The 70,465-nt window shown below is 47.7% G+C and overlaps 2 protein-coding genes across 2 annotated transcripts in view; one reads left to right on the top strand and one right to left on the bottom strand.

Annotated features, from left to right (window-relative positions):
• The window catches only part of TTLL6 (tubulin tyrosine ligase like 6), a gene marked incomplete at both ends in the record, with an annotated part of 27,052 nt that extends 5,106 nt beyond the window's left edge, over positions 1-21,946 (bottom strand). Inside the window, 14 exon segments of the mRNA XM_080826494.1 lie at positions 293-559; positions 1,552-1,726; positions 2,588-2,776; positions 5,367-5,542; positions 6,799-7,024; positions 12,403-12,488; positions 13,168-13,311; positions 14,224-14,380; positions 16,102-16,232; positions 16,374-16,492; positions 17,418-17,454; position 17,458; positions 19,010-19,210; positions 21,870-21,946. Of these exon segments, the coding sequence (XP_080682620.1) occupies positions 293-559; positions 1,552-1,726; positions 2,588-2,776; positions 5,367-5,542; positions 6,799-7,024; positions 12,403-12,488; positions 13,168-13,311; positions 14,224-14,380; positions 16,102-16,232; positions 16,374-16,492; positions 17,418-17,454; position 17,458; positions 19,010-19,210; positions 21,870-21,946 (1,986 nt within the window).
• Positions 21,947-39,995: 18,049 nt separating this feature from the next.
• On the top strand, positions 39,996-67,179 carry CALCOCO2 (calcium binding and coiled-coil domain 2). Its single transcript, XM_080826710.1, has 13 exons — positions 39,996-40,030; positions 47,325-47,514; positions 53,462-53,564; positions 53,717-53,850; positions 54,872-54,997; positions 57,864-57,952; positions 58,545-58,614; positions 59,203-59,325; positions 59,589-59,675; positions 62,125-62,220; positions 64,340-64,475; positions 65,559-65,587; positions 66,115-67,179. Exons 2-13 carry the CDS (start codon positions 47,335-47,337, stop codon positions 66,289-66,291), a joined length of 1,350 nt encoding a protein of 449 aa, XP_080682836.1. The 5' UTR covers positions 39,996-40,030; positions 47,325-47,334; the 3' UTR covers positions 66,292-67,179.
• Positions 67,180-70,465: the final 3,286 nt, after the last annotated feature.

The raw sequence follows: 70,465 nt of genomic DNA, 5'->3' as shown, positions 1-70,465 counted from the left end.
GTTTTAAGCCCGTAAGTCCATGGTGATTTGCTCCAGCAGCCAGAGGTGAGAACATGCCTAAAGATGGGATGCAGAAGACGGCCACTGGAAAAGCCCTAAAAGTATGGGTCCATTCTCCTAGCACGTAGGTTCTCGCACAACTTGGGCTTCCCAGGTGGGGACATCAAGGCTTAAGTGGCTTGCTCAAAGGGAGACCGCAAGTCAGGAGGATAGAAGGAACCAGAAAGCAAGACTCCTACCACTGCCCCCTGAGTAAGCAGAGCCCTCTGGGGAGGTAGACCTCTCTACTCACCCCTGTGCTGGGAATTATGTTCACTGCAGAGGCAGACTTGACCTCCTTGATTCTGGAGATGGGCTGACTGAGCTCCAGCCCCGGGCAGCTGAGAAGGTTCGAGTGGCTCAGGTCAGGTACAGATGTGTAACGCCTTGCAGCTATAGGCTTGCAAGGAGGAGGGCTGGCCCCTTCTGGGTCGAGGCTGCTGTCTGTCTCATTTGTCTTTGCATCTCTGACACTGAAGAAGTCCGGTGTGCAGGATACCAATGCCATTGGCTGGAGATGCTGGGAAGGAGGAAACCAAACACAGCCAGTGGGAACCCAGCTCTGTCCACTTCCAGATTTATCTGCACCAAGGGTAGGTGCCGAGGAGAGGAGGAGGAGAAGGAAAGCAATCGGTATCAAAGTCTCTCTAACCTGAGGTTCTCATCCTGGGGCGCAGGGACCCCCCAGAGGGCTCATGGATGGTTTCACAGGATCTTTGAGCTGCTTAAACCTGTAGTTTTAGAACTTTGTATACTTTGTATTTTTGTATACTTTATGGTAAGAGAGTATCATATATGTATTTTTTTATCAGTTTCTTAAAAGACCTATGACCCTAGCCAAGTTACACAATACAAAAAAACAAAAAACAAAAAACAAAACCTAAAAATATCCTGCTGTCATCCTGTCCCTTCAGGTGAGGGTTCGAGAAAAAGGAGATGGACCAAAAAGCCAACTGAGTCTTTGCCCTGAAGCCGGAAGAAATAGTGAAGCAGAGAAGGTCAATCCAAAGATTCAGACTGTAGGACAACGGGACAGCTGCCCCCTGCCCCGCCACATCCAGGGCTGGTCCACACTTCGAGCGGAGAGCAGGCTGGAAGGACCTAGCTGTGGTCCCTTACCCTACATAATGGTGAGGGCCCTGCCTCCGTGAAGCCCTTCTCTGCAGCCCCCTCTCTCAGCTGCACCCCTGGCCTGCTAGAGGGGAGCACTCCAGCCCAAACAGGGCTTGGGACCCATGAGTAGAATGGTCCCGGTGCCCGCTCCCTACACGGGGAATCGTGCTCAGCCTCCTGGCTGCTTTTCTTCCTGCCGGAGGAGACAAGGACAGAGCAGCGAGAGTCCTCTGAAGGATGCCAGGCTCGTCGTGACTTCCTGTGGCCCGGCCCTCCGTCAGCCCCCTTCGTTCAGTGCGTCAGGGCTCTGAGCAGCGGTCTCCTGAGCACCCCCCCACGGAGCGGCCCCAGCCGGGGAAGGGTGCCGGGCACACACGCTCCCCTCCCAGCGGGGTTTACTTGTTTGAGGGTGAAGGTGGCGGCCTGGGGTTTCTGCTGGGGTTTCTGTCGGCAGCTTTTCGTCCTCTTGCCCCTCGCTTGCTCGCCCGCCGACTCCCCCTGCATCTCCGTCTTCTTCTCCTTCATTGGGAAGGACTTTTTCTCCTGCTTCAGCCTCAGGTCCTGGATCAGCTGCCTGTCCAGGTGGAACAGGGAGGGTCGCGGAGGTTAGGGATGGGCTGCAAAAGTGGGCGCTCTCCCACCCCTCCCCGAAGGGTCGTTGATGCTTGGCAAAGAGTGAAGTGTCGTCCCCCCGGGTGTCCAGTCTGCTCAAATGACTGCAGGGCCCCGCACAGGAGGTGGAGGGGAGGGGACAGCCGTGTCTCCCATCATACCATTCCCAGTCTGGGGAACAGCATCCAAGGAGTGGACACAGTCAGGGCCTCTACCTGCCTCCTCCACCTTCTCTCTCTCTCCACTTCCCAGCAGGCCAAATCCCACACGTGGCAGGGGCTGGGAAGAGGGTCTGGGCAGGGGGCCAACCCAAGGAGCTCCTACATTGGGCCACTTTATATCCTGGGCCTTTCTGGCCAGTGATGTAGTGGGAATAGCACAGTCACGTGGGTCAGGAGGCGGGGATCCCAATCCCTCTTTGCACATCACCATTCTATGACCCCTTCTGGGGGTCATATGGACCTCCCCGTCCATAAAATGAGGTGATGGGTAGGGATAGGACAGGACAGGATGAGTGCCTTCCAGCTCTTAGATTTCAGGCCTATGTGAATCCAGGAGATAGCTCCCTGGGAATTCTGGAGGAGGGTGCAGGTTCCTGTCTCGGGAGCGAGTTTCTAGAAGGAGCTATATACTGAACACCCCACACCAACAATACCTATGATTCCTGGTCCCTGTGAGACTAAAGCAAATGCTCCCCTGACAATTTCTAGGTTGGGGATTGAAGCTCAGAGACCCTCCTCACCATCCTAGGCCGGTCACCCAGAAGGTCAAGCACGACCCAACCCATCCCAACACCCATCCACCTGGCCCAGAGCCTTCCTACCGGGCATACTCCTCCCGAGCCCTGGAGGTAATAGTATTCTGGAAGAGGGAGTTGTTGTCCTGGAAAAACTTCTCATACTTCTCCGAATTCAGAGTAGGATAAATCAGGCGGAACCCCCCACGATTCTCCTGCTCGTACTTCTCAGTTTTCTCCAACTGCACGGCCTGGAAACCCTTGACTTCCTCCATTCTGTGGGGGAACAGAACACAGGGCTGCAGTAGATTCTCTCAGGATGAAGCCTGGAAGGGACATGCCAAGCCGGACGTCCCGTGGGTCCAGGCCGAGGCCTTGCGCACAACAGTGGTCAACCCGTATTTGCTAAATAAACGTGTGAACGTTTCCCTGAAAGGAGATCCTAGCCCTCTCGGGACAGCCAATGTCCTGGTGCATGGAAAGCTGATCAGAACAGTCAGTCTTTCTGTACGAGACTCTCTCCTCACACAAAAACCCATTTCCCCTTGGCTCAGCTCTGAGGAGGCAGACCGTCATCACCTCCCCATTCACAGCCCCTACAATCCTCCTCTGGAGAACGGCAGCTTGTGTTTGGCTAAATTTGAGGGCCTTCTGGATGCGCTTTTACGAGAGCTGTGATGATCTCATTCTCCTTCACAGCCCCTCGGGGAGGTGGAGGTCAGGGAGGGAGGAATGAGAAACCCCTCTCACAGCAGGGAAACGGAGAGCCCTGAGCTACCAGGGCCAATTCATGACCAAGAGAATGACTCAGGGGAGGGCCCCAACTTCTCCCTGGCAGATGCTGCCTCCTCCTTGAGCAGTGGGGAGAGAGCTGGCCCAGCGGAAGGCATTCTGGAATCCTAAAGAGCACACTCGCTGCATGCCGGCCCCAGGCCTGCCCGTTCCCAGCAAGGGGACCTCGCACACAAGTCAGCTCCCCTTCCAGAAGCCTGGTCTCCTTAGCTCCAGCGACAGGACCACACAATAGCCCCTGCTACCGACCCGCCTCGGAGGGAAGACGGAGGGCACAGGCAAAAGTGCTCGGAGAATCCCAGTGTCCTCCCAACACAGAGGCTACTGTCCCAGTTCCCAAAGCTCTGTCCCCAAGAACCAGCGGGCTCTGCTCTTGCGGGCACGGCGGTAGCTGTGGGATCTGAAAAGCAACAAAGCCATGTCCTCGGCCGGGTTTAGAGTCTTCAGACACTAGAATCGCCCCACAGGATGAAGGCCCCTATTTACAGGCAAATGCTGCCAGGCAGGGAGCTGGACACGCTCGCTCCCACCAACCCAGGGACTTGCTCCCGCCAACCCAGGGACGTGGGGAGGATGGGGGAGTGGGGGGTGAGGGGGTAGGGGGGTGGGTAGTACGGCTCATGTGTCTTTCCATAAAATAAAGCAACAGTTTTATTCTTTGATTGGTAATCCCTGAATCTTCCTGTTGTATTAATAAACTCATATTCATAATGTATAGTTCTGTCTACAACTTAATCTCCTATTTTTAGGTACAAAAAAAAAAAAGGCTCACAGTAAAACTGTACAAGTTGCCACATTCTGCAAATATAAACTGATTTTCCAAATAGGATTATCATGTTAGAACTGCCTCCACTCCCCACCAACTCCAAGCAAGATTCTTTTTTTTTTTTAAGATTTTATTTATTTATTTGACAGATCACAAGTAGGCAGAGAGGCAAGCAGAGAGAGAGAAGGGAGGAAGCAGGCTCCCTGCTGAGCAGAGAGCCCGATTCGGGGCTCGATCCCAGGACCCTGGGATCATGACCCGAGCCAAAGGCAGAGGCTTTAACCCACTGAGCCACCCAGGCGCCCCGCAAGATTCTTTTTTTTTTTTTTTTAAAGATTTTTATTTATTTATTTGACAGAGAGAGATCACAAGTAGGCAGAGAGGCAGGCAGAGAGAGAGAGAGGGAAGCAGGCTCCCTTCTGAGCAGAGAGCCCGATGTGGGACTCGATCCCAGGACCCTGAGATCATGACCTGAGCCGAAGGCAGAGGCTTAACCCACTGAGCCACCCAGGCGCCCCGCAAGATTCTTTTTTTAAAATGTAATGACTTTTTAAAATTGAAGTATAATTGATATAGAACATTCTGTTAGTTTCTCAGGTGCGCAAACACCCAATACACCTGTGTGTATTGGGAAATGAACACCACAATAATAATACTTAACATCTGTCGCCATACACAGTTAACAAAGTTTTTTTTTTCAGGGTGCCTGGGTGGCTCAGTTGGTTAAGCATCTGCCTTCGGCTCAGGTCATGATCCCAGGGCTCTGGGATCGAGCCCTGCCTTGGGTTCCACGCTCACCATGGAGCCTGCTTCTCCATCAGCCCCTCCCTCTGCTCATGCTCTCTCTTTTTCTCTCAAGTAAATAAACAAAATCTTTTTTTAAATGTTTTTTTCTTGTGATGAGAACTTTTAAGATTAGCAACTTTCAAATATGCAACACAGCCTTACTAACTATAGTCACCATGCCTTATATTACCTCCCCATGACTTATTTTATAACTGAAAGTTTGTACCTCTTAACCCCCTTCACTCATTTTGCCCACTCCCCCTCGCCAGGCAAGACTTTTCACCACCTCTAATACACGCTCTTGTGCCAGACACTGTGATGAACCTTTTATTACACATTATCTCATTTAATTCCACCTTATAGATCACTGGCTCCACTTCACAGAAAGAACACTGAGGCTCACAGAAGAGACGTAGAGGCCACATAACCAGTAGGTTGCTGAGGACCAGGACAACTCAGTCTTACTGGGAGCAAGAAAGTCAGAGAGAATGGGGTCCCCAGGGTGAGGGGACACCTCTGTACCTGGTCTCCCGAGAACGACATTGCTGCCGGAATCGCCCCCGTTGTCTCTCTTCCTCCAAGACTTTCTTTTTGTCACAGTTTCCCAGGTTGATCAGGACCAAGGTGTCATATAGCAGACTGTCTTTCACCTCTTTATCTAGGCAGGAGTCGGTGGAGAAGCTCGGAGAGTGGTTAACCTGTGACGGCAGCAGGGGGCCGGGCTGTCCAGTGTGGAAGCAGGGAGCGAGGCCCACAAGCCACCTCCAGGGAGCTCCCTAAGCCCAGCGTGGGGCCCTGGCTACCACACGGGGCGGGGGGGGGGCGGTGGGAAGGGAAGGGAGAGGGAGTCTGCCCCGGAGGCACGGTGAGGAGAGGAGGAAGCAGAACCTCCTCTAGTTTAACCAGCTTCGATTTTGGTTCTTTCCTCTTGAGAAGCATCAGGACAACTGTGTCTGGTTTCCCTGCACCTGGTGGGTGTGCTTTCCCACGTCCATGGCGAGGTCTTCGGGACCCTCACCAGGATTGAGGGAGAGGCAGGTGGGAGGAGGGAGAGGCCTCGTTCCTGCTCACGGAAAAGACCAGATCATTCAGATGCACTCTGTAACATTTGAAGGTTTTTAGCGGTTTCTGAAGGCCTGTGCCCCATGGCCAATTCCACTCTTTGGGTAAGAGCTCCAAACAGCCATATTCTCCTTCCTACCTATATCTGGGAACAAAGGCTGGGAATGGAGGAAAGGCTAGGCCCCAGGAAGGGGACACATGATTCTGGCTCTGCCCTTTAAAGACTCTGACTCTGTGCCAACCTGCCCCAGCCCCTGGGACTTGGCACCTGGTTCGGCCAACCCCCATCTCCTATAATGCAGACTGACGGGCCCCTTGAGGGCTGCTGACCTCAGGTGTAATGGGGAAGAGAGACAGCCACCCAGATGCTTTTCTTCCTCCTCCAACCACCCTTCCATGGGTCTGGGGGAGGCAGGAAACTCACTGAGTAGCGGCTCCCCACTCATTCCTTTGGCCACAGACACAAGGACTCAAGTCGCCCAAGCCCCTGAGATCCAGGCCTGGCTGCTCCTGTATGATCTTGAACATTACCACCCAGCTTTGAGGAAGAACACCCCCTTTCTGGGAGATGATTCTGCGACAAAAAAATCAAGTTGTCTCTAGAGTCTTTCTTGTCTTTAGAGTCTTTCTGTGCCTGAGAGCAAAGTTTCCAGGTCTGTGTGGACTTCAAGAGGGCACGAGGAGCTCTCTAATTCCTGGCCATCTACCCCCCTCTGGTGGCCACTTCTTAGCTCAGGGAGGATCCCCAGGCAGCCAGCACTGCTGAATGAATGGGCCTGGCCAGGAAGTTGATTAAAATGACTGGCTGAACCAGGGATGAAGGCATGAGCCTGACCCCGGCTGATCCCCAGGAACAGCAGACAGTTTTCACCCCTCACCCCAACCCCTCTACCTCCAGCAGCCAGGGCTTGAGTTTGTGGTCCAACAAGATGTCGAAGCCCAGGATTTCAAAGCAGGCGCTGTTGAGGGTGTGGTTGGGGAAGCAGGTGTGGTAGTTATGCTTGATGATGGGGTGGGCAGAGATGATCGTCTTGATGATGACGTCCTCCATGTCTCTCCAGATCTGCTCCGTGTTGTAGCCATGGGTCTCCATGTACATGTTGAAGGTGGAGAGCTTCCTGGAAGGAAACCACAGGCCATGAGGTGAGGCAGCCCACCTTCTGGTCATCTGAGGCCATCTCCTGCTGGAAACCAGAAACTTCTGGAGAAGTTAAGACCCCAGAGGTAATGGGGACAAACTTTGCTTGAGGACTATCTGCAGAGAAAAGGCAGCCCTGGGGCATTTCCACAGATAGGGTTACCAACTGTCCCAGCAAACCAGGATGGTCCCAATTGTTTAGATAAAGAAGATGTGGGGTATACCTACAATGGAATATGACGCAGCCATCCAAAAAATGGAATCTTACCATTTGTAACCACGTGGATGGAACTAGAGGGTATTATGCTAAGCAAAATAAACCAATCACAGAAAGACAATTATCCTATGATCTCACCCATAGGTGGAATTTAAGAAACAAAACAAAAAATAGGGAAAGGGAGGGAAAAATAAAATAAAACAAAAATCAGAGAGGGAGGCAAACCGTAAGAGACTCTTAACTACAGGAAATAAAATGAGGGTTGCTGGAGGGGACGTGGGTAGGGGGATGGGCTAACTGGGTGACGGGTATTAAGGAGGACACGGGATGGAATGAGCACTGGGTGTTACATGCAACGATGAGTCGCTGACCTCTACCTCTGAAACTAGTGATACAGCATACTTTAATTACTTGGATTTAAATAAACTAAAATTTTAAAAAATAATTTTTTTTTAAAAAAAGAACTGAAAGTCTCACATCATGGGAAACCCCTCAGGCAGAGGCAAACTGAGGTGGCTTGTCACCCTATTACAGAGATCGGAGGATGTCTACGGTTCATGAGGAAACATCTGAAGGGTTGCTCTGGTCAGCTCTGAGCTGGGCGCTACAGAAAAGAGGCAAAGCTGAGGGTCTGAGAGACAAGGGTGGGGACACAGACACACCCCCACTCACAGGCACGCGCGTGCGCACAGAGAGTTGAAATGGGGAGTGAGATAGTGAGAGGAAGAGAGGCAGGGGCAGAAGAGTAAAGAGGAGAGACTAAGACAAGAGACATGGCTCACAAGGTTGTTCAAAGAGCTCACTGGACCCCAGCCAGCGGAGCCAAAAAGAGGAAACAGGAGTGTACACTTGTTGAGGGCCTGCTGTCCATGCAAAGCTCGGGAAATGAGAGAACCCCAAGAAACCACCCCCAGGTCATGGGAAGCCTAAGAACCATTTGGGGGGTCAACTCACATAAGAAACAACCAAGGTTGCATTTATATAAAGACGCATTAGCAAAGGCCACTCGATACAGAGGCCCACTGCCTCTACTTGCCAATGCCAGGGAAGTGTGGCACATAAATGAATTTTCCAGATCGCTTGAAGCCAAGCCATTCAAGTGCAAAATAAAAATGTATTTAATTTGCCTAATTGGGAAATAAATTTTCCCAAAATAGATTATACACTTCCCTGCCTTCGTATAACAGACACTGCAAATCATAACATAACCTCTTCTTGATGACTCAGGCACATCACGATGAGCATACATTACTGTATAATCTCCTAATGCCCCGTGGTTAGCCAATTCAATTGAACACATCAGCTATGTGCCAGGCACCCCGGAAGATGCAGAGGACCTGGTCTCTGACCCCCAAGCCCTGCCAGATTTCCAGTTGTTCTGTCTTCCCCTTCACTGTTCCTGCTGAGTGCATGACTGGCAGCTGGGGGGGGGGTCTACTGGGGGGCACAGTTGGCCTCCTGCTGGGGATGGGGAAACTGGGGACAGGTGAGACAGTCAACATGAGAAGCAGATCGCTTCAGAAGATGGAGAAGAAGAAGAGAGGAAAGGTGAGGGGTGCCTTGGTGGCTCAGTGAGTTAAGCCTCTGCCTTCCGCTCAGGTCATGATCTCAGGGTCCTGGGATCGAGCCCCGCGTCAAGCTCTCTGCTCAGCAGGGAGCCTGTTTCCCCCCCTCTCTCTGCCTGCCTCTCCGCCTACTTGTGATATCTCCTCTCTCTGTCAAATAAATTAATAAAATCTTTTTAAAAAGAAGAAGAAGAAGAGGAGGAGGAGGAGGAAAGGTGAAAAGAAAAGGGAGGCACAGAAGGAAAGGAGGACTCTGCCCATCCCGTGGGAGGTGCCCAGAAGGCCAGGAAGCCACTCTAACCCTCAGGAAGCTTAAGTACAACGGAGAACACATGAAAACGTGTGCACCAAGCCAAAGCAGTTATGAGCTATGGTCGATGTTGACCAGAGCGTGGTGGGAGTCCAGAGATGGGAAGGTTCCTGAGGGTGGTTTGACTCAGATCCACGGGCTCGTCCTCAGAGATGGACCCCCAGTTCTCTCATCTGATTATCAAGTGAGCAGAGACTCACGGAGAAGACGGGCTGCACAGCAGCTCTATGGCTGGACCAGGAACTACAGCCAGATCAGAGAAGGCAACGTGGAAGCCTAGCAAGCCAGAAGGGCCTTCAAGGATGTTCTCTCATGTTTTCTGTTGGAGCTGAGCAAAGATGGAGAAGTGGGAATGGGCAAGGCCTATATAGGGAACGTGAGCCAGAGTGTCCTGGAGGATCACCACGGAGGGGACGGACAGACAGCGCCCCCTAGTGGTGAAGGGTAGACATTCAGGCGTTTTCATGGCGGTTCTATCACCGCCTAGCTGTGGGACCTTGGGCAAGTTACCTAACCCTTTATGCCGCAGAATTCCTAATATGCAAAATCGTGCTGATGATAATAATTCTTAGAGTGTCGTTATGAGGATAAGAGGGGCTGGGGTGTGTGTATTTCTTAGAACAGTGCCTGGCACCTAGCAAGCCCTCAACAAATAGAAAGCTCACTACCAGTGTAGCAGGACAACAATGGAAAGTGGTGCCTGGTCACATTACAGTAGATTGAGCAGAAGAGTTTGATTGATCCTCTAGGCACCCGGGAGCCACACTGATGTGGAAGTAAGTAGCAGAGAAGTCCCCCCCCTCTTACCCGGAGGAGGTATGTTCTAAGACCCCCAGGGGATGCCGGAACCCATCCGTGGGTAGTACCCAACTCTACAGGTACTGGTTTTTCCTATACATACACAACTATAATAAAGGTTAATTTATAAGTGAGACAGAGTAAGCGATTCATAATAATAACTAAAAATAAAATAGAACAATTACAATACACCATAATAAAAATAATGTGAATGTCATCTCTCTCTTTCTCGGCTCTCAAAATAGCTTCTTGGGCTGTACTCGCCTTTCTTATGAGGATGATGTGAGATGATGAGACGCCTACCTGGTGAGATGAATGAGGTGAACGAAGAAGGCATGCAACGTAGCATTAGGCTACCATTGACCTTCTGACGATGCATCAGAAGGAAGACCATCCATTACCGGACCTCAGTTAACCTTAGTCGGTGATACAGAACACAGAATAGGGACTACAGAATATTAACAGCATCTCCCTGTGTAGGGGTTTTTGCTTCTGAAGCCCATGCATACACGTCCTCTCAATAGGTCCTTAATAGCATGTCTAGCTGGCCAGCCAGGATTGTACGTTCCTGTCATTCTAGAGGTGAGAAAATGGAGGCACAGAGAGGTCGAAGCCTGGATTTAGGGAGAAGAGCAAGGAGGCCGAGCAGCCGTCAGGTCTGGGGCTGAAGGGAGGTGTGGGTCTGGTGGAAAGGAAGGGACATGGGGACATCTGCAGGAGGAACGTTCAGGATTCAACTACGGAGATGACATCAAACTCTCTAACCTTGCTGGTCGGGAGGCAGAGAAGGGCAGCTGGGCAGGGAAGCCAGTTTGGAAGGCTGCGCTGGGAGCAAGGAGCAAGAAAACGTTGAGTTGGGGCAACAGATGTTGGGATGCACTGAGGAGGGATGAGCCTGGAGCTCAGGGAGAAGGGGCAGCGTGGAGGCTAGGGGAGTGGAGCAGAGGGGCAAGGCCTTGCCTGGGGGTGGGGGAGAGAGGTGAGGGAAAAGAGGAGGAACGGGGGTTGGGGGGCGTCACAGAACAATACTGCACACCTTCCCCTGAGCCCTGGCCCCCTAACACCCCCTCCATCATGACCTGAGAGTCCAAAGCCTGTCGCTGGGAGGTCTTCTCGTAAGAGGAAGGAAAATGGGGGCCCTTAGGTTACACGCCTTCCGACCGAGGAAAAATCATAGTAAACACCAGCAGTGTCCCTGCAGCCATCACGGGTCATCTGAGCCTCACAGTGACCCTGGGGGGGCGGGCGGTGAAGAAGTGGGGGCTCAGAGAGAAGAAGAGACGGACCCACGTGCGTCCCGCTGGCGAGAGTCAGGGCCAGACCTGAGAGCCAGGCCTCGCTGAGTACTGACTCTCAGCTGAGCTGGTCCCCGGGGTCTGGGTGGGGAGCCGAGGAGGCGGGAGAGCTTCGGGCACCCTCTGAAACAGGGGAGACTGCCCCTCCAAGCAGGCTTCAGCTGGCGATTTTCCATTTGCTTTTTGGAACTCTGCCACCAAGGGAGTTGTGAAATTTCACGTGCCTCTCTGATGCTTTGAAGCCAAACAGACCGTGTGTTTACCAGGTCTTTGAAGCCCGGGGCAGGGGACGGAGCCGCACCTTGCAATCCAACAGACCTACCTTCTCACCCGGCTCTAATTTACGGCCGTGTGACCTTGGGCAGCTGAACCTCTCAGAGACTCAGTTTCCTTGTCTGTAAAATGGAGATGGTACCTAACTCATGGTTCTGCACCTAAAAAGGGCCGATTTTGATGCCTCGGTCATAGCAGAGGGAAGATGCAATGGGGAAAAAATGTGCACAGAGCCCCCAGCATGGGCCCCCCCAACACAGGAGGCCTTAGTACATACTGCCTTGCCTTCCCCTCCGGCCTGGCCCAGGTTCACTTCCTCCAGTTCCCCCTTTTTCCTAAAAGTCGAATGAGACAGGATCAGACCATAATGTGAATGTGATAACTGGGAAGACACTCACGCATTCCTCACCTTTCCCCCCTTCTGGGGAATCTCAAAGGCAGCCAGCCACAGTCAGGCCACAGCAGGCATCATGACCTATCACTCGAGAATCTCTGTTGGAGCAACACCCTGGGAAACCACAGGCCAAAGGAACAATGGCTTGACATGTCCCTCTCCCTTGGCTGACTAGCAATGGTTTGGAAATGTCAATTGGTTTGGAAATGTCAGAAGGGCCCGGTGTAATAAGTGCACGTTTTGGTGTGTATGTGGTGAGTGTGTGTGTGTGTGTGTGTGTGTATCCGGCTGGGGATGTTTATCTCTCCTCCTCCCAACCTCCTAGGTTTACGATGTAGCCTTCTTTTAATGATTAACAGCCAGAGGGCAGAGAATAAGGAGGCAAAGAAATATTTGCTGAGCCCAGGTGACCCAAGATGGAAACACTAATGTGGACGGACGGACGGGCAGGATCTGAGCTCTGAGTGTGGCAGGGCAAGGAGACAGAAGTGAGGCAGCCTCCTTACCTCTTGCTTCCGGTGTGAGCATCTTGAATGAAATTGGAACTGTGCTTATTAATGGAATAATTAGTCAGGTGCATGCAGATATCATCCTGGGGAAAGAGACACAAGTCTGTGTCATCAGGAGGTAGGGCAGGCCTCCTGCTTCTTCTCTGTACCCTCCCCTGTGGCCACTGGGGCTTAAAGAGAAGGAAAAGAGAGGGACCGCCTTGGGGCTTAAGCTGGTAAAACAGGAAGTAATATGGTAGCCTTCAGCCTGGGGTAGAAGAGAGTCTAGCTACTCCCCCCAGACTGGGTGGTTCACTGCCTGAGGGACATTTTAGGAATCCTGGGGGGTCAAAGAGTGAAGGATGGGAGTTGGGGAGAGACGGGGGCTCGCCCATGACCTTTTCTCCTCACGCACCAGAGATCTGGGGCACTGGCTTTGCCATAGGGAGATCTGGCCACAAGTCACAGTCTCAACTCTTCCCAGCTCTGTGACCTTGGACGAGTTCCTTAAACTCTTTTTTGAGTTTTCATGAGGAAAAGGAAATGAAAACTCATTTTCATGAAATGTTTTCATTTCCTTGTTTGTAAAATGGAGATGATAATCTCTGTTTCTGAGGGCTCCTGAGAGGACTAAAGGAAGGGATATCTGGACGTCCGCAACCTGGCACACAGTCAGTGTTCAACAAATGACAGCCACATCCACAGTGCCTGGAGAATGTGGACTGAAGTGGGATTTTTCATCCCGCTAAGGAAGAGGGGGCAGGGCCCGTTCCTGGAGCTCACCACGTTGTCTGGGCTGGGGTGGCAGTAGGAGGTGGTGGCGAAGCGTGCCAGTCCTTCATTGTACACAAAAATCCTGAGAGGGTCACAGGAGGTCATCAGCACATAAATCCGTAGGTCGAACTTGAACCCATCAATGATAAAGGGCTGCGAGGAGGGAAGAGAAGCCTCAGAGGAGAGATTCAGACTTGAAGATTAGTACCTTGACTTGATTTTGCCTGGTACTACAGAGTGTGGTCTGGGCTGGGGTCGGGGAGGAAGACAAGGGGACGTGACCTGTGGGAGTCACTAAACCCCACTGTGCCTCAGTTTCCTACAGCACAAGTAACCACCTCTCAGAGATCTCTGGGCAACCAAGCAAAGTAATATTAAAAAGTTCTGTGATGGGGTGTCTGGGTGGCTCAGTGGGTGAAATGTCTGCCTTCGGCTCAGGTCATGATGCCAGGGTCCTGGGATCGAGCCCTGCGTCGGGCTTCCTGCTCAGCGAGGACCCTGCTTCTCCCTCTCCCTCTGCTGCTCCCCCTACTCTCTCTCTCTCTTTCTCTCAAATAAATAAATAAAATCTTTAAAAAAAAATTAAAAGTCCCGTGATGAAGGACATGTTGTCACCATCTAGGGCTGTGTTACATGGCAGTTCAGCAAGAGAGTGCTCCTGCAAAGCTAACCAGCCCTTCCCAGTCCACGCACACTTCCAGAGGGCTCCCTCCCTGCGGTGGGCTCTGCCACTATGACCTCTGACCTCCGGCCACAGAGCAAACCCAGTTACCATGATCCCTCCAGGACTACTGCCCTCTCCCAAATGAAGTGGGGCATCCACAGACCGTTGCTAAAGGCAACGGGCCCAGCCGAGTAAGGCCAGACCAGCTACAAGGGTTACAAGGGTGATTGATGCTCTGGGCCAGACACATGTCACATCCCTATTAGAATGCCTGGTCTGACAACTTTCAAGGCTGAAGACAGGACGTGGCTTTGCCCCTGTCATCTGCCTCATTTCCCATAGCGTGGCAGAGCTAGAAGGTTGCTGTTGGTGAGAAAGAAATGATCACCATGAAGAAGTACCTTTGAAATATAGAGTTGACAGATCATATCCTCTCCTGGCTTGATATCTTTCACCGTCCGGGTGATGAATATACCTCTCCCTTGGCAGCCCGAATCCGGCTTACAAATGAATGTCTTATTTTTTCTTGACCTGCTGTAGTTCTGCAAATCTCCCCAGCTACCAGAGCAGCAGGGAGGGAACGAGAGACACCTTTAGCGTGGGGAGCAGTGAAAAGGAACACTAGGTCTTTATTAAAACAAAAAAACATCAACAAAAACAACAAAAAACGACTAAAGCTATCTAACACGACAAAACTCCAGAGTCGACAGACACATGTCGGGAGATCTGGCAATAAAAGAGACAGCCATGCACACACACACATGGCGGAGAGAGGGTGGGCTTTGGAGGAAATTCGGGCCTGGATTTAAACCCAGGTGACACCACTCACCAGCCGTGTAACCCTATGCAAGGGCTTGAACTCTTTAAGCCTTACTTCCATCATCTACACACTGAGGATAAGGACACCTGTCTTGTATGGAGGTTAATCACGTGACAGAATGCAGGCAAGTTGCAGATACATGTGACATGCACCATGAAGGTAGCTGTGACCCAAGGATTTTGGCTTTCTGGGTTTGCAGATGGGAGATGTGGAGTTCAGCCCGGACGGGTTGTGCGACCTTGGATCAACCAGTCTCCTCCCCTGCCCTAGGCTTCAGCTCTTCCCCGGGAACATCTCCACTCCAGCCAGAGTATCCGACCACAACTACTCTCCTTGAACACACTCTGAAGAAACTATCTTCAGAAGAAAGAAACCAACTTAATGCATTCTGAATCTCAGTCTTGCTACACTTCTTGTCTTGCATTTCAACTCATTGGCATGGTGACCACTGGCAAAGTCACTTCATGGCAGTGTTCCTCAGTGGCCACTAAAATCTGGAGGTGCCCGTTGGTCCGAAGGCAAAGTTGCTACTAAGTCCTGAAAGTTGTTCCGGACAAGCTAGGGAAGCCTGGGGATCCAAGAGCTCTTGGTTTGGAAAAGTACTGGGCATAGAGGACAAAGTGGGATTCTCACCATGTGAAAAGAATTCCAGTGGCAATGCCTCTCTGCCCCCTCGTCCTTATCCCAAAGACCAGACCCGGTCACATTTGTGTCATCTCACCTTTGCTCTGTTTCTTGGTGGTGTGGCCCAGAGCATTTTGTGTACTAAAGTCTGGATGCCCAATTTTAAGATGGATAAAGTAAGAAAGGAGATAGGGAAAGGCTGGCTGCCGTCCATGATCCTGCCAGGGACCAGAGGTCAGGCGCCCCTCCCTGCTCCTAATCTGGGCACTAACCACTATCCCACTCCCTCCAGAAGTGCTCACAGTCCTTAAAAATTCAGAAACTGGGGGCGCCTGGGTGGCTCAGTGGGTTGAGCCTCTGCCTTCGGCTCAGGTCATGGTCTCAGGGTCCTGGGATTGAGCCCCACATCGGGCTCTCTGCTCAGTGGGGAGCCTGCTTCCTCCTCTCTCCCTGCCTGCCTCTCTGCCTACCTGTAATCTCTGTCAATCAAATAAATTTACAAAAAATCTTTAAAAAAAAATTCAGAAACTGCACAGTTAAAAGGTTGGAACAAGTTCAAAATCAACAGCTTTCAGGGTCAGAACAAATTCTCATCCCAACTGCAGGTGCAGGATCCAAGGCACCCAGCCCTGAAATGTCATCTCATTTTTTATAGCAGAGCCTTGTGTTCTGTTCTCTCAACCTTGGACACACCCTTTATGCCTTCTCTTCCTGAAAGGGAGAGAGAGATGGGAGATCCCTTTGGGAAGGGAAAGCAGCACTGGGGAATCTGGAACAAGAGGGAAACGTAAATTGGGGGTGGGTAGTGTGGAAGGGAACACAGGTGGGCGCTCACTCGGCAGGAAGACACCAGGTCCTAGGGAAAAAGTGGAAATCCTTAGGGAACAGCTTCAACATACGGCTCATATTCCTGGCCAGTAAGTCCTTGCGGCAGATTTCACTCATCCCCGGGAAGTGATTGATTTTCTGCAAAGGAAGCCAGAATTCATGAACAATGGCGTCCATGGGAGTACCCATGAGATGCCCTCAGGGGACAGTCCTAAAATTGGGGGCCCACTGGGTAGATACCAGACTTATACTGAGGACCGGCTCTGCCCCGGATAATACCTGGTAACTTTTCATTTCCATCACCCTCTCCAGCGACACCGAGTAGTCCGTCCAGTAGAGAGCCCAATCATTGCTCTCCCCTCCTTCTCGAAGGCCATACCGCTGGGCGGCCCTGCGCACTGCCATGGAGTTGGTAAAAGAAAGGCCTGTTAGCCCGGGGAGTGGGGGAGGAGCATGGGGTGGGGAGGTTATGTTTCTCATTTCTCTCAGACGGTGTGCTGGAGAGAGATGCCTCAGCTCGTTGAGCCTGGAAGCCATCTTGCCTGGTCTGAACGCACCATTGCCAAGAAAGGAACAAGAAGAGCCATTGAGGCATTCGGCCAATACCCAGTGAGCCCCACAGAAGGCTCTCTGGGAAGAATGTTTTACCCGCCCTGGCTTCCCCTTGCCAGGAAGTAGGCTTCTGGCTCTCCTCCAAACACCAAGCACAGAATGTTCAGGGAATATAAACTAATCCTTAACATCAGCCGGAGCCAAGCTTAATTAGGAAGGTAAACTGACAGGAAAAAAAAAAAAGTATACGATACATTTCAAAATCACGTATATGCTATCGCGTCCTTCTTCCCCTGTCCCTGTTAGCATTGGTAACACAACTCAAATGCCTTCAAGGGCCCGGGAGGGAAGAAGTGCCTGCAGTGACCCAGGGGAGTCAGCACCACCCTAAAACATTCAAACTTGAAATTGGCAGAATGACTACGCTGTTCCACAGCTCAGTGTGGCTCTGTAGGTCGTCTTGCGTCTGTGGACTGCTAGTCTCTAACTCATGCTCTAACAAGAAGCAACAGCTGCCTTCTCTACAATCAGATTCCCAAATCACCCTGTAGAGGAGCTATAGAGAGCTGAAATACACACCACTGGGGCCAAACCCCGTATTTCCTTGGAATGAGATCCCCAACTTTCTCAAATAGTTAATTGAGAACGGAGACAACGGGATGTAGAAACACCCCCATTTCATCCTCAAGAATACACAAGAATGACCCTTCCCAACCCTTTGGGGTAATCCACTGGGTCCCCGTCGTGGATCCCTCGAACGCAGGTGCTCACCGCTCTCATACCGGCAGGTGGAGAGATTGATCACCAATCATCTGGAAAAGAGAAAAAGGAAAGCAAGACAGAGACAGACACGCTTGCCAGAACAGGCGACCACACCCATAAGCCTCTGATCCCAGGCGGGGCTGCATGAGACCCATCCTGCCACACGAAGCCTGGTCTGACTACCCCCACGACTGAAGACACAGATCCCAAGGGTGGTAGAGTGGCGGAAGACACGGACTGTACCAGGACCCTGCCCACAGAGGCAGAGATTCTGTATTGCGGTTGTAACTAATTCTGCTTCCGCTTCATATGAACATAATCACCTCCTCAATCCTTTTACTCCAGCGGCCCTCAGGAACAGGAAGCGAAAATCTTTTGGGCCAAATTACTTCATGGTCTCCCTCCTCTTGTCCCCCACTAAAGGGAAGTGGTGCGTTAGAAAGTGGTCGAGTGACACCTGGGTGGCTCAGTCGTTAAGTGTTTGCCTTCAGTTCAGGCCATGATCCCAGGGTCCTGGGATTGCATCCCCCATTGGGCTCCTGGCTTAGCAGGAAGCCTGCTTCTCCCTCTCCCTCAGCTGCTCCCCTGCTTGTGTTCCCTCTTTCAACTGTGTCTCTCTCTGTCAAATAAATAAACAAAATCTTGAAATAAATAAAGAAAGGAAGGAAGGAAGGAAGGGGGAGGACGAGCTTTCTAGCATCAGTAAGTCTGAGGAGGGACTCGTTGTCCCCGAATGGAGACATGTCCCCGAATGTAATGGAATAGTAAATAGGAACCAGAACACAGACGCCACAGGCAGATCCTAAGAAGTCAGTGTCAGTTTCATTATTTTTAAAATGTACTAAGTTGGGCACCCGGGTGGCTCAGTTGGTTGAGCGGTTGCCTTCGGCTCAGGTCGTGATCCCGGAGTCTTGGGCTCCCTGCTCGGTGGGGAGTCTGCTTCTCCCTCTGACCTCCCCCACCTCATGCTCTCTCTCTCTCATTCTCTCAAATAAATAAATAAATAAAATCTTAAATAAAATAAAATGTACTACGTTCCCAGGATAATAAGCACTTCCTTAAAACAAGGAAATTGTCTTTCCCCACACAATTAAAAAAAAAAAAAAAGCATTCTAAACACAAATAGAATGAAGATTAGAACAAGGTGTGGTTTGAGACTACACACACCATTATTTAATTCTATAAAACAGATCATCAGGGACGCCTGGGGGGCTCGGTCAGTTAAGTGTCTGCCTTCGGCTCAGGTCATGATCCCAGGGTCCTGGGATGGAGTCCTGCACTGGGGAGTGGGGGAGGGACGGGGGCGACGGGGGGGGGTGTCCTTGCTCAGTGGGGAGTCTGCTTCTCCCTCTGCCTGCCACTCCCCCTGTTTGTGCTCTCTCTCTCTGACAAATAAATAAATAAAATCTTTGAACAATCAATTAATCAATCAAACTGATCACCAGGTAGATTCTTCTCACATGAACTGAAGGGGGTGTGATTTTGAAGGCCCCAGGCCACAACATCTCTTTAACCTCTCATTAATGTCCAAGGTCCCCTCCCCTCCAGGTCCCTTCTGCTCCCAACAACACAGATCCCCATTCCCATCTTTCAATCCTAACCTCTTTTTCTTCCTCTTCTTGCCTTGCTGCTGAGCGTTCTGAAGCCCCTCTTGCCCCCCAGCATTCTCGCTCACGAAAGCCAGGGTGATGCTCTCTTTCGGATCTTCTTGGGAACTGTCCTCCCCTTCTTCGCCTTCCAAAGGCAGGCACTGGAGCATCTCCCCAGCCTGGGAGGAGGCTCTGGGGAAATCCGCGCACACCCTGGGGAGAGAGCAGAGGGAGCAGCATTTACTCGGATCTGCCTGCAGGGGGACCCCCTCCCTTGCTCATGTGGGTGGTAGACCCAGTCCGGGACCAGGCACCATTGCCCTTTAGAAAATGCCACCCCACCTCCAGGGTTGGTACAAGCTCAGGGAGACAGCTGATTCCACCTTTTGCCCTTGGGGACGCTGACCTTGGGGACTCACTCAGCCAACCCTGGCTTTGGCTTTTGTCCTCCTGGGATTTTCAGGAGCAGGCTGAGATGCTATGCATGGCACCAGCTGGTAAACAATCTTATTAAAGTGAGTGAGTGTCTGGAGACGGCTTCAGAACCAAGCCCTAAGCCTTCCCAACTGAGGGAGTGAGTCCCACGGGGTGCAGATGGGGTGCTCTGAGGAGGTCTGTTAACTGTTTCGTTGCTACACGGAACCTCCCACGCCCAGCCTGCTGTTGATGGTGAAGACAAGGGTCGCTCGTGGAGTTCAAGGTCAATGCGTAGCTGACTGAACACAGTTCAAGCCCAGGGATAGAGGGAGACCTTCAGAGATCTCACACACAGCAAAGGTACAGGTGTCTCCCGCACCATGTGATTCAACAGGAAAACAAAACCAGATGCAAAACACCAATAAGGAGGTCCAGCAAAGTTCTTGTCCCTCCCCCACTCCCATGATGACTTCTTTGTTGTTTGCTTGAAATTTCAAATATCAAATTCTTTTCATGGTTTTTAATGCCCCTGCTTTGGTAATCCTTAGGAATATGCTTCGTGTGCCATTGGCTAGATCCAATGAACTACTCCATCTCCTTCACATCTGAGGCTTCTATGACCATAAAGCCAACTTTCTGGGGCTCCTCCTCCTCTTTACCTCCCAAACCCTGCCAACCTCCTCACCATGGCAACCCCTGTCCTTTGATGCCTTTACCACTTACTACCTGCTCTTCCTTCATCAAGTCTTTGCTTTTAAAAAAAGATAGTAATATCTTGGGATGCCTGGGTGGCTCAGTTGCTTAAGCGGCTGCCTTCGGCTCGGGTCATGGTCCCAGCGTCCTGGGATCGAGTCCCATATCGGGCTCCTTGCTCAGCGGGGAGCCTGCTTCTCCCTCTGCCTCTGCCTACCACTCTGTCTGCCTGTGCTCGCTCGCTCTCTCTCTAACAAATAAATAAATTAAAAAAAATAAAAAAATAAAAAAAGATAGTAATATCTTTATGATAATTTATTTCAATGAAATCATAAAACAACAAAGGGAGTTTAGAAAAGGATAGGGTGGGAAGTCACCTGTGGCTTTTCTACCCTGGAAGAGCAATTTTGCTCCTTTTGCATATTCTCTTTGATTCTTCTTCTTTTTTTTTAATGATTTTTTTAAAGATTTATTTATTTAACAGACAGAGATCACAACTAGGCAGAGAGGCAGGCAGAGAGAGAGGAAGGGAAGCAGGCTCCCCGCCAAGCAGAGAGCCCGATGTGGGGCTCGATCCCAGGACCCTGGGATCATGACCTGAGCCGAAGGCAGAGGCTTTAACCCACTGAGCCACCCAGGTGCCCCTTCTCTTTGATTCTTAATTTCTAAGCATGATTATTCTTCCATAATCGTAACAATAATATAGAAACCATTTTCTATCTGCTTTCCTACACACACACACACATTTAGTATCATATCAGAAACATCCTTTTGGTGGTGACAAAGTTTACATGTTTCCAGTGTTTCACGACTGTGTAATAACACCGCACTGAAGGAATGTGTCTGAATTTGACCGACCATTGACCTATTGTTGGCCATGTAAGTTGCTTCCAATTTTGCTATTATAGTAATAGCTCTGAGATACGCACTTTCATGTATAGAAAGCCTTTTACCTCTTGAGGATTACTTTACCTAAGATAATATCCAGAACGAGGATTACTAGGTTAATGTAAAAATTATATAGCTTCTGGCTTTATCGATCGATCTATCTATCTGATTTATATCGCCATGTTGTTTCCCAGAGGGACTCCAACAATCGGGATTACCACCATACGTGATAACAGCAGGCCCAGCAGGTCCACACAATCTCATGGGAATCACATTTCCTCCATACCCACACTTGCTAATTCTTGCCAACATTTTGTACCTTACGGGCCATGTTTTTAACATTACTGCACCCTTCTACACGTCTCTGTCCCTTTCCCAAACCAAAATTGGGGACTGGGGGGCTCTAACTTGGAGGCTACCTAGAAACAACTTAATCATAAGCCCTTATGTGAGTGTACTTCTTTATGCTTTTCCAGAGAGTTACCCTGTACACCGTCACACTGAATGTTCACAGCCATCGCCAAGAGGAAGGGCAACCAAGGATCACCATGGGTTTCTCTCTTGCTCAGGAGGGCTGTCACTTACAGCCAACCCCCTTTATGGTGACACCCGGGCAGGGGGAGAAAGAGTTGTATGCAGCACAACAAACCAATGACACCTGGCCTTGTGAGTCCGTTTTCCCAGTGACCAGGCACATTCTCATTCAAGAGGACCAAGGTGCCTGAAATCTTGACCTTGAGTTACTCCCTTGATTCCAGGTAAATGGCCACTTCCACTCCCCTAGCCCTCCACAAGTGATTTCTGTTTACCAAGCCCTGGAGGAGTGGCTCCATTTACCCAAAGGTTAATGTTAACGGAAGGAGAGAAAACTGACCCTGAATTTGGCCTCTGGAGTTGCAAGTTGTCTCTGCTCTTTCTTGAGTCGCTGCCCAAGTAGTAAGAACAAGTCATGGCTGCTGCTGTTTGTCTGCTTCAAATAGAAAAACAACAACAGGAAAAGGATCAGACTCTGTTGACTCTTGCACGACAAGAGGGCCCCGGGCACAGAGACTAAGGAACTGGTCCCCGCAGCATACTTACCTACCTTCCCCCAGATTCTAAGCTGTCCATGACACGAGATCCACATGAATGGTACCCGAGCCGGGCACAAGACGGTAGAGAGCAGTCAATGCCACGTGTATCTCTTTTGGCTTTGCCTTTGGCCCCCTAGCTTTCTCTTCCTCCAGTCCTCTCATTCCTGTTCCATCCCCAATGCTAAATCCCCACTGACTTCTCTCAAAGGCTCCTAACAGGGAATATCTTGCTCCAAGTTTGCTGGGGTGGGAGTTGGGGGGCTGGGAGGTTGCGGGAGTTAGTCCGCAGAAATGTTCACTTGGCCCACCACCATGCGTCCTTGTTGTAGATTTAAATAGAAGTAGTTGCCAATGGGGTCGCCTGGGTGGCTCAGTGGGTTAAGCCTTGCCTTCGGCTCAGGTCATGATCTCAGGGTCCTGGGATCAAGCCCTGCATCAGGCTCTCTGCTCAGCATGGAGCCTGCTTCCCTTCCTCTCTCTCTGCCTGCCTCTCCGCCTACTTGTGATCGCTCTCTGTCAAATAAATAAATAAAATCTTAAAAAAAGAAGAAGAAGAAGAAGAAGTAGTTGCCAACGACTAGACAATGTAGATTTCTCATAAAAATCCAGATTTCCACTTCTTTTGGGAAAGTAGGGCCCCATTGCTTCATGCCAGCAATCCACAGAGCCAAGTCATGGCTCCCTCTTTGGGTACTTTCCAGTCTGCCCCAGTTCCATCCTGATGGTCTCCCTGATCCTGGAGCCAAGCGACAGCTGTCCTGGTGCTATCCCTTTCCTTACAGTAGCATTAAGAGAGAGGGAACATTTTTGTATGCCCAGATCACTTCTCTCCTTCAGGCCAGAGGCCTGGCCTCAAACCCCCTGGTTTGAGCTGTCCTCCTTTAACACACCTCTGGCCCCCAAGTGGCAATGAGTTAAAGCAAAAGCTGCTTGCCCCAGAACCTCTCAGGTCTCCTCCAACTCCACCAGCCTTCTCATTGCTAGTCTCAACAGCCACTCCCTGCTAACCCGGGGGGTCCCCAACTACTCTCCTGCCCAAAAATTTCATTGTCAAAATCAGTCTTGCAGCCTTGAGGAATCAGAGGAGAGGCACTAAATTTTAAGGATAAAGCCTAAGGAGAATACAAAAGAGTGAAATGGGGGCTGCCAGCATCCCAAACCATACACATACCCTGTCTAAGGGCCTCTGCAGTCAGAGAAGTGACATTTATTTATTTATTTATTTATTTATTTATTTTAAAAATAGATTCCATGCCCAGTGTGGGGCAAAACATGGGGCCTGAACTCACAACCCTGAAATCAAGACCTGAGCAGAGATCAAGAGTCAGATGCTCAACCAACTGAGCCACCCCAGGGAAGCGTCTGATTCTTAGATCTCAGCTCATGGCTTGACCTCAGGGTCATGAGTTCAAGCCCAGTGTTTGGCCCCACACTGGGTGTAGAGCCTACTTAGAAAAAAAAAGAAGAAGAAGAAGAATCGGATGCTTAAGTGAATGGGCCACCCAGACACCCCCAGAGATGTGATGTTAAATCCTTGCTAAGAGGCAGCTGAAGTTTCCTTCCATTTTAGTGTGGGCTTTGATCTTGGATCTTCCAAGCCAGACAAAGACAACCAAACCCTGGTCAGACAGCATGAAAATGTACTTCGTTGGCCACCAGGGGGAGGAAATGAGCCTTGGGATGGCTTCGTGCAAACACATCGCAGGTTATTTGGAAAATCTCAAAGGAGGAACCATATTTCATTTCCAGTTCTGAAGGACTCTACAGGTCAACTACACTTCTTACCTCCTAGAGGTGCTGCAGAGTGTGGAAAATATTTAGGGTTTTCTTTTGCAAGGCTGAATTCAAATACAGGTGCCAAGAAACTGGAGGAAAGAATCATTTGGAGGTTGATTAAGAACAGAGAGTAGAGCATGTTAAAAGTTTCTGTTTAAAGTTTTAACTAAGTTTTTTCACCCTGACCTTCAGAGCCTGGATCTTTTTTGTTTGTTTGTTTGTTTTTTAAAGATTTTATTTATTTACTTGACAGACACACTGAGAGAGGAAACACAAGCAGGGGGAGTGGGAGAGAGAAGAAGGCTTCCCGCTGAGCAGGGAGCCTGATGCGGGGCTTGATTCCAGGACCTTGGGATCATGACCAGAGCCGAATGCCCACACTTAACGACTGAGCCACCCAGGCACCCCAGAGTCTGGACCTTTCTTTCAGTCTGTAGCCCTATACATGGCACCGAAGAGCTATCCTACTGTGTCTGCTGGGGGCTTCCTTCTCTTCTCACGAATAATATATTTTCCTGCACCTCCTCGCCTTGTCATCTTTTGGTCCTCATTCCCCTACCAGAAGCATCCTTCTGAAGGCTTCCAGTGGCCAGCTCTTGGAAAAGGTCAAAGTAGATGGGGCGAGAAGGTGTAGAGGTAAGAACTCTGGATCTTGCTTCCGGCTTTGCTTCTTTGACTTTGTATGACATAAGAAGCCAAGTAATACCTCCTTCCTTATTTCCTATCTTTTTTTTTCCTTTTTTTTTTTTTAAGAATAGCTGACATACAAGGTTACATTAGTTTCAGGCGTACCCTGATTCCGTGTCTTTTCTGCGATTACAGGACCACTAGGAAGATTAAAAACTTCACATCTAGAAAAGTGCTTTGAGCTTGAATGTGGGCCAGATAAATTAAGATGCTTTTTATGACCTTTTAGCTTTCCATTCTAGCCACCTTTGAACTTTCAGTACAGGGACTGAATAGGTTCTTAGCAAGACATGAACTAACAAGGGAGGGATGGGGGCGCTCAGTTGCTCAAGGAATGGGCCAGTAAGAAGCGCTGAGAATGACTGGCCCCATTCCCTAAACACTAAGAATCTTGCGGACTCAGATGACATTTTTTATTCTGCTAAAAACAGAGAGGAATGGGGCGCCTGGGTAGCTCAGTGGGTCAAGCCTCTGCCTTCGGCTCAGGTCATAATCTCAGGGTCCTGAGATCGAATCCCACATTGGACTCTCTGCTCCGCAGGGAGCCTACTTCCCACCCCCCACCCGCCTCTCTGCCTACTTCTGATCTCTGTCTGTCAGATAAATAAATAAATAAATAAATAAATAAATAAATAATAAAATCTTTTTTAAAAAACATATTTAAAAAATAGAACAGTAGGGTTGGTGCACCTATTAAATAACTTCTTGAAGTGCCTGGCACAGGCTGGTGCTTAGTAAAGGTTAGCTCTCTTCCACGTGGTCCCCAGATGTAAGTTACATTTTTCCTAGCATTCCAATCCCAAAGGAGAACATTCCTCAAGCCTTGAAGAATTCTCCTCCAGGAGATGAGAAACAGGGGTGCCTGGGTGGGTCAGTGGTTAAGAGTCTGCCTTCCCATGTGTCATGACCCCAGAGTCTTGGGATCCATCCCCACATCTGGCTCCCTACTCCACGGGGAGCCTGCTTCTCTCTCCCCCTCCACTCTCCCTGCTTGTGCTCCCTCTCTCCCTGTGTCTCTGTCAAAATAAATAAATAAATAAATAATTTTTAAAGGAGGTGAGAAATAATACTGGAAGGGGGAGGGGGGCTGGAAAGGAGAGGTAGGAATATTTTCAGAGGGCTGCGCTGGCTATTCAAAACAGAAGTGTCTCTCTGGAAGATTTCTCCAGACAAAGGAAGAAAGGTGATCGGGAGGACCCAGTGATAGGGAAGGAGGAGGCAGAGAGAGTTTTGTGATTCCCGGTGATCTCTGGTATCTACGGAACAGCTCCCCGGGCACACCAGGTTTGGGAAATCGGGGGAGGGCAGGAAGTGAGGGAAAGTGGGGACAGGAGAGAATATGGAGCTAGGGAAAGAAGAGTTGGCGTGTGGGCAAGGTCTTGGCATCGGAGTCTTGAGGATGAGAAAGGGAGCGAGGGTCTTTTAGAGGTGAGAGCGAGGATGGGGCTGGGAAGAGACGAGCTACCCCGCCCAGGGAGGGCAGGGACCGGGAGGGTGAGTGGCTATGGCGGTAGAGCGCCACCGGGGAGGGCGGAGGGGGTAGCCCTGGGGAACTGGGCTTCGAGGGGGATTGGGGGATATGACGGACCGGGTTTTCGGCGGGGAGACACTAGAAGGCTACGATCTAGGGCCAGCACCGGGTTTGGGGGGCTCTTACCCGCGATTCCTACTCCCCGGTCCTGCCCGGGCTCTGCTGCCCGTACCGCTGGCAACCACACCTGCGGGCCCCCTCCTCAAAAGATTAAGGAGACACGCTCCCATTGGCTGCCCGACAACCCGTGTACCCAACCCTCGCTCCTCCTAACTTGGGGTGCGCCCAGCCCTCATATATTTGCATATAGGGCTTTCTAGGTCGACGATTGGCCCCAGCGGTAGGCTGCCGTGCCCCCACCTCCCGAATGCAATTAACCGCCGGGCTCTCTGAGAGGGCAGCGCCCGAGGTTGTCCCGGGAGACGCGGAGGACGCTTGGGCCGCGCTCCCAGCGCTCGCGGGCCCCACTACCGCAGCCCCGAGCGGGTCCCCGCCCTCCCCGGCCCGCGCCGTCGGGGCGTCGTGCGCAGGCGCAGCCGGAGCCCCAGGGCCCTGCGGACTCGAACCGCCGGCTTCAGAAGCTGCAGCTGCCACGGAGGGGTCGGCGGTTGGGTTGCGCTGAGCCGGGACGCTCTGTACCCAGGCCCTCGCGGGAGGGTAAATAGCCGAAACCAGGACCGGGGCAAAGCCCTGCAAAGAGCACTGGATTGAGACCCCAGTCAAGACCTCAGGCACATGTGTCATCGAACCTCTCTCTCTGGGCTCAGCTTCTCTAACAGTAAAGTAGCTAATCGCAAACCTGCCAATGAACCGCTCTGGCTTCTTAAATCATGACATCTCAAAGAGTGGGGAGCCTGGCCGAAGAGAGAGAGGGCTGCCCAGAGCCCTGGGGTCTTGGCTTCTCCCAGCGACATTTTGGTGTCGTCTGGCAGGTAGGGAATCTGGATTCAAATAATGTGGTTTCCTTCCGTTTCCACCTGTCTAAGCCCAGACCGATGCGTGCCAGGCTGCCTGCAAAGGACTGACAGCAGGTAGACCTGTTTCTGCCTGGGTTAGTTCGGGATTGGTGAAAAAGGATCAGTTTAAAATTCCTGAACCACCGTGTTTTTAGGAAACTCTCTTAGGGATCAAGCCAAAGATTCTCGTTGCCCATATCCATCCCTCTCGTTCTGGAGATTTCCAGATGCTTGAATTGATGCTACCGGAATGTATAATTACAACAGTCAGCTGGCCCTCTCGCTCATACACCCCCTAAACCCTGAGGGAAATCTCCGGGCAGGCAGGCTCTGTCCTTGGACATATGGACAGGCCAAAAATTGTGTAAACAAATTTCACTAGGGGCCCATTTTGAAGCCCTAACTCCCACCCCTTAGCAAAGGGATATATGATAAACCTTTATGCCTAGCTATTTGGACAGTTACTCACTACTGAGTGCTCTCCTATGCAGAGAAATAAGCTGTTGCCTTTTGGACCCAAGTTGGAGGAAGTCTTCCTGCCAGCATAGGACACTACCCTTTTACCTGCTGATCTGTCTGGGTAGGCAAAGTCATGGCTTAGCCCCTAGCAGACAATGAAAGTCTGGTTCAAGATGCTTAAATAGACCCTGGAGGGCCTGAGGTGGAACCAGCAGTCCATCTGCTGCTCTTCCAGAAACCTCTCTGCCATCCTGTCCTCTTCCTCTTCCCTCTTCCCCCTTCCCTCCAGGTGGCCCTGGGCTATCTTGCCCTGCCCCCTCTCCAGGGCCCAGGAGGCCCAGGTGACCGTCATCAACTGGCCCGGAGCAGATGCTTCCCTAGGACCAACTGTCCCAGCTCTCTTCCCCTCCCCCATGCTGCCTCTTTCTTTCCCCAGTGTCCTACCAATCTGCCCTGCCAAGCTCCTGCTTTGGTCTCCGGTCCCTCTGGAGCGATATTGTGATGGAAATGAGGGAAAGGATGCAGGAGGGAGCCACAAAGATTTACAGCTTCCAGAGGGTTTCCATTAAAATCCCTGACAACTGGTTATTTATGAGAGGGTTGGCTGCAGCGGGAGTTAATAGGCCAGAGGCTGGCACCCCTGTCCTTTCAGGGGTGATGACGGGAACAAACACAGGGTGAACCGTAGACCTGCCCTCACTGGAGAGCAAAGCGGGCTTCGACCCTGTCAGTCATCCCCTCCAGGGCCAGAGTGACAGCCAGGAAATCAGAAAGCATCAGTGATTTGTACCAGGCAAACCCAAAACAGAAAAATCCCTGAGGTCCGGAGCACCTGGGGGGTTAGGTCGGTTAGGGTCTGACTCTTGATTTCCACTCAGGTCATGATCTGGGGGGTGGGGGTGGGGGTCCTGAGGTTGAACCCAGCGTGGGGTTCAGTGCTCAGCAGGAAGTCTGCCTGAGAGCCTGTCTCCCTCTGCCCCTCCCCTTCATTCCACAAATAAATAAATAAATCTTAAAAGGGGGGAAAAAAGGAAGACAAATCCCCTAGGCAAATACCCAGGGTTTTTCTGGGCCTGGGTGTGAAAGTTTAAAGGAGTATGTTGGAGTCTCCCTTCCAGGAGTCAGAAAATTGGGACTGTGTCCCCTCCCCTGAGCTCAAGAGGCTAGAGTGTACAAGGGGGACAGCAGGACATAGAGGTATGAAACTTGTTTTCGCTGTTTGTTCCTAAGACACCTACCTGACTAGCTAACAAGACAATAACAAAATCCTCAGAATGTTGTTTGCTCTACAGTTGACACACAGACTCTTTTTTCTCAGCTTAGGACTCTTCCTCTAAGGTTTGGTTTTTTTTTTTTTTAATATTTTATTTATTTATTTGACAGAGATCACAAGTAGGCAGAGAGGCAGGCAGAGAGAGAGGAGGAAGCAGGCTCCCCTCAGAGCAGAGAGCCCGATGTGGGGCTCGATCCCAGGACTCTGGGATCATGACCTGAGCCAAAGGCAAAGGCTTTAACCCACTGAGCCACCCAGGTGACTTTCCTCTAAGTTGTTAAATGGGGAAATCAAAGAGCATCTCGCTCCTTTCTGTGCCAAAGAAAGTCTTGGTATATGTACTCGGAATGGAATAGGGAGTGGAAATGAGACAAATATTCTTAGAAGATCTTTTTTTTTTCCCCCATACCCCAGTTTTGGGATTTTGTTGTTGTTGTCTTGTTTTTTGTTTTTGTTTCTTTGCTTTAGGTCTGCAAGGTATGAGGGCATGTTCTGGAAGTGTGTACAATCACAGAATCAGAATTCCTGTTAAATCAGAAATGCTGGGGCGCCTGGGTGGCTCAGTGGGTTGGGGCCGCTGCCTTCGGCTCAGGTCATGATCCCAGCGTCATGGGATCAAGCCCCGCATCGGGCTCTCACTCCGCGGAGAGCCTGCTTCCTCCCTTCTCTTTCTGCCTGCCTCTCTGCCTACTTGTGATCTGTCAGGTGAATAAATAAAATCTTTAAAAAAAAAAATCAGAAACGCTCTTACAACCGAGTATTTCCCTTGAATTCTATTTAGAAAAGGACATCGAGGCCCAGAAAAATGTGGTGGCTTGACCAAGGCCTTGCAGTGAGTTCATAAAACCCACTACTCCCTCCTTCACACACTCTTACGGCCATTACTGGTGAAACAGAAACAGAGACTGCTGCCCAGCACTCCCACTTTGCTGTGTAGCTGATGGGGCCGACAGAGTCCCGGGGAATGGGGCTGCTTGCCCTCGAGCAATGGAGCTTCTGGGCTTCTGCCTTTATCTTGTCCTTTGTCATCTTCCCCTTTTCCTTCTAGGGTAAACCACTCTCCCTGAAATGAGCTGTTCATGGTGGTTTTCAGCCCATCCTCTCCTTGGTGTGGATGGATCTTAGAAGCAAGTTCTATAGAAAGTGTCCTTCTGCATGTGAAGTCGAAAGTGCATTACTTGAGTACTTCCTGTGTGCAAAGCAGTTTGCCGGGCACCTTGGGAACCACACAGACACACGCACTAATGTGTGCACCACATGTAGCCGAAGGACCCCCTACGGTCACACTTGCCTTTTTATATTTCTTCAAAGAGCTTGGAGTGTCCGTTTCCTGTGAACATTTATTTTTGGTGGGTCCAACAATACATGTGTGCACGAAATGAGTATATAGTATGAAATCCTCTTTCTTGCACAGTGGTATCATTTTGTATGTAAAAAAAAATAGTAGTATATAGTCTAATCCAGACTTACAAGCAGTTAAATTCACATAGAATCTTTGCTCTTTAAAAAATTATTTAATGAAGAACTTAAATATTCAATGGTTAGAGAATGGCGAAGTAAATTATGGTAAAATCATTTATTGTTGGGGCACCTGGGTGGCTCAGTCATTAAGCGTCTGCCTTGGGCTCAGGTCATGATCCCAGGATCGAGCCCCACATCGCTTCTCCCTCTCCCTCTGCCCCTCCCCCCCACTCTTGCTATCTCTCTCTCTCTCAAATAAATAAAATCTTTAATTTAAAAAATGTTTACGTGTTAAAGATTTTATGTAACTCAGTCAGTGAGGGAACCAACGGTTCCACTGGATCAAAAAAGCAGCACAATTTGCCTGGCAAAAGGAATATTGAAAGAAATTGTAAATGGATGCAAAAACTGCCTCCCCCCACCCCCGCAAGGGAAGGAGGGTAAACAGTCAAACCTCTATCAGACCAGACAGGAATTCCTTGCCTATTAGTTACCTACAATTTACAGAGTTGTAAAATAATTCTCATAGAATCAATTCCGACGTCGAGCTAATCAAGGGAGGGGGTCCAACAGAGAGGTTTTACTCTACAGACCGCAGTTTTGAAAGTATGGGTGGGATTAAGAAATCTCTCTCTCTCCCTTTTAGTTTATTTAACATTGTGTTTTAAAACAGATAGCCCTCCCAAGTTCTTACAGGGACCCCTGCGAAACACCTTTTTTTTTTTTTAAGATTGTATTTATTTATTTGTCACAGAGAGAGACCTCTGAGGCACAGAGGCAGGCAGAAAGGGAGAAGCAGGCTCCCTGCTGAGCAGAGGATGGGGGGGTGTGAATTCCGGGCTTGATCCCAGGACCCTGAGATCATGACCTAAGCCAAAGGCAGAGACTTAACTCACTGAGCCACTCAGGTGCCCCTGCAAAGCACCTTTAAATATTAACATTCCCTGAAGTGTGTAACAGGTGACTTGGTTTGCCCACACATTCTAGAAGCACGGGGTTAAGGTGAGGCATACCAGCTCCTGTTTCTCCAGAAGGTTATAAAACACCATACTTGACCTGCACATGGAGCAAACCCAACAGCATCCTAACCTAGTTAGTAGTCTCCTTCTTTCCAGTGATTGTTCAATCCTTCTCTTTCTCAAATCCGGGCATAGAAACTCTCTGTACTCCGTAAGGCATCCAGTTGCAGAGTTCTAGGTGGGTTACAGAGACAGCAAGCTTCAGGGATAACATTCTTCCCTAACCCTCTTTTTTCATGGAGTTGAGAGTCCAAAGGCCAGAGTCATTGCCACTGGGTAGAGCTGGGCAGGGCTGGAGCTGAGGGCAGAGGTGAAAGTAAGCAGCTACTACTGCTGCGCGGACACCTTGTAGGCTGCCTGCCTCTTCTCCTCCTCATAGTCCACTCCCCTGTCACCCAGATGCTCCAGATACGCACCAGCAAGGACAGTGAGCAGGTATGTCTGTTTAAACTGCAGTTTTGGGAGCACCTGGATGGCTCAGTGGGTTAAGCGTCGGACTCTTGATTGAGGCTCAGGTCATGATCTCAGTGTCATGAGATTGAGGGCTCGAGAACAGGGAGAACTCTGGGATTCTCCCCCCCCTCCCTCTTCTGTCCCTCTCCCTGCTCGTGCACTCTCTCCCTCTCTCAAATAAATAAATAAAATCTTTTAAAAAATAAATTTCTGGGGCACCTAGGTGGCTCAATCGTTAAGTGTCTGCCTTCGGCTCAGGTCATGATCCCAGGGTCTTGAGATCGAGCCCTGCCTCAGGCTCCCTGCTCTGCCGGAAGCCTGCTTCTCCCTCTCCCACTCCCCCTGCTTGTGTTCCCTCTCTCGCTGTGTCTTTCTCTCTGTCAAAAAAATGAATAAGATCTTTGAAAAGAAATAAACAAATAAATGAATGAATTTCAGTTGAATAGAGAATTTCCACGTCTGTGTGACTTCCCCATACATACGTACGTATCCTATTAAATCTGATTTTCTCCCTTAAAATAAATTTAAACTCCGTGAAAACCCAGTTCCCAGTTGCAATAGCCACATTTCAAGCACTCGGTAGCCACATGTGGTTAGTGGTTACCAGATCAGATAGTGTAGGTAAGGAGAATTTCCCTCACCGCAGAGAATTCTACTGGACAACACTGCTGTAGATGACTATTTCCTCCGTGTCAAATTTTGTTCCCATCCTTTTTCTGTGGCCAAGCTTGTTATTCAAGTAAATCAAATGTCTCCTTTGATAAAGACTCTCTCTTTGACCAAACTTTAGTCACTTAGGCTCCTCTGAGCCCTTTTCTTGATGAGGCCTCAACCTTGGGCTTCTGTGTCTGTCTTTGCCAAGTCTGCAACTTGGGTCCAGGGGTGCAAGGGCACTGGGTTCTGGGACCCCCAAACAGACCAGGTGCTTCCACTCACCACTGACAAAATCCAAAGGCAGAGAGACAAGTCATGGAGAAACAAGAAAGGAATTTAATTCAGGGAGGGCAACACGAGTAAGACAGTGGACAGTCTCAAGAACCGTCTCCAAAGTCCTGAAAATAGTTAGAGGTTTAGATAGGGAAAATGTGAGACAAAGGTCGGTGGGTACAAACAGGTGGGCAGTTAAAGTCAGGTCGATCATTGTCTTAGGGGTTAGTCATACTGGGTCCTGCTGGCTCTGGGCGGTCCTTGTAGCTTGTGGCGGGTGGGGTAGTTTCAGTTCCCAGAGCGGGATGCTTTGCTTGCAGGGTCTTTTGCCTGAGTTAAGAGATGGGTGGGAAAGAACTTAATTAGAAAGTACAGACTGAGGTCAAAATGGAGGTAGTTGAAACCCTCTTTCAAGTCCAAGTTCAGCAAAAGTCAGCTTAGAGAGAATCCTTACTCTTTTTTTTTTTAGGATTTTATTTATTTATTTGACAGAGAGACACAGCGAGGGAAGGAACACAAGCAGAGAGAGTGGGAGAGGGAGAAGCAAGCTTCCCAAGCAGCAGGGAGCTGGATGTGGGGCTCGATCCCAGGACCCCAGGATCACAACCTGAGCTGAAGGCAGACGCTTAACGACTGAGCCACCCAGGCGCCCCGAGAATCCTTATTCTTGAAATTTGATCAATCCTTAGTCTGCCTTCAGCAAGAATCCTATTAAACCAGTTCAGGAAGAATCTCCCATTCTTTTTTTTTTTTTAAGATTTTATTTATTTGGGGTGCCACGGTGGCTCAGTTGGTTAAGCAACTGCCTTCAGCTCAGGTCATGATCCTGGAGTCCCAGGATCAAGTCCCACACTGGGCTCCCTGCTCGTCGGGGAGTCTGTTCTCTCTCTGACCTCTCCCCTCTCACACTCTCTCTCTCTCAAATAAAGAAATAAAATCTAAAAAAAAAAAAAAAGAGTTCTGGAGAAAAAAAAAAGATTTTATTTATTTGTCAGAGGGAGAGATAGAGAGAGAGCACAAGCAGGGGGAGCAGCAGGCAGAGGAAGAAGCAGGCTCCCCGCCAAGCAAGGAGAGCGATGCGGGACTCAATCCCAGGACTCTGGGATCATGACCTGAGCTGAAAGTAGATGCTTAACCAACTGAGCCACCCAGGCGTCTCAGAATCCTCCATTCTTTTTATTTTTTTTATTATTTTTATTATTTTTCAAAGATTTTATTTATTTATTTGACAGAGATCGCAGAGAAGGAGGCAGAGAGAGGAGGAGGAAGCAGGCTCCCTGCTGAGCAGAGAGCCCAATGTGGGGCTCGATCTGAAGACCCTGGGATCACGACCTGAGCCGAAGGCAGAGGCTTAATCCACTGAGCCACCCAGGTGCCCCTCTAATGTGTATTTCATCCAATAACAGCAGAATATTCATTGTTTTCAAGTGTCCAAGGAGCATATACCAACATAAACCATATTCTGGGCCCTAAAACACACTTCAACTGATTTAAAACAATTGAAATCAGAACGAATCTGTTCTCTGACCATAATGGAATTAAAATAGAAATCAGTAACAAAAGGATAACATAAAAATGTGAAAATACTTGGAAACTGAGCAATACAGTTCTAAATAATCCATGGGCCAAACAGGGAAGTCTCGAGGGAAATTTAAAAATACATTAGGCTGAGTGAAAATAAAAATATAGGGACGCCTGGGTGGCTCAGTTGGTTAAGCAGCTGCCTTCGGATCAGGTCATGATCCCAGCGTCCTGGGATCGAGTCCCACATTGGGCTCCTTGCACCGCGGGGAGCCTGCTTCTCCCTCTGCCACTCTGCCTGTGCTCGCTCTCTCTCTCTCTCTCTCTCTGACAAATAAATAAATAAAATCTTTGAAAAAAAAAAGAAAATAAAAATATAACATTAAAATCTGCAGACACAGCTAAAGCAGTGCTGGGAAAGAAATCTATATCCCTAAATGTGTACTTTAGAAAAGAGGAGGGGTGCCTGTCTAGCTTAGTTGGTAGAGAATATGATTCCTGATCTCAGGGTCTTGAGTTCAAGCCCCACCCTGGGCATAAAGATCACTTCAAAAAGAAAAAAGAGGATAAATCTCAAACCAGTAATCTAAGCTCCCACCTCAAGAACCTATTAAAAAAAAAGAAGAGTAAAATAAATTCAAAGTAAGTGGAAATAATAGATAAGAGCAAAAAATCCATGAAATGGAAGACAGAAAAAAGAAAGTAGTAATGGAAAACAGAGAAGAGGGATGCCTGGGTGGCTTAGTTGGTTAAGCATCTCATAAACCCAAGGTCCTGGGATCGAGCCCTGCATTGGGCTCCCTGCTCATCACGGGGCCTGCTTCTCCCTCTGCCTCCCATTCCCTGCTTGTGTGAGCTCTCTCTCTCTCTCTCTGACAAATAAATAAATAAAATCTTAAAAAAATAAACAGAAAAAAAGAAAAAAATCAATAAAACAAGGAGCTGATTATCTGAAAAGATCAGTAAACTTCCAACAAGATAGACACATTCATTTTTTTTAATTTTTTTTAAAGATTTTATTTATGGGGCGCCTGGGTGGCTCAGTGTGTTAAAGCCTCTGCCTTCGGCTCAGGTCATGATCTCAGGGTCCTGGGATCCAGCCCTGCCTCGGGCTCTCTGCTCAGTGGGGAGCCTGCTTCCTCCTCTCTCTCTGCCTGCCTCTCTGCCTATTTGTGACCACTGTGTGTCAAATAAATAAATAAAATCTTCTTTTTAAAAAGATTTTATTTATTTATTTGACACACAGAGAGAGAACACAAGCAAGGGGAGCAGCAGGCAGAGGGAGAGGGAGAGGCAGGCTCCCTACTGAGCAGAGAGCCTGACGTGGGCCTCAATCCCAGGACCCTGAGATCATGACCTGAGCCGAAGGCAGAGGCTTAACCCACTGAGCCACCCAGGCGCCCCTCCCCCATTCTTGATGTGTCCTCTTTCCATCCATTGACTCCCTCATCCTCCCTGATGGCTGTAAATCCCCACTTGTCCTCATTTTTTGGGGAACTGAGCACAGTCTCTCTCCCCTTTTGTAATGTTCTTATTGCAATCTTCCCAAATAAAATTTTCCTTACTGTTTTAATAGGCTTCAGAATAATTTTTTCTCTAACACCTTTTTTTGAAACTTTAAAATTAATGCCATGCTACCTTAACACTGTGTAATCCCTCTTATAAAGCCACTATCATGTGGTATCATACTCATTTATGCCCTGGTCTTCCCTTCTGGATTACTGAACTCTAGTAAAGAGTCTAGTGAGTGTCACAATTAGGACCAAAGTTGCTTGAATCAGAATGCTTGGTACAGAGCCTTCTGATGACACTAGGCAGGTGAGCCTGCACAAGTAACTGTACATCTCCAAGCCTCAATTGTCTCATCTATGAAATGGGGATAATAAAAGGGCTTCCCTTATAAGGAGTAAATGAGAAAACCCACTGTGTCAGGCACAGAGTAACTACTCCCAGCCTTAGTCTTTGTCTCCATTCCTAACACTTGAAGATAGAAATGGAGGATTTTTTCTGTAGGTCTGAATATCAATTCCCATTCCTTCACTATCCAGTTCTAAATGGTTGTACTTGTAGCCCTCCCTTGACACTCCTATCAGAAATAAATCAGACTAATTAATTTTTTTATTCTATGCTATCAAATTTAGCTTCCCAAAGTATCACCAAAACAACCTGCTGATAAGACAAAACTGATGGACGCCTGGGTGGCTCAGTTGGCTAAGGACCTGACTCTTGATTTTGGCTCAGGTCATGATCTGAGGGTCCGGGGATCCAGACCTCTGTTGGGCTCCACGCTCAGTGGGGAGTCTGCTTCAGGATTCTCTCTCTCTCTCTGTCCCCCCGACTCGAAAAAATAAATCTTTTTTTTTAATTAACATATAAGGTATTATTAGCCCCAGGGTTACAGGTCTGTGAATCATCAGGCTTACACACTTCACAGCACTCACCATAGCACATATCCTCCCCAATGTCCATAACCAACCACCCTCTCCCTACCTCCCCACCCCCCAGCAACCCTCAGTTTGTTTTGTGAGATTAAGACTCTCTTGTGGGGCACCTGGGTGGCTCAGTTGGTTAAGCAACTGCCTTCAGCTCAGGTCATTATCCTGGCAACCCGGGAGCAAGTCCTGCATTGGGCTCCCAGCTCCACGGGGAGTCTGCTTCTCCCTCTGACCTTTCTCCTCTCTCGTGCTCTCTCTCACTGTCTCTCTCTCTCAAATAAATTAATAAAAATTTAAAAAAAGAGTCTCTTATGGTTTGTGTCCCTCCCAATCCCATCTTTTTTTTTTTTTAAGATTTTATTTATTTGTTTGACAGAGAGAGAGACAGTGAGAGAGGGAACACAAGCAGGGGGGACTGGGAGAGGGAGAAGCAGGCTTCCTGCCGAGCAGGGAGCCCGATATGGGGCTCGATCCCAGGGCCCTGGGATCAGGACTCCAGCCAAAGGCAGATGCTTAATGACTGAGCCACCCAGGCGCCCTCCAATCCCATCTTGTTTCATTTTTTCCTTCCTTATCCCCCAACCCCCCATGTTGCCTCTCAAATTCCTCATATCAGGGAGATCATATGATAATTGTCTTTCTCTGATCGACTTATTTCATTCAACATAATACCCTCTAGTTCCATCCGTGTCATTGCAAATGGCAAGAGTTCATTTCTTTTGATGGCTGCATAGTATTCCATTGTTTACATACACCACATCTTCTTTATCCATTCATCTCTTGATGGACATCTAGGTTCTTTCCATAGTTTGGCTATTGTGGGCATTGCTGGTATAAACATTTGGGTGCACGTGCCCCTTTGGATCACTACATTTGTATCTTTAGGGTTAATACCCAATAGTGCGATTTCTGGGTCATAGGGTAGCTCTATTTTCAACTTTTTGAGGAACCTCCATGCTGTTTTCCAGAGTGGCTGTACCAGCTTGCATTCCCACCAACAGTGTAGGAGGGTTCCCCTTTCTTTGCATCCTCGCCAGCATCTGTTGTTTCCTGACTTGGTAATTTTAGCCATTGTGACTGGCGTGAGGTGGTATCTCATTGTGGCTTTGATTTATATTTCCCTGATGCCAAGTGATGTGGAACACTTTTTCATGTGTCTATTGGCCATCTGGATGTCTTCTTTGCAGAAATGTCTGTTCATGTCTTCTGCCCATTTCTTGATTGGATTATTTGTTCTTTGGGTGTTGAGTTTGATAAGTTCTTTAGGTATTTTGGATACTAGCCCTTTTTCTGATATATCATTTGCAAATATCCTCTTCCGTTCTGCCAGTTGTCTTTTGGATTTGTTGACTGTTTCCTTTGATGTGCAAAAGCTTTCGATCTTGATGAAGTCCCAATAGTTCATATTTGGCCTTGCTTCCCTTGCCTTTGGAGAAAAAATAAATCTTTTTTAAGAAGACAAACCTGAGATTATTCTTACCTTAGTGAGGAATACACTATCTTGGCAAAGTTGTAGTACCAGCTCAGGGGCAGAAGGACAAAATAGTGGTATTTACTTTTGAAGTTTGAAGTTTGGTTTGGGGAAGGGGGTGGATCTTTCCATGTGAGGGTAGAGGATAGGGTAAGAGTCATGATATAACAGCTTGGGATTGGTGGCCAGAGCCAAACAAGGATTTTGAGGCCGGGGGTTCTAAGAGTCTTGAAAAGTATAGAACTATCATCATGTGATGCTTTCTATTGAAGAATTGGCGGCTCTGGGATGCCTAGGTAGCTCAGTCAGTTAAGCGTCTGCCTTCAGCTCAGGTCATGATCCCAAGGTCCTGGGATCAAGTCTCGCATCTACTTCTCCCTTTCCATCTCCCCCGTGTTTGTGTTCCCTCTGTTGCTATCTCTGTCAACTAAGTAAATAAAATCTTTTTTTTTTAAGATTTTATTTATTTGACAGAGAGACATAGCGAGAGAGGGAACACAAGCAGGGAGAGTAGGAGAGGGAGAAGCAGGCTTTCTGCGGAGCAGGGAGCCCAACATGGGGTCAATCCCAGGACCCTGAGATCATTACCTGAGCCAAAGGCAGATGCTTAACAACTGAGCCACCCTAAATAAAATCTTTTTTTTTTAATTGGTGGTTCTTCTAGGCGACTTCTAAAATGCACAGTGGATTCATTTGCATTTTTAACATCCAGGTAAGAAAGTTCCATGAAATAGTTGTGTTAATATGGATAGTAAGGTGTGTGGGTGTAGGAGGTGTCAATTCTAAGGGCTTTTTAAAAAGCTAGTAAGTAAAATTAAAGATGTATCCAGGATACTGAGGACACTTATCCCTATAGACAGAGTTTAAAATGGAAGAGCATAATTTTGGTGATGCAGAAGGTGATTTGAACTTTCAACAGAACTCCCAGTAAAAGTTTTCTGGCTTATTATTTTCCGCCATCCATTCTTCTCAGTTGAATGCCACCAATTTTATGCTTAAGGCAGTATAAGGAATGCTCATTCTCCTGCCTGAAATGTAAAGTGTCTTCAGGGGCATCAATTCCCCAGTTAGATGGCGTGGAAAGTTTCTTTCCAGACTTAGATAGATACTACATCTTGGAGAAGAGGCATTTCTAAATTTAACCACCCATAGATAGCAATTGCGATGTTAAAGAAATAATTACTCTGACACTTGTTAAACCACTAAGAGAGACTTTATCTAGGAGTATTGCCATAGGGACGTTACAATAGAGGATAAAGATTGCGCTCAACTCCAAATACAATAAGGACAAGTGGGTGGAAAATTACTAAGAAAAGACATCAAGAGTTGGGGAGGAGGATTCCTGCTGAAAAGACTTAACAGGATTCTTGCTGAAGACAAGCCAGGGATTGATCACTTATCAAGGATAAGGAATTCCCTCTAATGAGTTTATTCTTACTGCATTTAGGAAGAACACTACCTTGGCAGAGTTAATGCTAAAAAATAATTTCTTTATAGAAAGAGAAAGATGAAACACAGAAACAGGGGCATCCAGGGAGATTGCTGGGTCTCCTTTAGGAGCAGGTGGAAGGATGACTAAATGCCAAAGGGGGTCTCATCTGTAGGGCTCTTAGCGAAGCGCTATGTAAAGGCAGGAGAACAATGAAGATGACCTCTCGATGGCCCTTTCTTGTTCAGGACTGAAAGAAATAAACTTCTGGTTTGTTTGGTTTTTTTCAAGGTAAGTAAATGGCTCATTCTAGGGGAAGAAATAGGTTCCTTGGGGAACTCTTCCGGATGAGCGAAAACCACATAGCGCAGCGCATCACCCCTGGGGCCCAGTCACCTGAGCACTACAAGTCCCAGCAAGCGCCGCTGCAGGGGCGGGGCTTGGTAGCCGTTGTGACGTAGTGGGCGGGACCAGATGGGATCGGCTCTCCCCTGGGCTTTTAGCCCCGCCCCTGTGCCTTGCTCTGCCCTGTTGCTGTTGCGCCAACGCCGGCTGCTACACCCGGTGAGTCCCTGGAGTGAAGGAGGGCAATTAGGGGCACTTGGGCCTTCGGGTTCTCCAAATTCAGACTTCCACTCTTCAGAAAGGACCTTGGGCAGGCAGCGGTGCGGCTGGTTTCGGTTTTCACTTCCTTTCATCCTTACAGGGTAACAGTATATGTGGCGTCATGGGGCCCCTGGAGCCCCTTCCGCGGCCTTGGAGGGTCGAGGGCCAGTTTTCTCCCGAGGAGGGCAGAATTTCAGTGCTTGTGGCCGAGTGGTAGGCTCCTTGAGCAGAAGGGACTCCTCTGACGGGGGTCGGGGGTCTTGACGTCACGGCGTCAACGCCTCCCTCCCCCCCCTCCCGCGGGCCGAGGTCTCGGTAGTTACTTAATCCCTGTCCTTGAAGGCATCAGCATCGCTGTTTGCTAAGAGGCCGAGTTACACGCTAGGCAAGTTCCCTTCTCTTTGGGCCTCAGTTTCCCTGTCTTTTCCCTGATCGCTAAGGTCCCTTTCCTTCAGAGGAGGCCTTCTCTAATCGGAGATATTCTAGGCAGAACAAAGAGCAGCTGGAGTGTAATGACCTGCGGCTTTACCGCTGATCTCCGGAAGCCCCTCCCCACCGCTACCATGAGGCCAGTTTGGGGACTAACGTTCCCCCATTAAGATTTCAGCGCCTTCCGGGCATGTTAACTTTTTTCTATCACTTGGATTCTTCGCTCCTGATGCAAGCCAACAAGTGGCCATTGCTGGTGCTGAGTAGAATAATACAGATGCTATGTATTATAACTTACTTCCCTAGTTGCAAAAACCGTGAAAAACCGAGGACTTTTAATGTCTTTGTAGATAATGTAGAGTACATGATTAGGGAGTATCCAGGTGCCTCACATTCACAAATATTTTCAAAGGGCCTCTACCTGAAACTCTGCCTTTTAGCAGGTATGACAGCTGTGGAGTGGAAAGGACCCCAGGAAAGGTGGTGAGAGTTACATAGCCCTAACAGGTATCATCTTTCAAGTCAGATAGTACCTCTAGGGCTCTTTAAACACTTTGTGCTGTTGATACAATGCCCTGGTTCCTTATTTCCTTAGATGAAAGGAAAGACTGTTAAAACGACCTCTTTCACTTTCTTTTTCTTTCACTTAGGATCATCATTGTAGCTGGAAAGTTTCTTGGAGGTTTTCTAGCCTGATTCGTGCGTTTTACTAATGAGGATACTGAGGCCTAAAAGGAGGTAGTGCGACTTAGCCAAGACGTCAAAGCTAGTTAGTGGCAGACCTAAGGCAGGAACCCAGGTCCCTTGGCTCCCAGCCTGGTTCCCTTTCCACGGCACTTCAAACCCGTCACCACCCATGTGACTTCAGCGGTTAGCCCTGTCACCCCTTTTCAAGAAAAAAGTGTACCATCTCAGTTAAGTTAAAGAGAGGATTAGAACACAGTGTTGAGGCTTTCACACAGTTTCTTCTGGTTGCCCACATCTCATATCCCATGACTGTTTTGCTTTCCTTCTCTCCTCCTGCTGGTACTGCTGGCGTGGGATGTCAAATAAGTGGGGGCAACCAATCCCAACAGTTGTTAGTGAGGAGTATTACAAGCCTCCTGGAGGTATACACGTTCTCTAAGGCACTCTGAAAGGTACTAGGTAAAGAACTAAAACGAACTTGGAAATTTTGGATTAGAACAAGTAGCTCAAGGGGCGCCTGGGTGGCTCAGTGGGTTAAGTCTCTTCCTTTGGCTCAGGTCATGATCTCAGGGTCCTGGGATCGAGCCCCATGTAGGGCTCTCTGCTCAGCGGGAAGCCTGCACCACCCTCTCTCTCTGCCTGCCTCTCTGCCTACTTGTGATCTCTGTCTGTCAAATAAATAAATAAAATCTTAAAAAAAAAATAAGAACAAGTAGCTCAAGAATTTAAAGACAATTTACAGTGTGTCTTTGCTTTTGCTCAGGGCCTTAGGAGCTACTGTCCAGTTCTCTAAGGATGGTTTTGAGCAAGCATCTCTTCCAGGGCCCAGGAGGAGTGAGATTCAAATCAGTTCATCCGTTTTGCTAATGGCTACTAGTTTAGAAAGTTACATCAGCAGGATGAAGGAATAGATGAAATGCGGTTTGGATTTTTTTTTTGCTTATCTTTTGTTTTTACTGTTCCCAAATGAAGAATCGATTTGCATTTCTTTCTTGGCTGTGGGAACATTTGGTTTCCTTCTGTGAACTAATCCAGATAAACTACTGATCGTCTTTCATTTCTCTAAAACATGTGCCCACAGGTATAAAAGGCTAAGGTAAAAATGTTGAGCATACTCTATGATAGAACTTCAGTTATTTATTTTTTTTTAAAGATTTTACTTATTTATTTGACAGAGATCACAAGTAGCTACAGAGACAGGCAAAGAAAAAGAGAGAGAGAGAGAAGTGTGGGGTGGGGGGGGGGGGAAGCAGGCTTCTTGCTGAGCAGAGAGCCCAATGCAGGACTCAATCCCAGGACCCTGAGATCATGACCTGAGCCAAAGGCAGAGGCTTAACCCACTGAGCCACCCAGGCACCCCAGAATCAGTTATTTTTTAGTAAAATTATTTCTTCTTCATGGTTCATCACGCACGGGGAAAAACTTTAGGAAAATTGGTGAATTGACTTGGTTGCGTATTTGCCTTGTTAGAACCTGAACCAGGAAGGTTTATAATATTTTTTAAAATTTTCTGCTAAAAAAAATTTTTTTTTCTGCTAAAAAGCGTACTAGTGTACTTTACAGATTGACTCAGAGCAGAAGCTGAATTAATTAGCTGTTCCTTTTCTTCAGGAGAATGTAAGAGAATTTCTGCCCTCATGGAACAGTCCTGGGACTAGTATATTAGGCTTGAAAAGCTCATTAGATGAAAATGTGTCAGGTTTTCATAGAAGCCAGAAGCCGGTTCAGGGGACTCATTTTAAAACATGTTGCCTGTTATTGCATACATCCTCTGAGGACCCTAATCCATTTGGAAACTGAGCTGAAAAAAAAATCAGAGTCCAAGTAAAGTGCTTCTGACAGTCCGTAGACTCTCTGCATTATTTTCCCCTACTCAGTGGCTTGCTTTTGGACATCCCTGTTTGTTTTCCCTGCTCACTCCTCACGTGGCTAGTCTTGGGCATGAGAGTAAGAGGAGGGAATTAGGTTGAATACCATCCCATGATTTCTAGGGGGCCTAATTCATCCTGCTCCTTTTTCATGACTCCATAGCTCTCCAGGCTTCTAAATTTAACTTTTGCTCTTTTCCTACCTCTTTTCATTTCCCTCCATGGATATGGTCAGAACTAGAAATGGTTGGCAGACAGGTTCTATAGTGGAAGGAGCGGTTAAAGAAGGGGAAGTTGAGGAGCGCCTGGGTGACTCAGAGGGTTAAGCCTCTGCCTTCGGCTCAGGTCATCATCTCAGGGTCCTGGGATCAAGTCCTGCATCCGGCTCTCTGTTCGGTAGGGGGCCTGCTTCCCCCCCCCCCCCGCCTGCCTCTGTGCCTACTTGTGATCTCCGTCAAATAAATAAAATCTTAAAAAAATAATTTAAAAAAAAAGAAGAAGAAGGGAAAGTTGATGCTTAAGTCATTCTGCTTTTTCTTCCATATCCTCTCTGTCCCCTCCACAAATTGTCCTTTCTGGACTGCTTTGACAGCAAGGTGATTTCCCCAGCCATTGTCAGAACCTATTTCCCCCAAGGAACCTGATCACTGGGAGGGAGGAAAGGGTTTTAAGGGCCACTGACCTTAAAAATTAGTAGTAGATACCTTCCTTCCAGGAAAAGTTAAATGAGGTAACTCCTTACTGACCCAGTTCAGATTAGCATGGTTATGCTCATGGCCTTTCACCCATGGCCTTTTCTGTCCTCAGCTTTGGTGAGAGGCAGAGAAGCAAAGCCATGTCTGTTCTCCACTCCAACTGCCTCCTCAACCCCTTCCCCAGTCTCGGTAGAGGATAGTTTCCTATTTCAAGAACAATTGTATTCCAAATACCTAGAGAGCCACTAGGGTGCCCTCTGAGTCATCCCAGGAAGGTAATGAGATCTCTGAAATGGGAGACTTCATGGAATTTTACTTTTTAAAAGAATTTTTTCAGGGGCACCTGAGTGGCTCAGTGGGTTAATACTCTGCCTTCGGCCCAGGTCATGATCCCATGGTCCTGGGATCAAGCCCCGCCTCGGGCTCTCTGCTCGGCGGGGAGCCTGCTTCACCCGCCCCCCCCCCACCTCTCTGCCTGCTTGTGATCTCTCTCTGTCAAATAAATTTAAAAAAAATTTTTTTAATTTTTGTTTAAGATTTTATTTATTTGACAGAGAGAGAGAATCACAAGTAGGCAGAGAGGCGGGCAGAGGGGGGGGGAAGCAAGTCCCCACTGAGCAGAGAGCCCAATGTGGGCCTCGATCCCAGGACCCCGAGATAACAACCTGAGCTGAAGGCAGAGGTTTAACCCACTGAGCCACCTAGGCACCCCGGAATATTACGTTTCTAATAAGGAACCAAGACTGTCGACTTTTCCAGATAGATGATTAGGTGTTCAGATGAATGTAAAGAGCTAGTTTCCACTGGCTATACCTACACTCAAGCCTCAGAACATGAGCTCTTTTGTGCCTGTGTCTATGTGTGTGTGAGTGTGCGTGTGTGCACACATGCGTGTCCTTTCTTCAGTGTTCTGTTCATGAGCTTATAGATTGTTTTTCTAGTAGGAAAGAGGGTGTAAGGAGCCCTCATACCCTTGGCTGGTCTTGCCTTTCAGAGTAACATCCATTTGCAAAACAGCTTGCCAGAGTTTGAGTGTGTAGAAGGTGGGTAATGGAGTGTGAATTTTATGGGTCCTTAAGGAAATCAAATCTGTGCCTTTTGTTTTTTTGGCACTGTGCCACTTGAACCAGCTATGCCAGCTGAACCAGCCATACCAAGAACTGACATAGCACTTGGAGATTATCATCTCTTCACCGTATTTTAGAAAAGAGAAAGCTGAGAAACAGCAGCTTCTCCAAGGGTATCCCACAAATGAAGAGCGGGGCTTAAAAAAGAATTAGCCCCACGGTCATTCCCACCATTGTTTACCTACAAAGCCCTTTCCTTTCACTTTTTGATGAATCACATGCATTTCACTTATTCCGTGAATAGTTAATCAGCAATTACCATGGGCTAGGCATTATGTCGTGTGTCCAGGGGTGATCGTGATCGTGATCGTGATCGTGTTAGGACGTAAAAGAAGTGAGAGTTGGGCACTTAGGTTAATTAAGAGACAGGCCCTGAAGCCACTCTTACCTGAGTGTTCTTTATGATTCACAGACAACAGATTAAGTCATTTTACGAGCTCAGATAAATAGTGCTCTGTGCTGAGGACAGAGGGGTATGCTGGCCTCAGTAAGACTTGAGACCCCTAGGAAAGCGAGGGGTCTGCAAGCTGAGAACTCTGCCCACCCTCCCATGGCATCCAACGGATCAACAAGCAGCTGCTTGTATGAGGAACTAGTTCTGACCTTGACTGGAATGTGACCACCCCCTTCCTCGGAAAAACTGATCTGAGGTTTGAGGTTAAGGATGTGGCAAAATTGTCACAAACCAGAAAGCTAATACATTTCTTGGTTCCTTAGCTCAGTCCCAAGAACAGACAGTTCAGTGCCACCAAAAATCCCCTTGCCTTCTCCATGAGAAAATTGACTACTAGGGGAGTTGGAAGAGGAGGCCTGGTTGTTTAGAGTTCGAAATAAAAGCAGGAAATAAGTAGGGTCAGGCAGGACTAGAAGGGCTGTGTTTTTTGGTTGTACTTATTTTTAAAAAATTGAGTTGTACACAATCTCCCAACATGTTCCAGCAGCCAAATTTGTAAGGGATCACATGGTAGTCCCCTGTATGCAGCTTTCCTTCAGCCCCTGTATAACAGCCACGATATTGTTTCCATTTCCCCATGAAATCCTGGGTTGAGGATCCTGGACTTACTAAATGTTAGACTCAGGGAGCAGTTAGAAGATGGAGCATGTGACTTTTGAGAGGCAGGAAGTGTCAGATCTCAGCAATTCAAAAGACTTTATTTCTTTTCTATATCATTTTTACCTCCCCGATAGTTTGCCATCCTTGATCACGTTCTATCTCTACTGTGACCTGCAAAGGTGAAATATAGGTTATATCCCCAGTGTTACAAATAGGAATCCGACTTGCTTGCTTTCCTCCAAACATGGGCAGCATCTCTTTCTCTCTCATTGCTTTTACGCATGCCATTTCACTCACCTGGAATTTCCTCACCCCCCAAATCCTCACCCCTCATCTTCCTTGAGGGTTTATCCAGGACTCTTCTCACCCCTCAAAGCTCTCCTTCATTTTCCTAGCCAGTTGCATGTCTCCCTCTTTTGAACCCCAGAGCACTTTGCTTTGATTCCATTCGTTTGCTGGTCACTTGTTTTCCCAACTAACTGCCATATTGCATCGGGACCCTTCCAAGGCCATAGACTATGCCAGAAAACAAAACAAAACACCCCACAATGTTAAGAAAATCACTAACATCTGGCAAGCCCTTTCTTCTTGCAGACTCTGCTCGTTATTCTGTCATTCTACATGTTTCTACTTTGTGTGACTCTGGCAGGTAGTGATTTAAGGCCTGCTGACGTGTTACATTATTTCAGTTAACGTTCATGAAAAATAAAATGACGTAGGTGTGGATAGTCCCGTCTTACAGGTGAGGCAGCAGGCAGAGAGCTCAGCTGATTACGTGCATTTATAGGTAGTGAGGCTGGAATTTGAACCTCACCATTCTGGTTTCAGAGCCCGTGCTTGTCACTGGTGCATGTCAGATCATCTGCTCTCAACCTTCCCTTTCTTCCTGCACCCATGCCTAGCTCCTAGCAGAGTGCCTTAATACGTACGTGCAAGGACTCGATAGTTACAGGATGAATGGAACTGAAGGTAGAAGCTGAAATGTAGAGCAACCGATATTCAGAAGTCACAGGACTTGATGGGATAAAAAATCAAGACTCTAAGTCTTACTGTTCCCAGCTCCAGTCATTTTCCTCTAGACGGCCTTACTTAATTGAAGGCATTAGAAGAAGTGCCACAAACAGCCATGAGCAGAGAGTATGTGAGGTATGAGAGGGTGGGGGGCCTGTGGTGGAGATCAAAGACATTCTTAGAACGTTCTTGTAGCATAGGAAGCTATGAATGCAAACTGACTCAAAGTGAAACAGAAAGCAAGTTGTATGGTCTCAATCCCTGTCAGGCTTTTGCTTTTCCTGACTCGCCTCGAATGGAATGTTCCCTGGGTGAGAGCCCAGAAATCTCCCAACATTTCAGACAACTTTAAGCCTTATTCTATCCCGTATCTCATAACAGGACGCCCACCATGGAAGAGACAGTAGAAGATCCCCCCACATCAGCTGTCTTGCTGGATCACTGTCATTTCTCTCAGGTCATCTTTAATAGCGTGGAGAAGTTCTATGTCCCTGGAGGGGATGTCACATGCTATTATACGCTCACCCAGCATTTCATTCCCCGCCGAAAGGATTGGATTGGCATCTTTCGAGTAAGTGGTTAATTTAGTACCAAGTGACTGGGAACTAGAGGTGACTCTTCATTCCTGACTGTGTGACTGACTGTCTGTGTGTTATAAGCATTTTGCGTCTTATGTCTGGCCTTTTTTTTTTTTTTAATCTATTTATTTGAGAGAGAGAATGAGAGTTTTGGGCGTTGCACAAGGACAAGCAGACTCCCTGTTGAACAAGGAGCCCAACACAGGGCTCGATCCCAAGTCCCTGAGATCATGACCTGAGCCGAACTCGGATGCTTAATTGACTGAGCCACCCAGGTGCCCGCCCCCCACCTTTTTTTCTGGTCTGGCCATTTTAAAAAATTTTTTTAAAGATTTTATTTATTTATTTGACACATAGAGAGTGCACAAACAAGGGGAGCAGCAGAGGGAGAGGGAGAAGCAGTCCTCTGCTGACCAGGGAGTCCAACATGGGGCTTGATCGCAGGACTCCAGGATCATGACCTAAGCCGAAGGCAGACATTTAACCCACTGAGCCACCCAGGCATCCCTGGGCCAATTTTAAAATCCTAAACTAAATTCCCTGGTACTTCCCTACTTCCACCTTCACACACCAACATGTACTGTGGGACTCAAGTTTTTTTTATTTTTTTTTTTAAAGATTTTATTTATTTGACAGAGATCACAAGTAGGCAGAGAGGCAGGCAGAGAGAGAGAGGAAGGGAAGCAGGCTCCCCGCTGAGCAGAGAGCCCGACTCGGGGCTCGATCCCAGGACCCTGAGATCATGACCTGAGCCGAAGGCAGAGGCTTTAACCCACTGAGCCACCCAGGTGCCCCTGTGGGACTCAAGTTTTAATTTAACTTTAATTTTAATTTAAAGACCAAATGTAAATGTTTTAAAATTATCCTATTTTGAAATACTTATCTATGAATTGACTAGGATGACTGGCCCCTTATGTAATTTCTGTGACCTTAAACATTGCCTTCTTAGAAGAATGTTTAACTTGTTTTAATATGAGTATTACATATCTAAAAAGGAGGTTGAGAAGTTACGGGGTTTGACATCCTGCATCTAAGAAGTTTGTTCCTGAATAAGTATGACTTGTTTCTTTGTAAAGATTTCCATGGATAGAAATTTTCTGAGGTCCCTCAGGGACCTCTCCTAGTGCCTAACACCCTGCCAGTTCAAGTACAGAAATGGTACTTTCTTTCAGTCTAGTCAGCTTATTCTCTGCCTCCCTTTCTCCCCCTATCTGTGTCTCTCTCCATCTCTCACTTCACACACACACACACACACACACACACACACACACAGCCCATAATGACAGATCTTCCTATTATATCTAGAGACAGGAGATAAAGGTCAAATTTAAGTAATTTACACTGCTGAGTTCCAACATCAGTGACCTTTGCTTTGACATCTCCGTATGTCATGTGATTGTTTGCCTTGTTGTTCATCCTGAAACCAGACATCATTCTTGACTGTACTGTGGAGGAGCTCATGCTCGTTCCATCCCTCATAGAGTTACTTTTCCATAATTGTTTGGAATTCTAAGCTAACTAATGGAACTGTGGAAGCTGGCATTTAGAGGCAAGGAGAGCAGACAACCAGAGACACACTGGCGAGTATCCGGGACACCTCCTGAGACTGCCGGATATGGACTCATTAGGCTAAAGGATGTCCTGACACACTGGACTGTTTCCTATTTTGGAAGATGATTCTTGTTTTTTTTCTTCTCCACATGTAGCAAAACTGTCCAGTAGAACTTTCTGCAACAGAGCTGTTCCTTCACTGTCCAGTACAATGGCCTCTAGCCATTTGTGGCTGTTGAGCACTTAAAATATGGCTAGTGAATTAACTAAAATTTAATTAATTTAAATTTAAATGGCCTCATGTGGCTAGTGGCTATCATTCTGGACAGTGCAGATAGAGATAATTAAGAAAGAGGACAATTTGAAAATTGCTTATTTGCCTTTGAAATGTAATCTTAATCCCCCCACCCCCAACAATTATATTTCTGTTTTGTCTAGACTGGTTGTATTTTCCAGGGACTTAGCAATTTCCAGTGAGGACTTGACCATAAACCAGATGAAAATCTTGTGCTTTTAAAAAACAAATGTTTAGGGGCGCCTGGGTGGCTCAGTGGGTTAAAGCCTCTGCCTTTGGCTCAGGTCGTGATCCCAGGGTCCTGGGATTGAGCCCTGCATCGGGCTCTCTGCTCAGCAGGGAGCCTGCTTCCCTTCCTCTCCCTCTGCCTGCCTCTCTGCCTACTTGTGATCTCTTTCTTTCAAATAAATAAATAAAATCTTTTAAAAAAATAAAAAATTTTTTAAAAAATTAAAAAATAAACAAATGTTTAATTGCTTCTCGTCCTTTTGGCTAAGATCAAGTATAATATCTGTTCTTATCAGTTTAATATCTGATATGTCCTCTATCTGAGGACAGTATATTAAATGGATTTTGGATAGGGAGTTGGAATAGGAGCTTGCTCCATCCACTCCATACATCAACCTGGCATTGCAGTCCCTCTAGGAACAGTGCACCCTCCCCACTAAAGTAGTAAATAAAAGATTTGTTTAGTAAATAAGTAAATAAATAAATAAAATAAAAACAAATGTTTAAAATCGTTTTTGAGGGGCTCCTGGGGGCCTCAGTGGATCAAACCTCTGCCTTTGGCTCAGGTCTTGATCCCAGGGTCCTGGGATCAAGCCCTGCATCGGGCTCTCTGCTCAGCAGGGAGCCTGCTTCCCCCTCTCTCTCTGCCTGCCTCTCTGCCTACTTGTGATCTCTCTCTCTGTCAAATAAATAAATAAATTCTTTAAAAAAATAAAAATTTTTAAAATGCCTCTGTATTTGGAGTGCTTCGTGCATTTCAGAGACAGCGCAGTGATTCCATAAAGAAAATCATTAATACAAAAAATGGCCCCTTGTGTTCATTGTCCATAAAGCTATTGACTTGAACAGCTACCTAGAAGCCTGAAAAAAAGTGTTAAGAGAACTTAGTAAAGAGAACACAAATTTTAAGAACATATGATGCGCTGTGTCTTTGATGAGGTTTTCTGTGTGTGCGTGTGCGCGCGCTCGTGTGTGTTCTCACTGAGCCTCATGCCACAGCAGCACCCTCAGACGGGGAGTGTTACCTCGTGCACAGATGAACAAAATGGATATACTCAAGGTGGTGACTTTCCCAGTGAGTAAGTGGTAAATGAATTTGTTTGTTTCCTAAACCTCTGCTTTTTTTCCTCTTCTGAATTCATCTGAACAGATGGTAAATTAGAAAATTAAGAACTGATTTAAAGTGTTATCTTCTGTATCTCCCTTGGAAAGCTCACTTGTGTGAGCTTTTTTTTTTTTAAGATTTTATTTATTTATTTGACAGAGACACAGCAGAAGAGGGAGCAGGGGGAGTGGGAGAGGGAGAAGCAGGCTTCCTGCTGAGCTGGGAGCCCAACGTGGGGCTCGATCCTGGGATCCTGGGACCATGACCTGAGTGGAAGGCAGACGCTCAACAACTGAGCCACCCAGGGGCCCCTCACCTGGTGTTCTTTTTTTTTTTTTTTAAAGATTTTATTTATTTATTTATTTGACAAAGAGAGATCACAAGTAGGCAGAGAGGCAGGCAGAGAGAGAGGGGGAAGCAGGCACCCTGCTGAGCAGAGAGCCTGATGCGGGGCTTGATCCCAGAACCCTGGGATCATGACCCGAGCCGAAGGCAGAGGCTTTAATCCACTGAGCCACCCAGGTGCCCCTCTTTTTTTTTTTTTTAAAGATTTTATTTATTTATTCGACAGAGAGAGATCACAAGTAGGCAGAGAGGCAGGCAGAGAGAGAGGGAAGCAGGCTCCCTGCTGAGCAGAGAGCCTGATGCGGGGCTCGATCCCAGGACCCTGGGATCATGACCTGAGCTGAAGGCAGAGGCTTTAACCCACTGAGCCACCCAGGTGCCCCTCACCTGGTGTTCTTATAGTGCAGTCTCTCTCTCTTTTTAAAGGTTTTATTTATTTATTTTAGAGAGAGAGAGAGAGCAGGGGGAGGAAGGGCCAGAGGGAGGGAGACAATGTCAAGCAGACCACACGCCCAGTGCATGGCCCAGTCCCATGACCTGAGCCAAAATCAACAGTTGGACACTCAACCAACGGAGCCACCCAGGTGCCCCTCTTTTTAATTTTATTTTAAGTAAACTCCACACCACACATGGGGCTCAAACTTACAACCCCAAGATCAAGAGTCGCATGCTCAGGGTGTGTGACTGGCTCAGTCGGCAGAGCTGCACAATCCTTTGATCTCAGGGTTGTGAGTTCAAGCCCCACATTGGGGGTAGAGAGCACTTAAAATTTTTTTTCTTTCTTTCTAATTAAAAAAAAAAAAACAAAAAACATCACATGCTCCATCAGCTGAATCATTTGCAGTGCAGGTCTCAGCCATATTCCTTAGCTCCTCAGCAGTCCTGACACGGGTCCTTCCTGGCACCAGGTGGGCACTTGTGAACTGGTTTTGAATGTGCTCTACGCTTCATCTTCTCGATATAGCAAAAGCTACCAGCAACGATAGAGCCTAAAGTTGGAAATTACCTTTCCTGCCTTTCGTGCACAGTTCTGTGCTCCAGTTCCCCTTCCCCTAGGCATTTTAATATTTCGAAGGGCTCTGAGAGGGGACATGTGCCACACGAGGCCCGCTGGGCCCAGGACCACGCAGGTGGAAGGGCCGAGGGCAGAAGTTGCAGGTGGCCAGAACCTGTTTCCTTGCTCCAACACTGCAGTAATTCTTGGGCCTTCCCAGATGATATTTTGGTCACAGTGCATTAAGAAACTCCAGGATGTGAATGAAGACTCCATAAAATTCCCGTTTCCTGTACCACCACAGGCCGCAGCGGCTGTGAGCTGCTTACAGCAATGGGGTGTGTATTAATGAGACACTAAAACATGCCCCGGTATGTTCTCAGGCGCTTTCAGTGTAGCCTTTTCAACCCTGCACTGATTCCTTCATATATAAAAATGGAATTTATTTTTAGTTCTTGTTCCTCCCACTGGGCTCGGGCAGGGTCAAAATATGGCAATAAATGTAATTTCGCTTCTCATTTGCTGAGTGCTCTCCCCTCAAAGACACAACGGCTCCCTTTCTAGTCTCTGGTGTGCCCTTATCTTCCAGATATGGCTTGAGCCATCTTTTACCCCTCTTCACAGTTACTGAGAGTATTTTCCACTTAGCCAGCTTTCTGCTCTGAGGCATATTTTACAGTATCCTTATATCATGACTTACTGCATTCAAGACCTGGAAGAGGCCTCTGTGACCACCAGATTGTTGTCAGTATCTGTCACCAAAAAGCCTTCGTTAAGCTCGCATTAAGAAAAACACTGATGAAAATTCTATAGACTGGACTCCGTTATCTGGGACCTACCTCATAATCTAAAAACCCTTTTGCCCCTCCACTCCTGCACGCACATGATTCAAAAACGGCATTTTTAAAAATGCATGAGTATAACCAGGTCCGTGTGGGTGAAAAGACTGGCCTGGACACAGGAGAGGACTGACCCACAGAGACAGCGGGTCAGAAGGGCTTTCTGATTAAGAAGTTCTAAGAACACTGTTGGGAGAAGGTAGTGGGATCAGAGTCACAAGCCCAGAGCTGTCTTCACTGTTTTCCCCAGTCATTCACCGTTCTCTGTCTGAAGTGGTGACAGAATTTTTGGAACCCTCATCCCGGGTGTCATGTCAGTTTTCATTTCCTTCTGAGCCAGGTGTTCTGGATGGTGTGTGTGTGTGTGTGTGTGTGTGTGTGTGTGTGTGTGTGTGCATGCGTGCACACGTGTGCCAATTCCTAGTTGTGTCAGACGTCGTACCACCTATCATAAGGGACTCATTCTGTTGTACTTTCAACATAAACAAATGAAAAGTAAGTGCCTTTTGAGGAGACCTCGCACAAATAAGGATTTTCCCCGGAGCACTGTCAGATGCTGAGTGAGAGCCTTCTGTCATTGCAGGTAGGATGGAAGACAACCCGTGAGTATTACACCTTCATGTGGGTCACTTTGCCCGTTGACCTAAACGGTGAATCAGCCAAACAACAGGAAGTCCAGTTCAAAGGTGAGAAAAATCCTGGATCAAAGATATTTGAAGACAGCAGCTAAGACTAATTCTGTTGAGCTGAAGCTTTCTGGGGCAGATAAAAGACTTGCAGATTTTTAGTTTTCTTAACAGACCTTATTTTTGGATTAAAAATCATGTTGTGTTTTCAGCTTATTACCTGCCCAAGGATGATGAGTATTACCAGTTCTGCTATGTGGATCAGGATGGTGTGGTCCGGGGAGCAAGCATCCCTTTCCAGTTCCGTCCAGAAAATGAGGAGGACATCCTGGTTGTTACCACTCAGGTCTGTAAACATCTCACCCCCATCTTTTCCTGCCAGTAAGAGTAGTAATTTCAGGATAGGGTGGAATTGGGATCAATAAAGCCTTTATTAAATGTCTTAACAGAGACTGTGGGGAGAAATGCATACAGTACCCACTCAAACCTACTCAGAAATGACTTAGGAACATTGAAAAGAATCACAACAATAAGTGGTTCCTCCGTTCTCAAAAGCTGCTGTAACTTAGTTGGCATTCAGTTATTTCCTTAACTTTGCCAGTTGCTTAATTTTGGTCATCTGCATATCTTACCACCACAGTAAATTATAAGCCCCTTTGGGGAGGGACGCACCAAATATGTCTTGTATCTTTCAGTTCTGTCTTTATTTTTTTTCTTAAGATTTTATTTATTTATTCAACAGAGAGCACACAAGTGGGGGAGGAGGGAGGGAGAAAGGCAGACTCCCCGCTGAGCAGAGAGCCCGATGTGGGATTGGGATCTTGACCCCATCCAAAGACAGATGCTTAACCGCCTGAGCCACCCAGGCATCCCTATCTCTCCATTCTGACCCAAAGCCTATCATACTCTGAGTATTAGATCCATTTACTTACTCAGTTATTTCACAGGACACCCTTTTTCCGTCCAGCACTGTGGTAGGCAGTGAAGAATCAATTAAATCACTTGGCTGTCCTTGGCCTCTAGGAGCTAAGTCCAATAGGAGAGACAAACAGTAGTAAGTGTTTGCAAGAAGAATCTACGTTCTTCTGTCATTCCACCTTTTAACTCTTTATGGTCTTAATTTTGTTTGTCTTTCTTTCTTGGTAATGACCGGCTCAATGTTGCAATTATACGGACGTGCCTCCGTTATCCCCTACCCTACATACTGAGCAGGTGCTCCCATTCAGGGGACACAGATGTTGCCGTATGAGTGGGAATCCACCAGGCCCTCAGCATCCCAGCCCATGGGAATGTTCCACTAGAGGGACTTGAATATTTTATCAAGCTATAAAGGGTCAAATATGAATTCATGGGATGCTCTTTCGTAGGGTGAAGTGGAAGAAATTGAGCAGCACAATAAGGAGCTCCGCAAAGAAAACCAGGAGCTGAAGGACAGCTGTGTCAGCCTCCAGCAGCAGAACTCAGACATGCAGGCTGAGCTCCACAAGAAGGAGGTATGGCTGCTAGTTAAACACGAACCTGAAAACAAACAGACAAACAAAAAACATGAACCTGGACCACAGAGGTCAGAACTGGATGGTGTCTCTTATCCAGCCCCACCCTCTCTTTTGCTTGTGATCTTACTCCCCTATACTAATATCTTTGAATAGGCCCCGTGTTAAAATTTTTATATGGATTACTTTATTTAAACTTTGGATTAGGTACTGTTATTACCCTGATTTTACAGACGAGTAACCTGAGGCTTAGAAGGGTACATAATCCTTTATACAGCTAATCTGTGATGGAGCCAGGATTCAAACCAGGCAGTCTTGACTGCTGCTTCCTGGTTCCTATGTAGAACGTAATCTCTGCTTTGATTCGCTAGACTGTGAACCTCGAGAGAGTAGAGAGTATAAAAGCAAGGCTGCAGGTTATCCAGACTCTTTGCTACTTCTCTTTTGAAACATCCTTCCAGTTAACAGGTGGTAATTGAGAGTTGATAATGCAAGGAGCTTTAAAGAAGAGAGTCTTCTCTCGGGACTATAAACTAATTACACTGAGGTCATACCTTAGAAGTTCCAGAACATGCAAACCTTGGCAGTCACCATCTGTAGACCCCTTGATCTACAGGTGAGCAAACTGAGGCCCAAAGGAGAGCGGAAGAGGTCAGGTTAGTGATCATACTAGGTTGGGACCCACTTCTCTTGACTCCCAGACAGACTGTGTTTTATACGTTGCTGTCACACAAATGCCCTGTGTGATGTCCTTAGCCCTGGGCTGGTGCAGAAGTGTGGGTAACAGGTCCAGGCTACAGATCTGGCCTCTTCCAGGCAGTTAGATAACAAACAGGTGGCAGTCATTCACAGTCTGTCAAGAACCAGTATCTGGCCACGAGCCCTACAGCTCAACCTGCCAGGTTCTAGCAAAGGAATCAGAGGGTCTGGCTTCTCGAGTTAGCTCTCCTACCAACTTGCTACTAGTTGTTAGGGTAACACAAGCCAGTTATTTATTCAGCACCTACTTTGTGCACTGTTAATGAGGCACTGTAATTAAGCAGATCGCTTCACTTAATCCTTAAAACCACCCAGCAGCTCAGAGAGGTTAGGTGACTTGCCCAATGTTACAGTCAGCTCATGACTTTGAAAGGAGCTTGGAGTTGAGCTCAGACTTTTCTGATATTAAAACCCATGTTTTTTAGGAATTAAAATTAAAAACAAAAATGGGGTAGAAAACCCATGTGTTTTAGAGCCAGGACCATTCACTGATTAAGAACCTCATCTTTGGAGTCACACAGACTTGTTCTCCCACTTAGTGTCTGATGAAGCAGGGGAAATTTTTTTAACATCTCTGAACTTTAGTTTCCCCTCTCTATAAAAGAGGGATTGATGATACTTGTTTTCTGAAAGAGAGACTAGTACATTCATGTTCATAACACCATCTTTCCCAATAGCCAACGGGTGGAGGCATCCCCCGTGTCCAGTGACGGATAGAAGGATACACGTGGTTTAGCGTGTAGATAACAATGGAATGTTATTCAGCTTTAAAAAGAAAAGAAGTTCTGACACATGGTCAAAATGGATGAACACCGAGGACATTAGCTGGGCAAAATGGGTCAGACACAGGGAAACAAATAGCACGTGATCCCACTCAGGAGGTACCTGGAGTACCCAGCTTCACAGACACAGGAAGTAGAGTGGTAGTTGCCGGGAGAGGGGGTGGGTGGGGAGAACAGGGAGTCAGTGTTTTCACAGGACAGAGCTTTGGCTGTACACGTGAAAATAGTTCTGTGGGTGATTATAGGGCCGGTTGTACAACAGTGTGAATGTGCTTAATGCCGCTGAACTGTAGGCTTAAAGTTGATGAAGGTGGGAAATTTTATGTACATATTCCTACAGTTTTTTAAATTATTTTTTAAAAGGATGATAAACGTATAAATCTTGGAGCTAAAAGCAGGGAGTTGTTATTGACGCACAATGCTGGCTTTGGTGCAGAATGGAGTTGGGATAAAAAAACCAAACGTGTAGCCCTAGTGTGGGGGCCGCTAGCTGTCTGTGGCTCTTGAACACTTGAAACATGGCGTCTTGTGATGCGCCATAAGCATAAAGGGTATATCGGATTTTGAAGACGTATTATGAAAAAAGTTAGAATATTTCCCTCTTATTTACATATTGAAACAATATTTTAGATATATTGGTTTAAATGTACTATTAGTAAGATTAAGCATAGCTATTTCTTGTTGGTTTTTATTTATATATATATATATATATATTTTTTTTTTTTTAAGGATTTTATTTATTTAACAGAGAGAGAAAGATCACAAGTAGGCAGAGAAGCAGACAGAGATGGTGGGGGGAAGCAGGCTCCCTGCTGAGCAGAGAGCCCGATGTGGGGCTCCATCCCAGGACCCTGAGACCATGACCTGAGCCGAACAAAGGCAGAGGCTTAACCCACTGAGCCGCCCAGGCACCCCTCTTTTTGATTTTTAAAATGTGGCTCCTAAACTTGAATTACATATGCGGCGTCCATGAATTTCTTGGCCAGCACCTTTCCGAGAGAAAACCGACTTTATTTCATTTCACTGCTATGTCTGTAGTTCAGGAACAGTGCCTCATACGCACTCGTTAAATATTTGTTTAATGAGTTAATGGACAAATACAAGCTCCAGTGGAAGAGAAATTGAGGTGAATGCATTGTGTGGAGAAAACTGATTAAGAACAGTTTAATATGGAAACCCCTTTCCTTGGATATTTCATTCACCGTCGTGTCGTGACATTGAATAAGGGCCTGACATGTAGTAAATGCTCAGTAAATACTTGTCAGCTGGCCTCAGTACTAAAAAGTCTTAGAAATGGTCTGTTCCTTTGATGTCTCAATCTGCAGGAGGAGCTGGAAACTCTAAAGGGAACCAATAAGGAGCTGGAACAGCAGCTGAAGGCGCAGAAGGACCGCTGGGAGGCCGAGCTGCTCCAGTGAGTGATTCCCGGAGCGGGGGATCTGCTGTGTTCCCGGGTGTCACAGATGAGATCTCTGGAGCTCGTTAGACACAGTCTTCCTGTTAACGGCAGTGATAGGTGCGATTCTAGGTTGGAGCATTAGTATCCGAATGGTAAGGTGAAGTAACCTGAATTCAGGTATTAATGTGAAGTGTCCAGTACGTGCGGCTTGAGGTCAGGAAGCCGAGAAAGGACTGAAGAAGAATGATTGTGTTTTGTTTGTTTGTTTGTTTGTTTTAAAGCTGGTGTTTTGTTTTGTTTTTAAAGATTTTATTTTATTTATTTGACAGATTGCAAGTAGGCAGAGAGGCAGGCAGAGAGAGGTGGGGGAAGCAGGCTTCCTGCAGAGCAGAGAGGCCAACCCGGGGCTCGATCCCAGGACCCTGAGATCATGACCTGAGCTGAAGGCAGAGGCTTTAACCCACTGAGCCACCCCGGCGCCCCAAGAAGAAAGGATTTTAAACTAATTCCACAGCCTTAGGGCCAAGGCAGCCTTGAATCATCGAAGGCCCAGGGGATCTGACCCGGAATCAGCATATCTCTCACACAGTCCTCTTCTCCTCCACAGACTGAAAGAACAAAACCAGAAGATGTCCTCAGAAAATGAGAAGATGGGAGTCCGAGTGGATCAGCTCCAGGTGGGTAATGCCAAACCTTTGCCAAAGTGTATCGTCTTACCCTGCCCATGCTCCTCCGTGAGTTCCACTGTGGGGGTGCCTAACTGTCAGAGTGCTAGTCTGCAGGTTCACGGAGTTTTCTATTCTGGACCCCACCCCCACACTCATACCGTTACTCTTAAAGTCCCGGCCCTCAAGAACTGAATAATTCGTTCAGTTTGTATTTGTCATGAACTCTTAAGATGCAGGACTGTCACCTCCATCACTGCTTTTCTAACTTTTTTTCTTTTAGCTACAAAATCTCTTCAAAGTCTTTCTCAAAAGCCTAGAATGAAAAAAAAAAAGGCTAGAAAGTAAAGCAGATACCAGCTGAATCATTCTTGGTTTTAGGAAGCCGTGCCTTAAAGAGGGGTGTGTTGACTTTTCCTCCATTGAGTCTTAGGCGCAGGGTGTGAGGGAGAGCTGAAAAGTGGGCGTTCTGGGGATATTTGGCAGTCGGGAGTTGCCCAGGAGCACGCATTTCTTTGTGTGAGTGTACATTAAACAGCATTGCTCCTGTTCAGTTTTCTTCCTTTTATATCTTGATTATATTCGCTGTTTTTGCTTTAGGCCCAGCTGTCAACCCGAGAGAAAGAAATGGAGAAGCTCGTGCGGGGAGATCAAGATAAGACAGAGCAGTTGGAACATCTGAAGAAGGAGAACAGCCAGCTCCTTCTCACTTTGGCTCAACAGGTAGAGTCACAAATGGAACCCACATTTTTAGGCACTCGCGAGAAAATACGTACATGGTTCTTTGTTTACTCTGTCACATACGCCGACCATTGCTGGCTGTGGGAAAGGTCTCCGAGGAAGCCATCTGAGATGAGGGAGCTCATGGCTCTTCTCGGAAACCTAGAAAGAGACTTGCTTCTCTCTCTGCCTGCTGCTTGCTCATTAGCTCACGTGCGCGCGCCTGTGTTTGCCCAGCAGCGGTCCTGACATCTGTTTTTGTGCAGAGGGAACACCAGAAGAAGCTGGAGCAGACAGTAGAGGAGATGAAGCAGGAAGAAGCAGCTGCCAAGAAGAAACAGCAGCAGTTAACGGCACGTCTGTCTTTGGACGGCTTTGTGGGAGGGAGCCTGCGGGAAGGGAGGGATGCGTCTATTTTCAGGTGGCAGAAAGGATAAAAAAGACAGAGGAGAATAGCGTTTACCACTGGACATCGTCCCAGAAGGACAGAGAGTTTGTCATTTGCAAAACGTTTAAGGAGAGGTGGCCGTTCCTACTGTGTGATGAATGGCAGAGGGATATTGAAAGTACTTCATGACAGGTTGTCAAGTAGAGCCTTGAGCCAGGAATCACCCAGAGTCACCCCTACCCCTTTCTTATCATGGGGGCAGACAAATGAATAATTATAAAGTCAAGCTCTACGGTTAGAAAATATTACAGCAATCGAAATTTTTGTTATGATTAATATAATATTAGCAATTATCATTCTAAATTCTTCCGAGCTATAGTAATGTAGTAATGAGAGCCTAATTGATAAATTTCTAGAATAGGTTGTTGGAAAAGAGGCCTCGTGGTGATGACAGGTGCCAGGAAGCCCCATTTTCTGAATTTCGCAAGGGTATGAGAAACCCTGCTGTCTGGAGGATATCCAGCTGTTGGGATAAGTCATATCATTCACTCCCTTGGTGTACCTCCCATATGTAAGCTACTAGATACTGTCGCATGAAAAAGAGGAGAACAAAGTTAGAAAAGCAGCTGCTCACAGGTTGAGTTTGGCCCAGAGAAACGTGTTATTTAGCCTAGATGGTGTTTTTCAAAAACCGAATTGGTTGCCAACAACTAAAAATGGGAACACTTCCCATTTTTTAAAAAATGTGTATTTCTTGAAAACTTTGGGGGCTCTGGCAGCCCAGAGCCCCCATTCCCACACAGCAGCGACGCCCGGCCTGGGTGGCTGCGGCTCCCTCTAGACGGGCCCCATGTTCTCCACTCCCCCACTGCCTCTACCGGCCCCCGTGGCCTTCACCTCCGCCTCTCAGCGACATCACAGGCCTGGCCCCTGCCAGCACACCGCAGCTCGTGGCCTTCGCTGTAGCGAGAAATCACTGTTTCATATAAGCTGCTGCCCTTCGAAGGTTTGAACCTCCTTGTGCCAGGTAGGGGTTTCCTGGGTTTTCGTGGCCTATTTTTCAAGACCCAGGGGCTCGATTCTTTATTCCTCACATACCCAGAGCGCCCCTAACTGTGAGGACTGTGTATCTTATGCTTCAGGCACCTAGGAACAAGAAAACAGCAGTGGAGGAGCAGTTAGTACAAGAGGTGGAGCGCCTAAAGGCAAAGGTAGAGGCCGGGAAAGCCTGTTTCTTAGAGAAGTACAAAGAGTGTCAACGACTCCACAGGCAGATCAGGCAACTCAGGGCGGCTGCGCAACTGGTAGGTGCCAGAGCTCAGGGGGCCCAGGAAGCCAGGGGTGTGAAGGTCTGCGGTTCCTAGACCAAAGCCCAAAGGACTGCCCACCCTTGTTGAGGAGAAACACTTCTCTTCCTGCTAAAAAGAGGAGGGATGGAGTGTGCAGCCAGAGACCAGTCTGGGGGTCCCCGGAAGTAGAGGCCCCCTTCCCCCCATGGGTCTCAGGGAAGGTGGTTGTAACCATTGAGCAGGTTTCTGTGCAGACTCAGATAGCCCTTTCTTATTTCTGCCTTTTGAGGAAGTGAAGCAGGACCCGAAGAGCCAGCAAGAGCCCATGGGGATGGGGAGCCGGGAGCCTGCAGTCAGCCCTGTCATCGGGTAGCCCCTCTCGAATTCCTACCTCAGGGTCGGCTAGAAGCGCACAGCAGTTTGGGCACCAGCGTTCAAATAAAAAATCTTGGAAAAAAAAACAAACCACAACTAGTAGGATTAGCTTAAGTGTGTCTGTGAGGTATGTGCACGTGTCTGTCTGTAGGTAGGAGATGGGAAGCACGGACGCATGCCTGCCAGTGTGGGGTTTATGAAGTTAGGTCCGCCTGTCACAGTGGGACGCCCAAGACCGCAGTCCGGGTTCCTTGTAGCCTTGGATAAATGCCTTCCGAGGTTCCTTGTTCTTCAGTGTTCCTTGAGTCCAGATGCCTGTCCTCACTGGGAGGACGTCCCATCAACCTAAGTCCCTCAAGCTACATTGAGTGAGGTGTTTATTCCAGACCAAGATGCTTGTTTCCATGGTTGGGTGCCGTTACATAGGGCTCCGGTTAGCCCTAATTCTGATAAGTCAGTCTTGGGGCTTTTCCCAAGTCCGTCTTTATGACTTTTCCCCTCTTTGGTCACTTTCACTACCAGCTTAACCAAAAGACATCAGCATCTCTGATGCTGAGCCAGGCCTTCAGGCATTTCGTTAAACCATGGCATCACCTCCACCGTGCGTCCTCTGCACCCCAGCTGCCTTCTCCCCACCTCGGTCCCACCGCGTGGGGAAACCAGACCCTCCGCAGGCCCCTTGTCGTACCCGACCCTCGATCCAGATTACAGTATGTGAGCCTAATCCTAACTGGTTTTTGTTATTGACAGAATGAGAACTCGGGCCTGTCAGAAACACTGAATGAGAACAAGATTGTATGTAATGTTCTGCAGAAAGAGAAAGAGAGATTGGAAAGAGAAAACGACGTGAGTGTGTACAACAGGGTAGAAACTCCAAGGTGTTTTGTTCGGTTTAAAGATTTATTTATTTATTTGAGAGCGAGCGAGCATGTGGTGGGGAGGAGCAGAGGGAGAGGGAGAGAGAGAATCTTAAGCAGACTGCCCACTGAGCACGGAGCCCAATGCAGGGCTCAATCTCACGACCCTGAGATCATGACCTGAGCTGAAATCAAGAGTCGGCTGCCTAACTCACTGAGCCACCCGGACAGCCCTACAAACCCCAGGGTTTTAAGGAGCAGGAGGAGAGTGACCCAGAGATATGGTGAATTAACACGTTAAGTAAAAGAGCCCTTTCTGGGACTGTGGGTGAAACCATTGCTCCTACGAGTAAATTTAATCTAGTCCTCATCTACCATGAACCCTCTCTTGGTTCTATAACTGAAACTTGTTTGTCCTGGCAATAGTCAGCTTGAAAGGAACACGTTGACGGAAGATCTAGCTTAATTCATTTTGCTCTTAACTCCCCACCTGTTGTAAGTATTGTCTTTGCGGAATAATATCCTACGTCATTTTAGGCTAGCTGAGGGACCCCTTTCCTTCAGCGCGACTTTTTCCTTTTCTGCTTTCAAACCAGGGCAGTAGTGACGGTCTGTGCCACACTGGACCCATGGTCGGCTCCTAATAAAATGCTCTGCCTTCATTCCCTCACTCATTCATCCATCCCTTCATTCGTTCATTCATTCATCCATCCAGGCAGTATTTATCTTCTGCTGTGGGTTAGACACAAGCTATTCTTGGCTGATTGAGGATGATGGCAGCAAATAAAGAAGCTGCACCTCGGGGCACCTGGCCGGCTCAGTTGGAGGAGCGTGTGACTCTTGATCTCAGGGTTGTGAGTTCGAGCCCCATATGAGGTGTAGAGATTATTAAAAACAATAAATAAAAACTTAAAAAAAAAGAAGTGGTACTTAGAGGCACTTTCCTGCCCTTGCATCAAAGTCAGGTATCCCAGCACTCTGGCTTATGCTCCTAGATCTACACCTGCCACGGTTCTCCAGCTCGCCCCTCTCTCTAAGCCTTCCGGGCTGTGCCTCCAAGTGATCATCTCTAGCTTTGATTATGCCATTAATGCCAATGCCTTTGAGCATTGTAGGGGCCTTAGGAGTCTGTTTCTGTCATGCTCATCCTCTTGATTTAGATAAACAGAGCTTGACTTTGAAATCTCTATTTTCTGGAATAGTCTGTTGGGGGTGGTGGGAGGGAGGGAGGAGGACACACACAATTTGCAACAGGGAGGAAAAGAGCTGATATTTGAAAGCTTTGTTAAGAGCTATAGTAAAGCCCTCTTAAGATGTGAAGGGGCAGTTTACTAACTTTTTTTCTAAGAACTTTTAAAATGCTGTGTGTCCTCCTTGTAGCTTATTCTGTCTCATTCTCTCATCTCCCCCCTTCCTTCTCCTTTCACTCTCTCTGTTGGTATATCCCTTTGAAAGGATAAAACATGAAGAAGGGAAAATTGTATCAGATGAATATTCCATTGTGTAAGACAATTGTCCTAGGAAAGAGACTAAAAGAAGCATTTTGCTCTCAGTAATGTGCAGCAGCTTCAACCTTAATATAGGTCCCGCCCCCCCTTATCTGTGCACACAGCGTTTGTACCCCACCTCGGTTGGTATGTATTTAGAGACTTAAAATTCTTTTTTGCAATTAATCGAAACAAAATTCAGTATACACTTAAATTCAGGCGTAAAGAACTCAGATCTGCTGAGTGCGGAGGCTGCTACTTCCCCTTTAGAATTACGACTTGGGACACCTGGGTGGCTCAGTGGGTTAAGCCTCTGCCTTCGGCTCAGGTCATGATCCCAGGGTCCTGGGATCGAGCCCCGCATCGGGCTCTCTGCTCAGCAGGGAGCCTGCTTCCCCCTCTCTCTCTGCCTGCCTCTCTGCCTACTTATGATCTCTGTCTGTCAAATAAATAAATAAAATCTTAAAAAAAAAATAGAATTACAACTTGTCGGTTCCTGGGATTCTCCAGCGCCACACTGTTCATGGAGAAGTACCTGTAACGGGCATCCCCTAGCCAGTTGCTTGTGGCCCTCCTTTGTTGTTGTCTTCCAACGTGTCTCTCTACACATTCTCTCCCTAGCTTCTGAAGAGGGAGAACAGCAGATTGCTGAGTTACATGGGTCTGGATTTTGACGCTCTGCCCTATCAAGCGCCTACTTCGGATCAAGGAGGTGCTGGACAAAACCCAGGACTTGTCTATGGAAACCCATATTCTGGTAAGACAACTGCCATTTGAGCTAGAAGGCCCTTGCCTGCATCCCTTTCCCCCACTAATTTTTTTTTTTTCTTGTGGTCTGAGATGCTAATTAAGACCAGTCTCATTGTTAAGACTTGCTGGGCAGAAGCCGAGGACCCAATAGAAAGATTGCCAGGCGAGAAGTGTTAATTGAGAAATAAATCTGAATCTAGAAGACGCAAATCAGATCATTCGCCTAGAGGCAGCAGACACAAATTGAGTCCCGTGGCTATATTCCAAATATATAAATCAGAGAAATGTGTCTTTGTAGAAGATATACACATACCAAGCTGAGGAAGCTAATTAAGGTTTGGAAATGGAAGCGTAAGAGGTGGGGTATGCCGCCCAGGAATGGGCAGTTAGGGCAACCTCTCGATGGCCTGACCCAGGGTAGCAGGAATGTGCCCCACAGAGAGCCTGGGGTGGTTTAGAGGACAGGAAATGGGGATGGAAACTAGTCTTGTCACTTAAGGACGGAGGGTCAGATTGTTCTTGCCAGGGACAAGGGAAAAGGGAACTTTTCCTCTTTTGTCTCCAAAAGTGATAGAAGACCTCATGTCCTTTTCTTGGACAGTTTAAAGCAGTCATGTTCTTTTAAGAGTCACAGTCAAATCTTTACAGCAGGCAGGGGTACACATTTATTTTCTCTTTTAAAATATTTTTAAGCATTTCATTTAAAAATACCAGTTTACGTGGCTTCAGTCTTAATATCTATTCTCAGATTGTTTTCTTATTCTTATTAAATTGTGACTGTTTTTATTTAAATCTCATTTTGCCCATACTGAAAAGAGGTTGGGTTTGGTTTTTGATTTTTTTTTTTCCTGATTCTGTAGCATAAACGTGGCTATTGAAAGTCTCATTTCATTATTTTTTCCTCTTTTCCCTTCAGCATCGACCTAGATCCCCTCTATCAGCAGTTAATGGTACATAGGAGAGAGAAAGAGTCAGACAGTGGGGAGAAAGGGAAACGAAGGGAGTTACAGAAACCAACTAATAGATCACAGCTGGAGAATCCAGGGATGGTATTTCTCTCATTGAATGAAACCTTTTTTATGATCCTCAGGTATCCAGGAAAGTTCGGCCCCAGGCCTGGTAAGTATGCGAATCCGGAGACTGCCCACATCAGATCCTTGAAAAGTGCCCCTTCTTGCTCCAGTACACGGGAGAACCATAGGGAGACTGGTTCATTTTGATAACTCCAGAAGTCCCCTGGATCAGCTGGGTCAAACCTGAGCTGAGGGAGCCCGTTGAGGTGGGGAGAAGAAAGCCAGTTCGCCCCTCAGCTTTCTGCTCCTGCGACCTCCACCTGTGAGCTGAGGTTGGCACCAGAACTAGGGAGCAGATGTGAACTAGGCAGGCAGCCCAGCAAGGTGTGTCCGCTGCCCCTTCTGGGCTCAGGCTCTCTCAGTGCTGTAACAAGAGTAGGTCCTTTCACTCCTGGGGTAGAGAAAGCCTCAGTGAGTGTCTCCCAATGTGATTTCGTTCATTCACCCTCTACTTCTTGAGCACCTGCCATGTGCCAGTGGTACGCCCTGTGCTGAGGATGTAACAGATAATGAGACATGGCCTCGGCCACAGAGAGCTTACACCTGTCCTGACGCCTTTGCTCTCCCTCCCAGCTCGCCATCAAGAGATGCCCCACCTGCAAGTCAGACTTCGCTGATGACATTTTCGATCACACCTTGGAGCAGCAGCGCATGCAGACCCAGTGTCTGAATTGTCCAATCTGTGACAAGAGCTTCCCAGCAACAGAGAAGCAGATCTTCGAAGACCATGTGTTCTGCCACACTCTCTAAGTGTCCCAGACGGCTGGATCTATACTGTGCATCGGTTTTTATAGAGTAGAACCTATAGCTTCTACTTAGAGCTCTGACCCACGATCCTGCCTAACATGGAATTCCTAGGGATTTAATCAGTCCTGGGGCCCTACAGGTGGAGTCAGAGTCAGGGTGATTATCTGCAGAGTAGTGGCGAGGGCTGTCACTTCCATCCTTTTGGGTTACTGCCTTTTAAATCCCATAACTAGCTGCACCATCCTCATGTCTGGTGCCCCGTGTTCTGCAGGTCTCCAGTACAAGGGCCCTGTACAAGCAACTGAGCTGGCCCTTCTTTCACAACAGGCTTGACTTCAGTACTAAGCAGTTCATTTTCCAAGTTGTCCCAGTGCCCTTCAAGGTCAGGCCTTGAGTGTGTTCACTGTCGGTTCCCAGTCTTAAACCATGCGGCTGGTGATCGAGCAGAGGTTGAGAATTTCTGCCTCCTCCTCAGGTCTCTCCCTCCCACTGATGCATTAAACTAGCCACAGATGCCACCGCAGAGAACTCTGACATCCCACTGGGATACCAAAGGTTTCTCATCTTGACTTCTCAGCTCCCAGCAGAAGCATCTTATTCCTGAACTACAGACACAAAGTATTTCACTCACAGAAAGCCTTCTTTCTCTCTGGATACCTCTGTTTGGCATTTTCTACTCTTCGATCTTTCCTGTGCACATAACTGCACATAACGTTTATTGTAAGTCCTTTCTTAATGATTAGTAGGACTTGTTAGAAACTGTCTGGGTCTGCAACTTTCTGAGCAGGTGAGTTTGACTATGGATAAGTCAGAATAAGAACTATTGTTAATCTCTTTAATACTAAAAATAAACTCGTCCTATCTCGGGGACATTGTTCATTTTAAACTGGGTGATTGGGCTTTCTGGTCCTTTGTTTTAAACGTCTGAGAAAAGGGGAACCAACAGGCTAGTGGGAATTGTAGAGCCCACCGGTCGATTTCACTTGTCTTAACTAGTGAACAAGAGTGTCCTGGCAGGGACCTGGAGATGGAGAGGAAGGTGGTAGAACATTCGTTCAAGCAGTCTGGAGCCCTGGCTTCTTGCTCAAACCTTCCACACACTTTGTGAAAGGGGTCAGTGTGCATTTGGGAACCCTTTATGATCTAGGTTCAATTCCCTCCATTCAGATCTGCCTAATAGAACGATAAGAAAGAAATTCCATTTTCTCACCACCACCCCCAACTCCCCCGCCCCCCACCTCGGGATTGAACAAATGGAAATGACTCCAGGAAGTCAACCAGCTGATCACTCTAGAGACTTCTGCAGAAACTTCTGAATGATGTAAACCATGATGTCAAAAATAAGGTTGAGTCAGCTTCCTTCTGGGGCTTTCCCTGATGTGAGTTATGCCCTAGACTAGCTGTCTAGTATTGTCCTAGTCATGGTTCCTTGTCTTCATTTCTCCTTTGATAAAATGAAGATGAAACTACACTCCTGGGGCTTCTGGGCGGCTCAGCTGGTTAAGTGTTTGACTCTTGATTTCGGCTCAGGTCATGATCTTAGGGTCCTCCGCACTCAGCGGGGCATCTGCTTGGAGATTTTCTCCCTCTGCCCCTTGCCTGCACTCGCTCATTCTTTCTCAAATAAAATCTTAAGAAACTCCACTCCCCCTCCTCCTTTATCACCTCAAGGAGATGTCTCTTGGACTCAAGGCTTTTGCCCCTTAAGAATCCTGTGGCAAAGGGGCGCCTGGGTGGCTCAGTGGGTTAAAGCCTCTGCCTTCGGCTCAGGTCATGATCCCAGGGTCCTGGGATCGAGCCCCGCATCGGGCTCTCTGCTCTGTGGAGAGCCTGCTTCCTCCTCTCTCTCTGCCTGCCTCCCTGCCTACTTGTGATCTCTCTCTCTGTCAAATAAATAAATAAAATCTTTAAAAAAAAAAAAAGAATCCTGTGGCATGGGCGCCTGGGTGGCTCAGTGGGTTAAAGCCGCTGCCTTGGGCTCAGGTCGTGATCCCAGCATCCTGGGATCGGGCCCCGAGTTGGGCTCTCTGCTCGGCAGGGAGCCTGCTTCCTCCCTTCTCTCTCTGCCTGCCTCTCTGCCTACTTGTGATCTGCCTGTCAAATAAATAAATAAAATCTTTAAAAAAAAAAAAAAAAGAATCCTGTGGCGTTAAGACTAACTCCAGTAGGTGCACCTGGGTGGCTTAGTTGGTTAAGCCACTGCCTTTGGCTCAGGTCATAATCCTGGAGTCCTGGGATCGAGTCCCGCATCGGGCTCCCAGCTCTGTGGGGAGTCTACTTCTCCCTCTGACCGTCTCCCTTCTCATGCTCTCTCTCAAATAAGTCTTAAAAAAAAAAAAAAAAAGACTAACTCCAATACAGAAATGTAATGGGGAGATGGTACCACTGTTTTCCTGGCACACACCCTCCCTCCCTCCCTGCAGAATTGCTGCTGCTCCCCAGATCAGTCCAGTGAAGAAGTTCAGTTTCATTTATTTCGTACTCGTCAGCTCTTAATTAAGCACGTGAATGGAGAAGAGCAGCGGCGCACATAATCCAAATGAGTGAATACCATTTTCTGGTGAATTACCGACCCCTTTGCCCCCGCTACCCCGAGGGTTACCGTGATTATCAACAGCAGCAGGAGCCCTTCCACAGGCTTGGTTTAAAAACCGGAGTGTTAATGATCCTTTTTGCTGGATGTAAAACAAAGCATCTTTAACCACTGTTCATTATCCCCAGCTGCTCTTACCAAGGCTTTGAAGGAGAAATTCTGCTCCAGGCAGCTCCTAGCGAAAGGAAACAATCATTCTTCTATAATCCACTCCTCACCCCAGCCTTTTCCCGCTAACCTCCTCGCACCCACACATGTTACAGCTGTAAAATACCTGCAGAAAGGAGCAGGAAGTTGTGGGAGCAAACCACATGTGCCTAAATTGGATTTTAGCATCTTTGTATTTACGCAACAAGCTTTCCTTCCTAATTCACTTCTTCTAGGTCTAATACCAAAATGTTTTTGCATTACTTACACACTCAAGTGATGGGCAGTAGGGGAAAAGTCAGCCGGGTACTCTGTGTGTGTGTGTGTATGTGTGTGTGTGAGAGAGAGAGAGGTGAGAGGAAGTGAACTAAAATCAGAAAAGAGTGTTGGCAAAATATTCCGGAAGCCTGGCACCCCCCCCCTCCCCAGAACACCTGTGGCTTCAGCCCTTTTGCTTGGTCTTGCTAAAAATCGGGATGACATGAAACGGCCTTGATGTTTCAACATCCTTCCCCTGTGATTCGGGTGATCTTCAGCAGCGGCAGTGGACCACAGCGAGCTCAGCTCTAACCTGGTCTCCTAGCAACAAACAGTAATGAGATGCCAGGCCCGGCCTGAGAGATGCAGACTGCCACCTAGGAAAAAGCAAACTGGCCTGGACATGGGAATCTGACCCAGAGACCCCCAACTGCCCAGAGGTAACCGACAACGGGCCACAGACTCTGGGCCACCAGCCCCAGCCCTCTCAGTGGCTCTCATGTAAATATTAATATTATGTCTCTGCACGCACGCTTCCTAGTTCAGACTGTGTTCATATATCCCATGTCTACTTTCAGTAATCTCTGAAGCAGACAGCTAACAACTCTCATTTTTATAGATGAATAAGTTGGAACCTGGAGAAATAACTTGCTAAAAGTTGGAACAACCCAAATGCCCATCAGTTGATGAATGGGTAAATAAAATACAGTATATCTAGAGGATGGGGTATTATTTGCCAAAAAAAAAAGATTGAGGGGTATCTGGCTGACTCAGTCAATGGATCGTGTGATTCTCGATCTCTGGGTTTTGACTTTGAGCCCCACATTGAATGTAGAGATTACTCAAAAATAAAATTTTAAAAAAGAGCCACCTGCGGGGTTCAATTGGCTAAGCAGCCAACTCTGATCTCAGCATTGTGAGTTCAAGCCCCATGTTGGGCTCCACGCTGGGCCTGGAGCCTACTTAAAAAAAAAAAAAAAAAAAAAGGAATTTAGTAACTTGCATCACAACATAGAAGGACCTTGAAAACATGCTAAGTGGAAGAAACTCATCCCAAAAGAACACACAGTGTGTGATTCCATTTATATGAAACTTCCAAGATAGGCAAATCTGTAGAAACAAAACAGATGAGTGTTTTCCTAGGGCTCAGGGTTGAGGGGTAACTGGAGAGTCACTGCT

This window comes from Martes martes (genome assembly GCF_963455335.1).
Source record: "Martes martes genome assembly, chromosome: 16".
Classification (NCBI taxonomy): domain Eukaryota; kingdom Metazoa; phylum Chordata; class Mammalia; order Carnivora; family Mustelidae; genus Martes; species Martes martes.
Note: the sequence above shows the minus strand (reverse complement) of the source record. Positions and strands in the feature narration are given on the sequence as shown.

Excerpts from the sequence above, each read along its gene's own strand:
- CALCOCO2 (XM_080826710.1), top strand. The coding sequence starts at position 47,335 with ATGGAAGAGACAGTAGAAGATCCCCCCACATCAGCTGTCTTGCTGGAT. Across the intron at positions 53,851-54,871 it reads TCCTGGTTGTTACCACTCAG|GGTGAAGTGGAAGAAATTGA; the intron begins GTCTGTAAACAT and ends GCTCTTTCGTAG. Across the intron at positions 54,998-57,863 it reads CTGAGCTCCACAAGAAGGAG|GAGGAGCTGGAAACTCTAAA; the intron begins GTATGGCTGCTA and ends CTCAATCTGCAG.